A 72,089-nucleotide genomic window follows, 5' to 3' on the forward strand; every position below is an offset into this window, starting at 1 on the left:
TCCCCTGGTTCCTCATTGGCTGAGTACTACAGAGGTTACAGCCTTACCAGGAAGTTGCCTATGCCAATCTAAGGCAAGAAGTAGTCTGATTGGAATAAATGTACATTCTCTAAGGTGACACAGAGATTTTCAGTCCCTCCTCCCTCTGTTCTTTGGCGCATGCTCATTGCAATGAATATAAGCCCTGAAAATGGAGAAGGTAAGAAGAACCAGAAAGTGAAGTGTCCAAGGGTTTGGGACTCCATTTGAGGTCGGGGCAGTTTGTACATATTTACAATAGGTTGCAAACCTATTGCTAATTAGACCAGACAGCTTTTATTTGGTATTTCTGAAAATGAATCATCTCCCTTACTTCTCATAGCTGCTACTTCTTGATCATGAGAAGAATCTTATCCAATAGCTTGCTGGTCCAAGGAGGACAGAGACATGGAACAGAGACAGCACAGACTTGGAATGAAAAGCAGAGTTGCCCCAGAGCCACCTTACTACTTCAACTGAGCCCCAGACCACCCAACCCGTAGAATTACATAAATATATGGTTGTTCTTGCGCTACTCAGTTTTATAGTTTATTTATGTCCAATTATTGTAGCAATAGTTGATTGAAACACCCTAAAATTCAGTTTTAAAATATGCATTGGATATATGATGACAAAGTGTTGGTTGAGGGGCACATGGGTGGCTGTCAGTTAAGTGTCCGACCACAGTTTGTCAGTTATGATCTCACAGTTCTTGAGTTCAAGCCCTGTAATCCTCTGTCTCCCTCTCTCTCTGCCTCTCCGTCCCCCCAAAATAAATCAAATTAAAAAATAAACAAAATCTTAAAAATTTTCTTAATTTTTAAAAAAGTTTTAAAAAGTATTCGTTCTCATCATCTTTCACTATTAATCAGCTATTGTGATATCACTCAGACATAGCCATAAAGCTTCACCTGCACTGATTTAGTGTGTACAATACAACTATACCTTTACCAATTTTAGTTAGGACACAAAAAAGAATTGTATTTTTCTACACAGGATTTGCTACCCAAAAGTTTTCCCAAGAATTAATCTTCTTTCAATCATATTACATAACCAGCCAGATTGATTTGGTCTTGAATAACAAAATACTTGATACAAAAATTATAAAGTAAACAGACATGATAGCTAAAGGCCAGATATATAATTCCACCGTCAATATTTTTAGTTAGTTAGAAGGATAAAAGCCTTAATGCAACGCTATCAGTAAAATATAAATATTGGCAGAAGTTCTACTATATTTAAATTTTGAGTTTTAGGGCTTGTTATAATTCAGAAATACCAGATAGAACTTAAGAGTAATGTTACTGGAGGGGCGCCTGGGTGGCGCAGTCGGTTAATCGTCCGACTTCAGCCAGGTCACGATCTCGCGGTCCGGGAGTTCGAGCCCCGCGTCAGACTCTGGGCTGATGGCTCAGAGCCTGGAGCCTGTTTCCGATTCTGTGTCTCCCTCTCTCTCTGCCCCTCCCCCGTTCATGCTCTGTCTCTCTCTGTCCCAAAAATAAATAAACGTTGAAAAAAAAAATTAAAAAAAAAAAAAAGAGTAATGTTACTGGCAAAATCTTGGCAGGATTTGGTTGAAGGGAAAAAAGAAAACTGAATGATGACACTTTTGAAATTTTAACTTAGGTTCTTTTCTGGATGCCCCTGGAGCCCTCCCCTGTCCCCACTCACCCCATGCCTAGGGAAGAACAGCAGAAAAGCAGAGATAAAGCTTTCCATGATTCCAAAAGCCTTGGTGAATGCCCTGGGGGAATTCAGGGCATGTGTAAAAAAAAAAAAAAAAAAAAAAAAAAGTTGGGTGTTGATGTAAGAAACAAAGACAGAAAGAAATGGCAGATAAAATTAAATTTCCTTATAACCTGCAGCCTACTGACAAATACTTGGGGCAGGTGGAGTATAATATTTCTCCAGGAACTCCCTACTGTCTTAATGTTAATGCTTTGCTAGAGGGTGAAACAACCTTAGCTTGACAATAGGTAGGCCTCCAGGATCCTTCGAGTCTTCTTTAGCATATGAAAATCCTTTTGGAAGCTTCCTCTTGACTTTACCTCCCCCAACTCCCAAGTATATAACCAGTTTCTCCTCAAGGTCCCAGAGTAGGTCTTCCTGCCCCTGGGTCCTGTCCCTTTCCTTTAATAAAATCACCTTTTTTGCATCAAAGACATCTCAAGAATTCTTTCTTGGCCATCAGCTCTGAACCCCTGTCACTCCAAAATCCCATCAGGTGATATGTGAGTATGCCTTCCTGTGCAAGGGAGAGGAAAAATAAGCAAAATGATTTTTGACACATGTGTGTGTTTAGCCCAGGCCCAGATAAATGAAGAGGATCTAATAGCTGAGTTATTTGTGCTCAGAGTCTGTGAGACAGCAACCCACTAGAGTTTCTCTGCACCAAGGCAGGGCATTTCTTCTCTACACCACACTCACCAGGGGAGGCTCCATGCTGCTACATCAGCCTGCCCACCCAAATTCATTAGATATAAGTAGAGCCCAAGAAAAAAACAAAAGTAGCAAAAAGTGTCTTTAGTCCTAACAGGTGTATTGAATGACCATGAAGGACAGGGTAGCAGTACCCTGAGTGGACCAATGATTGGGGACAGATAGGATGATGTACCTATCAGCAGATCTAAGATGCACAGCTAAGGAAGAGACTCCTCCATAGATTCACTCTGAGATGCGTTGGCAATTCATATACCCCTGGAATTTAGGCGCAATCCTAACAAAATGACAGAAACCAGAAATGGACTGAGCTGAAGTTTCTGCCGTCTGAAGGAATGGGGGTTTGTGAAAGAAATTAAATTCAGTTATGTTGTAGGGTTTTTTTTTTCTTTACCACAATACCCACGATTCGTTATCTCACCACTTCGAAGAATGAGAGGTGGACACAAAATGAGCAGTAGGCAAAAGTTTATTAGAGTATAAGATTAGAAAGGAAGAATAGTAGGAAAGCTCTCTTTACCTTCGAAAGTGAAAGCCTCCCGACAATAGGCAAGGGTCCTTGTTTTATAAGGTTCTGGTCGCCCCTCCCCTGTCCTTCCCCTTTGTTTCTTCTCAGGTTTTATCCTTATTGGCTGCATAACTCTAGGTGCTGGGTTGTCCATTCCTGATTGGCTCATTTCCATTGTATGAGGGGTGGTCTATGGCCATACCAGTTCTTTGTGGGTCATAGGTTTTACTTACTTTTAGTCAGGTCTTTTGTCAAATTCCTGAAGGAAACCTGAGGGGGAGTCACCTGAAGGGTTTTGCTGTGGGCAGACACTCCCAGCATTGTTCCAAAATATGTCTTTCTCCACCCAGGGACCTCAGGTCCTAATCATTTCCCTCTCTGCCTATTTTATCCTATTTTTTTTACTATCATAGTTACAAAAAACAGAAAGTTACATCCCACAAGGGAATTCAGTAATATCCATATTTTCCATTTTAAAACAATCTGAAGCAAATAAAGCAAAATGATATTATTTGATCAAACTTGATAGTGGGTGTTCATTACACTATTTGCTGTATCTTGGGTGGATAAACTATTTTACAATAAAAATACTTTAAAGTAAAATACATTTATTTTAATTCTGAATCTGTAGGCTGATATGTGTCCTTAACCCTAGCATCTGGAATGATTTAGGCATTATCCTCAGCACTTTAAATGCATCTACCTCATTAAATGTTCATAGCACTGCTATTGGGTAGATATCAATATGTTTTCCATTTTACAAACAAGCAGAATGAAGTTAATTTAAAGAAATAGTATGAAAAGAATATTTTCTCATCCATTGTGATCAGAAAGGTCTTTAAATGTAAAAATAGTTGTTTATTTTTTAAGAAAATAAGTTTTAAAAAATCATTTAAAATACTCAAAACGGAATGACCCAAGACAACCTGCCAATGTCAAGAGGTGCCCGAAATATCTCTGAGAGAAGATAGGCAAGAAACAGACAAAGTGAGTGTGTGTCTTCTCCAAATTAGTCCTTCCCTTCCCCCTTTTTTCCTCTCTTGTGCATGAAAGTTGTCCCTTAGTGGGAAGAAATGGGTAGAAAGCAGAGTAAACTGATTCCCCTAGAGTGTATGTTGAGGAATTTCAAAAGGGATATTCAGGAGGTTGTGGTATGAAATTAACTCCTGAAAAGCTCCAGACATTTTGTGAAATTGATTGGCCATCATTCAGCGTGGGCTGGCCCTCCAAAGATTCACTTGATAAGGGCCGACACTAGTTGGCTCTAGTGTTCAGGGTCATTGTGGGGGGTCCAGGCCACCCCAACCAATTTCCTTACATTGACTGTTGGCAAGACCTGGTCCTATCCAGGCTGCCTTGGCTAAAAGTCTGTTTTGAAGAGAACTGTAAAGTTATGACGGCTCGTGTCATGGCTTCTTTCAAATGCTAGCCCAAAACTGAAAAACCCATACCATTGGGAGAGCCTGCGGAAACCTCACTGCCATATGCCCCACTGTACCCCTCACTGCCACCTGCGCCTCCAGCCACCTCAGCTGCTGAAAACCCACCAGAGCCTGCCCCTAGTCCGAAGGCCTTGCCACCTCTAGCACCACTGGCCTCTCCCGATGTGACTGGCTCTCCCGGACCACCAGTCCTAACCTCATCTACCACTCCCAGAAGGCAATTAGAAGATCAGTCCAATGGAGACAGTCCCTCCTTGCAGCAACACCAGGGAGCCCTACAGATGCCACTGAGGGAAACTAGGGGACCCATCTATTATGATTAGGAAGGCCATATCCGAGGAGGCCAGAGTGTTTTTTGTGGACCCTTTACCACTTTGCCCTTTACCTTTATGGACCTTTACCACTTTACTACTTTGGACCTCCTAAATTGGAAGCACCATACTCCCTCCTATATGGAGAAGCTGCAGGCCATAATTGAACCAATGCAGTCCATATTTCAAACCCATAAACGTACCTGGATGGACTGCCACCAATTCTTCCTGACCCCCTTTGACATGGAGGAGCATTGCTGAATTACCCAAGTGGCCCTAAAATGGTTAGAGGAGAGTGCCCTGGCTGGTATGCTAGACACCCAGGCTTATGCTAGGGCTCACTTCCCTGGGGAGGACCCCAAGTGGGACCCAAATGACTCAAGTGTAGATGGAGGGCTTGCAAAGGCTGAATGGTATCAAGGAACCCTTCTAAATGGCATGAAGGAAGTGGGGGGAAAGGCCATAAATATGAGTAAAACATCAGAAGTGCTCCAGAGACCCAAGGAGAGCCAGAGTCAGTTCTGAGAGACTATGTGAGGCATTTCATCTCTACACCCCTTTTGATCCAGAGGCACCATTAACCAGCTGATGGTCAATGTGGCTTTCATAGGTCAGCCCCAAGGGACATCTGGTACAAGCTGCAAAAGCTAGAAGGTTTCGCCAGCATGAATGCTGTTCAGTTGCTGGAAGTAGCAACTAAAGTGTTTGTCAACTGTGACCAGGGGGCGTGGACGGAAGAACACCCAAAGACAAGGGCCAGTTGATTTGGACAAGACTGCCTCAGGGGTTCAAAAATTCCCCAACTATTTTTGGCACTGCATTAGCCTCAGACCTAAGAGCCTTCCCAGCAGATCAACATGGCTGTGTCTTGCTTCAATACGTAGATGACTTACTGCTGGCTGGAAGGGCTCGGAGGGTTGCACGGAAGGAACTCCTTACTCTCCTATGGGAAATTGGCTATAAGGTCTCAAGGAAAAAGGCCCAAATCTGTCAAAAGAAAATCAAGTACTTTGGCTTTTACCTCTCCCAGGGCAGTGCCAACTCAGCCAACCCGGAGAGAAAACAAGCTGTTTGTTCCATCCCCATCCCGTTGACTTGTCAGGTTTGGACATTTCTCAGGTCCACAGGTATCTGTAGAATTTGGATACCTAACTTCCCATTCTTGTCAAAACCCCTTTATGAGGCCACAAAAGGGGGAGAGTGGGAACCTCTGTTATGGGAGCAAGTACAGTAAAGGGCCTTTGAAGAGATCAGATGGGCCCTTGCCAACACTCCTGGTCTGGGACTCCCAGACATGTCCAAGCCCTTCTTCTTGTACATTCATGAATGTATTGGAATTGCCATGGGAGTCCTAACCCAGATGTTGGGGTCATGGCATTACCCGGTGGCATATCTCTCCAAGCAGCTTGAGTCTGTTGCCCAAGGCTGGTCACCCTACCTATGGGCACTTGCAGTCATGGCCCTCTTAGTGTCTGAGGATGACAAGTTAACTATAGGACAAGAATTCATTGTCTGAGTGCCACATTCAGTATTGACATTAATGGAACACAAGGGACAATACTGGCTAACCAACACCAGGATGGTCAGATATCAGGGAATGCTATGTGAGAACCCATAGTGTGGACTCTAAATCCTGCAACTCTACTGCCTGTTGGGCCAGGTCAACCAGATCATGACTGCATTGAAGTCATGGATGAGGTGTTCTCCAACCGACCAGAATTGAGGGACCAGCTCCTCAAGAAGCCCGATACTGAGTATTTCACTGATGGTAGTTTTGTGAAAGAGGGAGCAAGCCTTGCAGGGTACTTCATGGTGACCCTGAATTCTATCATTGAGGTCAAACCCCTGCCAAATGGGACTTTGGCACAGAAGGCAGAGCTGGTTGCGCTAACCCAAGCCTTCCAACTGTTGTCAGGGATACATATTAACATACACACAGACTCTAAGTATGCCTTCATCACCCTCCACATACATGGGACTTTATATAAAGAGAAGGTTCTAATAAACTCAGGAGGAAAAGACATAAAAGTATGGTAAGGAATTCCTTGAACTCTTAGACATTGTGTGAGCCCCTAAAAGAGTGGCAGTCATGCATTTCCAGGGACATCAAAGGGGTCTCCACGGCTGAATGGGGAAACCATAAGGCAGAACAAGAGGCAAAGCTTGTGGCCTCCAAAGGAACAGCAAATCAGTGGCTTTAAACACTGCACTGTCCCCTAGTCCATTGGGCAGAATGGGACCCTAATTACTCACATGAGAATACCTGGTTTAAGACTGAAAATGGAAGCTACCTCCCAGGTGGATGGTAGAAATTTGAAGACAGCCGAGTAGCAATTCCTGAGGCTCTAGCTCCAGCTTTTGTCAAGAAGTTCGATCAGGAAACCCATATTGGCCAGACAGCTCTCAAGACTATGTTGAACCGATATTTCTATATCCCTCGACTCTCCAGCATACCCCAAGAAATATGTCAGTGATGTGAAACGTGTGCCTGGAATAACCCACATCAGGGACCCAAGGCTGCCCCAGGGGTGCAGAGTGTTGGTGGAGCCCCATTTGAAAATATGATGGTGGACTTCACTGAGGTTCCCTGGGTCCAAGATTATAAATATCTGTTGGTCTTGTGTTCACTTTCTCAGGCTGGGTGGAAGCCTTCCCTACTCACACAGAGAAGGCATGTGAAGAGGCCTGACTTCTTCTAAAAGAAATCATTCCTCAATTTGGGATCCCTATCACTATGGGATCAGATAATGGGCCAGAATTTGTAGCTGAGGTGGTGCGGCTGGTGGCAAAGGGGTTAAAGATCACGTGGAAGTTACACACGGCATAGGGACCCCAGAGTTCCTGGAAGGTGGAATGAATGAACCGAACCCTGAAGAAGCAATTAAGCAAACTATGTCAGGAAACCCACCTACACTGCTGGTTGGCAACAATGTGTTGCCAATCACCTTGTTAAGGATCAGGCGTAGCCCCATGAAGCAGATGGGGTTCTCCCCTTATAAAATCCTTTATGGGCACCCTGCCCCCATTATCAAAGGCATAAGGGGGGATCTAAATGAGATAGGCAATCTACCCCTAAGGCAACAGATGCTGGCTCTTGGCTCTACCCTAACCACCTTACATCACTGGATTAGGGAGTGGTTACCTTTGAGTCTGACCACAGACACTCACCCCTTTAAACCAGGAGATGCTGTATGGTTGAAGGAGTGGAATGTCCAGCCCCTAAAACTCCTCTGGAGGGGCCCATTCACTGTCATTTTGTCCACCCCTAGTGCAGTAAAGGTAGCCGAGGTGGGTCCCTGAATTCACCACAACAGAGTGAAGCCGGCATCTCGAAACTGGGAGTGCATTCCTGATCCAATAACGCGTTGTAAGCTGACCATATGGAAGAAGCAATTCGCAACTCCAGAGGCTCTGGGAGACTGCAGCCCTGCTTTCGTCACTCCGGAAGCTGACTAATCTACACAGAAGCTTGAGGAATCGACGGCCCAGTGGAACAAATAAACTGTCCTTATTTTCTATATCTGTTTCCTTACTGTGATGACTGTTGCCCCTTGTTTCTCACTGTTATTGTAATTCTTGCTCTACTTTTCACTACAGGATTGGCAGAGGCTGCCCTGACTGGCTGGAAGTGTGGTGACAGGTTTCTGTTAGCATTTACCTTCCCTTTGTGGATAGGATGCTTCATTGGTATTGGTTTCTTCTAATCTGGATCCCTTCTGTAGACCTAGATTCCTCATCCTGTGACCCATGCATTCGCATAACCAGATCAGGCCAGGGAGTCACTATACCATACCCACTTCTCAGGCCAAGGAAAAGTCATAGAGGAGATTACAGATAGAATGAGAAATGTTGCTCATGTCCCAGTCCAGAACTGGAAAGTTTGGGACCCCAGGGAGTTATTTGGAGGACGGTTTTCAACTCTCAGGGGATTCAAAACCCTCAAAGGTATTATCCTCTTGATTTTGGGAGCTTACTTAATCCTACCGTGCCTAGTTCCCCTGGTTATACGGTCTGTCTCCAGCCTCATTGAGGTAATGGTTGAAAGGAAAACTGCCATGCATGTGATGATGTTATGGAAATATAAACCTCTAAACCAAGATGATGCTCTTTGACCCAAAATAGGGGGTCCAAGCATCAAAGAGGGGAAAGTGGCAGAGCCCCTCCCTAAGGAATGTGGTGAATACCTTAAGACAAGGGAAGGCAGCCTGGCTATGTATGTGTGCACGCAACATCACAACTCTAACATAGACCGACCATTCAGACTGTGTGTTACCATATATGGGAGACAAAGGAGCAAAAATTGTACAAAAGGCAGCCCCTAGCTGTGCTCAGGGCTCAGCCTTTTGGGTCTTAGCCCACTGAGCCCATGATGGTACGAAAAAAGCTGCCTCCTAGAAAGAAAAGCCTCAGTGTCCTGGCTGTGTGTGAGTCACTGCTACATGATAACCACTGTTATGATGCAAACAGTAATCCCTTTTCTGAACTCACTGACAAAGTCATATTTGGGCAGTCTTGGGCTTCTGAGTGTTGATAAATGTTGGAAAGATGCTTCTTCTTAAAACCATGGATTGTACTGTAATCCATGTCAAACCTTAGACTCCTAATCCTAGAGTGGAAATTGATGAAGCCAGTTTAGCATAACAGGACCTCAAGGTGACTGGAAAGGGAAGCTGGAGAGGTAGGGTGGGGGGGTGGGGGCAGGAAGGTGGTAGGAGGAGGAGGCTAGAGAAGATAAGAGAACACAAAAGGCAATTAACTTCACAATTATTTTTTAATGTGTATTTATTTTTGAAAGAGAGAGAGAGAGCACGTGTGCCTCTGTGTGCCTGCACTCAGGAGTGGGGGGGTGCACAGAGAGAGGAGAGAAAGAATCCCAAGCAGGCTCCATGCTGTCAGCTGGAAGCACAGAGCCCAATGTGGAGCTGGATTTCAGGGACCTTGAGATCCTGACCTGAATCAAAACCAAGAGTCTGACGCTTAACTGACTGAGCCACCCAGGTGCCCCAATTAACTTCACAGTTTTACCATGAGTAGGTCCTCACCAGGCTGCTTAAAAATCCTATGTCCCAGAAACTGTTAATGATAAGGGACCATAAGGCAAGCTGAGAGCCAAGCACAAGCTAGCACACCACCACCCCACACCCACCCCAAGGTGGGATACATGTGATATTCCTCAGGCACTCCTGGTTGTCCAGGAACAAAGGAAAGGACAAAAACCAATTGGTTAAACTGATAAGAGTCTTCATCGGTTTACAAATAACCTAGTACAATTACAAAAAAAAAAAAAAAAAGGCAATCTTTTTAATAACCTAAAGTCCAGGAATGCCCTACTGTCTTAGTGTTAATGCTTTGCTAGAAGGGAAAACAACCTTAGCTTGACAATAGCTAGGCCTCCAGTTATCTATGAGTCTTCTTTAGCATATGGAAATCCCTTTAAGAAACCTCCCCTTGACTTTTTCTCCCCCAAATCCACAGTATATATGGATCGCTCTTCACAACCCCAGTGCATCTCTTTCTGCCCATGGGTCCTGTCCCCATGCTTTAATAAAGATCACCTTTTTGCACCAAAGACATCTTCAAGAATTCTCTCTTGGCCATCAGCATCAAACCCCCATCACAAAACCCCATCAGTTAACAGGTGCTCTTGTTATTTATCAACTTTAAAATGTTTCATTACCCCACAAAACTCCTTAAGAACAAATCATTTTCATGTATTTAGACTTGAATTTCCTCATCTCTAAAACAGATGGATTTGGATGAATGGTGTCCCTTTTAGCTCTATATTTTCAGTAACATATAATGCATAAGCTGACCTTAAGGCTGTTTCTTTTGGGGCGCCTGGGTGGCTCAGTGGGTTAAGCGGCTGACTTCGGCTCAGGTCATGGTCTCGCGGTCGGTGAGTTGGAGCCCCGCGTCGGGCTCTGTGCTGACAGCTCAGAGCCTGGAGCCTGTTTCAGATTCTGTGTCTCCCTCTCTCTCTCTGACCCTCCCCCGTTCATGCTCTGTCTCTCTCTCTGTCTCAAAAGTAAATAAACGTGAAAAAAATTTTTTTAAATAAAAAAATATATATAGGCCAAATGAGTTGCCATACACTCATTTTTTAGTAAATGATTTGGAGAAAGTTATTGACTTACCTCCAAACCTAAGTTATCTGCAGGGGTATCAAAAAAAATATATTATGTTTTCTGTATCATCTATTCATTTCAAATATTATACCTATGCTAACAATGTTCTCCTATCTTTATTTCTCTTGAAGTTGGAGCCAATTCCCCAATTTAGCTATTACAAACCATATAATCTGTTTCTTTTTGGTTCTAGCTTCTTGTTGAGGCAGGTTAATGAAGAGTTTGTGGTTTTTCCTCTCATTAGGAATTCATTCCGGCATTGACAACGCTTCAGTGATCATTATGATTCCGTGTGCTGCTGTTGATTTGACTTCGCCTTGGATTTCCCTCCGGTGAGTGCTAGTTAAGCATTCACTCACAGGCCTCCCCGGAAAGTCCATTCCTTGCTGGAATGCAGGACACACTCTCTCCCAGTTCCTGTTGGCTTTTTTCACAGTCAAGATTACTCATCACAGCTGAGGACTGAATAACAATAGATGGGAAAGGGTTTCCACATTTTTCCATAGAACATAACCACAACTGCTTTGCAACCAACACTTATGAAGGAAGAGTTAGATGAACAGCAGTTTTTCAGCAATCATTAGAGGTAGACTGGGCACCACACAACACATTGACGCTGACACCACTCTTTCCTAGCATATCATGTTTGTTAACACACAATTTGTTCAAAGAATTTAGAAATGGAATTTGGCAGAAATATAACGTTTAAAATCCCAATTTTTTAGGAGATCATCAGTATTCTAATAATTACTAGCCAGCAAAATCAAAGTCATGCCAACATTTGTGATATTTGTCCTGACATGTAATTAAAAAATTTTTTTTAATTATATTCTTTTTTTGCTATCAACAATAGCCTGTCCTTTATACTTTCTTTTATATTTTTGTATCTTCTCTCCATCTAGATAATTAAGTCTAAGGGTTCCATCTTCTATTCCTCTTCCCCACCCCCTTTTGTGCCCCCATCTGTATGTACAGACTGCCTTTATTTTTAATGTAACCTGTGCCCTTTCAGGTTATTCTCAGCTTTTTTATTTCAAGCCATAATTTTACTTTTGATTGTATATGGAACCTTAGTTAAAATGTCCTTTCTGAATAGCGAATATCTTGACTCATGATAGCTCAAATGTAAAATGACTGCTTATTGTTTAATTCTTATGTTGCTTTATAATAAAGAAAGCAGCCCCAGATTCAGGAAGAGATAGAGCATTTTAACTGCTAACAATTTTTTAAACTTCCAATCAAACAGTAGAAAAACCAAGTCTCCTGTAACTCACAGCCAAGTACATTAGAAAAAACTCCTCTATGATAAACTTGCAGCCCAGTTAAATATTTCTACAATTGTAAATATTTTATGTTATTTTGTAAATACGGCATAATGTGTTGGCATAAATTTCCTTTGTTCCAAAAAGAACAGTAAACTTTAACATTTTCATTTATTTCAAGGCATTTGGGAGAATTTCAGAAGTGGTTTGGGAAATATCAAATTCTACATGCCTGCTTCTCCAAGTTTCCATCCACACCGACTAGATGTAAAGGATTGTCACCAAAAGCACACCACACACACGCGCCCACACAAATTCCTTCCTTGTGTTTAGACGAAATGCACCTAAAGGTCCCGGGCCATTTTTCATCCCTTCCTCTGTGGAACAGGGAGATAGCTGTGTCTTGATGAGAGATGGAACGTGGGCGATGGGAAGAAACGGCTCAGAACAGAGCAGAATTCTTTCTGAAGCTCTGGTGCCCATACTGGGCATCTCTGCTTGTGCGCCGTGTCCCTGCACTCCCCACCCCTTCAGGGATGATGCACTGCAAAAACATTCGCTCTCCGCAGGACGCCTCTCAGTGGTTCATAACTGGGAAAATCTTGCCCCAGGTTTAAAATATCTGCCCAAGCAACTCAGAGCGGGTGAAACACTTTTTCATTGCTCTTTCCTCCCTGCGGGCGCTCCCCACCCTCCGCTGCCAGAACCTTGGGGATGTGCCTAGACCCGGCGCAGCGCAAGTCCCGGCCAACCGCGAGCAGAACAAACCCTTGGCCGGCGGCCAGGAGGCTCCCTCCCAGCCACCGCCCCCCGCCAGCGCCTTTTTTTCCCCCATACAATACAAGATCTTCCTTCCTCAGTTCCCTTAAATAACAGCCCAGGGAAATCTCAGAGCCTTCATCCAGCCACGGGCCAGCATGTCTGGGGGCAAATACGTAGACTCCGAGGTAGGCTTGGGTGGGTGCGCGCCGGGCCCTGGAGAGCACGAGAAGTGTCTCCTTCTGCTATCTCCCACTCCAAATATTCCGACTGCTTTCCTTGCCCCAGCCCTCTCTTGACTTTAGAACACTCCTCTCGCGCTGGCACCTCTGAGGAATGGGCCTGGGCGGGGAGCTGAAGAGAAGGCAGGAATGTTTTAGATTTTCCTATCGAGAAGGGGGCCCTGGGCCCCCCAAACTAGAGAGAGGAGGAAAAGAGGGCGGGAGTCCTGAAATTAGGTCTGCTTGCCGGACCGAGGACGTATTTCTATGTGGGTCCGGGGTGCTGCTTTATTTCGGGACTCCCACCGTCCAATCCCTGACTGCTGGGAGGCGGCGAGCTGGAACGCAGGGTGGGAAGTCATTCACCCGCAATCCTGGGGACGGTCCCCGCGACTCCCCGCCAGGCACCTGGACCGGTTGGCCGGAACGGCAGAGTCATGTTTGCACTTTCCAAAGCTCTTGGGCCACCTCAAGAACTCTTCCTGCATCTTGGCGCCTGGAGGGGGTGTTTGGAGAAGGATGGAGCTCTACTCTCCCCAACTACCACCACCAGGTCCAACTACCCTCCTGCGCTCGGGCTCCGCCCGAGTGTGGAGACCTCGTTTTCCCAAACAGGGCCGCCGCTCAGCCACCGGCCGGCAGCCTAGGAGTGACCTGAGGGTGGGTCGAGGGCGCAGTGCAGGTGAGATACCATTGGTCTAGGGAGTTTAGGGGGGTTGACACATGGCTTGGCCCAGAGATGGGGGCTTTCGGGCTGTGACCACTACGAGGGCGGGGAGAGCAGTGTAGGGACAAAGAGCGCAGAGGGAGATTGGGGGGTGGGGCGCGAACAGGTGCGAGGGATATGCGACCTGGAAGCAACAAAAATGGGGACAGCCCAGTTTTGGGTCGGGGGTGTTCAACCTGGATCTGAAAGATAAGCTGGAAGAGCTTACTGAGAGGAGGAATGGGGGAGGGGAAAATGGAGCAGGTGAAGCACTCGGGGCGAGCGTGGCGTGGCGGAAAGAGTGGCTGGACAGACGTCAGAGATCGGATCCCCTCGCCTGCGAGGGTCTCCGCGGGGTACCGCGGGGTACCTCCGGCAGGGCGCGCGCTGGGCGGGGGCCTGGGCTGACTGCGCCGCGGGGTTTGCCCTGACCCCTGGCGGCGGGCGGGGGAGACAGGAGCTCCCTGCCTGGTACGGAGGGGTGTGGTGTCCTCTGCTCGATCCTCTTAAAAAGCTAGCGGCGCCAAGGAGTTTACTGTGCGCTGAGCCACCGCTGCCGAAGCGGTTAGTTCGATTTTGAGCCTCAAGGTTTGCTCCGCCGCCAGCCTGACTTCTGATCACTTGTTTTCCTTTTTGAAATTTTCTTCCTATTGCCCGGACCACCCTCCCCCCTCCTGGCCGTCTGCCCTCCGCAGGGACATCTCTACACTGTTCCCATCCGGGAACAGGGCAATATCTACAAGCCCAACAACAAGGCCATGGCAGAAGAGATTAACGAGAAGCAAGTGTACGACGCGCACACGAAGGAGATCGACTTGGTCAACCGCGATCCCAAGCATCTCAATGACGACGTTGTCAAGGTAAGGTGAGGCGGCCAGCGTATAAAGGACGCCCCCCACCCCACCCCCGCCCCTGAGACGCTGTCAGGGTTGGGACAGCTCTCTTCTGGCAAGCAGGCTGTGCATCCTTCTGTACCTTTGCCACACATATCGTTTTCTGGGCTTGATGTGTGGGAGCTCCAGCAGTTTTCAGAAATGTCACATATCCCCTCCCCCCTCCTGCTGGTTAGTTCAGCCGGAATGTAGCTAATGGAGTTTCATATAACTGCACTTTTCCTACAACTGCACTTTTCTCCTGGCAAATGAACCTCTGGATCTCTGCAACAGATTGACCCACACTCCTTGGGAGGGTGGGACAGTTGCCCTGCAGGTCACCCTCTGTCTATTCCCAGGCTTAACGTCTAGTGAAGGGTGGTGCCCTATTGCACATAGAATTAAAGCAGTAAGGTCATTGCATAAGGTCTTGTGCCAAGATGAGAACCGGAATGCAGAGTGGGCAGATTATCGTAGCTCCAATCAAGATATTTTCTTGAAAATAATACAGTGGGTAAAAATGCTTCAGACTAAGTACAAGTAATACATATAGTACATATTATATATAATAGGATATAATATTATATATATGAAAGGTATTTTAACTGGAAAGGTATTGTACTCATGCACAATCAAGCTAATTTACACAACCGAAAATAATGTGTACTTCTTGATTTCTCCCATAGACACCTCTAGTTAGGTATATAAAATTGTTTCTTCAGTGACTACCTGAGTCAGCCTTCCCTCAGCTAATGGGACACTCAGGTTGGAGTTCCTTTTTATACTTTCAGAATGTTTTTAGTGATTAAAAAAAAAGTTAATTGAAGGAGTTATTGGCCAAATTTAGATTTGAATCAGTGGTCAGTTTTTGATTATCATTATATTATTCAACTTCGACACTTTTAGCAAATCAAGTCAGAGAAATTTATTGTCTGAACCCATCTGGATTGGGAAATCATGGGCCTAAGCCATTCTTGGCAGAGAGTTTTCTTTGAGGGGTGGGGAAGGCCAAGGAAAATCCTGGCCTGAAAGATTACAGTGTGAAGACCCAATTCTGCATAACCCAGAACAGCCAATGGGGCAGATGAGTGACTTCCACGTACCCAGCCTTCTATCTGTGGATGGGAGGAGCTAGAGTTCAGAAACTGTTCACATTTATGAATAATATATTTCAAAAAGGGAAACAATTTAACCTGTAACTGGAAGGAAAATGTAACTGTCAGAACTGACTCTCTTGGCTTGCTGATGGAGGAAAAAGGAAAACTGGAGCATTAGTGGGTTTTTCTACTAGCCAGATTATGGAATATTTAAAAGCAGCAGCAATAACAAGAGTAGTTTATAAACTGGAAATTAAAGTTGATAAAAACTATTTACTAGAAGCATTACTTCAAAGGGGCAAGGGGGGCGGGGCAGGGCATTTTTATTTTTTGCCAGTCTCATGTAGCTTTGGATGAGAAGAGATGCCAGGAAAAGAGGCAGATTTCAGAAAGGGCCAGCTTCATTGGAGCCTCCCTGTTGTTCCACCATAGTGTGAGTGGGGTTCCTGGAGCAAGCAAGCCTCCCAGGATGAGTCAGAGAGGCCAGCAGTGTGGATGTGGGTCTCTACACATAGCATGACTAAGCTGAGAAAGAAAGGCCCCACTGGGAAAAGAGACTTCAACACAGATGGAAAAAAGGCATAACAGGCTTAGAGGAAATAGCAGTTTACAGAATAGCATTTCAAAGAGCAAGTGTGGGGATCCTCATATTAAAAAAAAAAAAAAATTAAAAGGAAGAGTTACAGCAAGCTCCTGCTGGCCTAGAGAAAGCAAACCCCTCCCATTTGCTCCTATGAGCAAAACAAGACAGTTGGACAGAAAAATCCACCTTGGGAAGATTTTGGAGACCAGCTGCTTGGTCAAGAGAGGACTTCAGAGAATGCTCTACAAAGAGAGACCCAAGCTACAAGTACAAATTTTGCCCAAAGAGTGCTGTCTGCCAGTAGAGACAGGAAGGGTGGCCTATATTCTATGGAGACTCCTATTTTATAAGTGTTTTTCTTTGAGTCCAAGCACAGACATGATGACAGAAAGAGGGATGATTCTCTCCAATGTACATGGCAGTAAATAATAAATTTCCCTAAATTTTCCTTTTGATGACACAGACTTCTTAAAATAACAAAATCATCCCAAGTTCTGTGAATGCACAGTAGCTTAAAACTTCATGTGATAATAGAAGAAACAGTGGTCAGGATACCAAATCAGGTAAGGAAAGGCCTGTTTGAAAGGCAAGCAGCTCCATAAAAGCTGCCTCTGCTGAGTCTGTCGTCTCTAGCCTCTTGTGGCTCTTTCAATTTCAATTTCAAATAATTAACATTAAATAAAATTTAAAATTCAGTTCCTCAGTCACACTAGCCACAATCTGAGTTCTCAGTATATGAGGTTACTGGCTCCTGTATTAGCACAGGTACAGAACATTTCCATCATCATGGAAATTGCTTTTGGACAGCGCCAGACTAGTTCCCTGCACTTTTAAAAGTCTCTTATACCAAGTTTAGAAAAATAACTCTAGAAGGAGAAGAAATGAAACACTGATGTACAGTGTGAGGAACAGCATGGTTCATCTGCACAGTGTCCTTTCAGTCTCATAAAACAGCTACTTAGGGAGGAAAAGAAAACTCAGAAGCTGGGTATGCCATGAATTTATATTTCAAGAGGGTAGACTATTATCACCTATTCCACTAGTGATAATGACATAAATTGGTCTATACAATTCATTCCAATAAAATTAGTTTATCTCACTAAAGGTTTGCTATACTATGAGATATCTGTATAGACATTTGTCCACAAATAGTAGGCTATGAATGCTTTTTAAAATTTCTTCTGATTAAAGTGATCACAACTTCGGACCCTCATTCTCTCTCTGAGATTACTGTCTTCTTTTTATGTTCACATTTTCATTTGTATGTTTACTATGCACTTATTTGTAACTTCTATATAAATAAAATGGGTTCAGATATCATATTAGCCATCAATCAATTGCTTTGTTAAATTCATCATATGCTAGACTACACACTGTGTTACATACTACAAAGGATAATTCCCAAAATAAGTCCTAACAATCACAAGGATTACAGTTAGTGAGACAAGATGTAAATAGATAAAATGTTGAAAAAAATACACACACACCATATCACAATAGTAAGTCACTGCCAAATGGTAACTAATGGGTCCTTTTTGCTTTGACTGCCAAGAAACATATAGCTAGATTTTAAGTTTCATTAACCCATGTTACTTACTCTTTCCCACATATGGTTTTGTATTTTCACTTTCTTTTTTAAGACAGGATATTTTGGGGCGCCTGGGTGGCGCAGTCGGTTAAGCGTCCGACTTCAGCCAGGTCACGATCTCGCGGTCCGTGAGTTCGAGCCCCGCGTCGGGCTCTGGGCTGATGGCTCAGAGCCTGGAGCCTGTTTCCGATTCTGTGTCTCCCTCTCTCTCTGCCCCTCCCCCGTTCATGCTCTGTCTCTCTCTGTCCCAAAAATAAATAAACGTTGAAAAAAAAAATTAAAAAAAAAAAAAAAGACAGGATATTTTATGTGGTGTCTACTATAAAACTTCTCATCATCATTTTGGAAATAGATCAAATATATAATGTAATAAGTCAAAAGTAAGTATTATTGAATATTGAATAATAAAAAGGTTTTTAAAAAGTGAATGGTATTATCTTGATCTTGCTAAACAATGTAGATGTATATCAGATTATCACATTGTACACTTTGAATACATTCAATTATACTTGTCAATTATTCTTCAATAAAATTAAAAAAAAAGTGAACGATATTGATGTTAAGTGTTAGGGAGACCTTCCTGTGGGTAGCACAACAGGGTGAGGGAAGGGAGACGGATTATAGTTTAATAGAGAAGAGCACAGAGGCGCCTGGGTGGCGCAGTCGGTTGAGCGTCCGACTTCAGCCAGGTCACGATCTCGCGGTCCGTGAGTTCGAGCCCCGCGTCGGGCTCTGGGCTGATGGCTCGGAGCCTGGAGCCTGCTTCCGATTCTGTGTCTCCCTCTCTCTCTGCCCCTCCCCCGTTCATGCTCTGTCTCTCTCTGTCCCAAAAATAAATAAACGTTGAAAAAAAAATTAAAAAAAAAATAGAGAAGAGCACAAAAGAGTGCAATCTGAGTTGGATCACAAAGGGCAAATAGAATGCAAATAGCTGAGAAAAGCACAGGAGGGCGTTCTAAATAAACCAGGCAGAGATGGGAATGTCTCATACAGGGCATGATGGAAGGTTTAGTAGCCCGTTTTGATCGGAATTAGAGAGTTCATGTGGCAGAATGGTACATCATAAAGATGAGCCAGATGATCATGGCCAGACGGCAGAATCCTTTATTCAGCACTCATGATAACTTTGTACTTTATCATCTCAGCAGTGAGAAGGCAAGAAGACTTCAAGTTTGAGTACGACATGGTGAGGGTGGACTTTCTGGAAGATGACTAGTTAAACTATACTATGTAAGGAAAGGTAGACAGTCTGGATGAGCAGAGAACTGTTAAGAGGTAATTGTATTATGGTCTAGACATGAAATGAGAAAGACGGTATGCAGTGGCACTGGGGATAAAAAGCACAAAATGACAGAATTTTATAATTGGAAGAGAACATAATGGTTACCAGCCTAACTTCCAATTATTTAAGGGAAATTTAAATAAGGAAGTTTAAAATTTTATCCATGTTTTCAAATGATTACTGTCCAAAACAGATATTTTGAAATATAAGGAAGGATAGACAAGATTATGTGATTCTTATAGACTATTGCTTTGAGGGAAGGAATGAATTGAGACGATTATGAGATTAGTTCTGAGAAAAATCAGAACATATGAGAGAAGAACTTGGTTGGAAAATAAAAATATGCATTTGTAACTTTCTATCCTAAAACTTGAATGTAATAATTCTTAAATATTTTCAGACACAAAATTTTCTTTGGAAGTCAAAAAAGAGTCATACTCATGGTAATCAGACTGGTTTTGATTTCAAAATGACGTCCTAATGCCTCCCTGATCCCTTTCAGCTAGAAAGCAATCTAGAGCCATTGACAATTAATCTCAATATAAAGGTCATTTTTAATTCTCTGTTTATTTGATATACATATAATCAAAGCATAAAACTTAAAAGATCAGATGGTCTCAAAGCACTCAGTACCCTATTAATATTTTCTTCTGTTGGAGTCGATTTTGTTGGTTTATTTGTGTAGGAGATAGCTTCACAAGATGGTGATACACATGCCACATAGGACGAGATCATGCATGGAATTCAGAATCTCCAGCTTGTAAAGGAGCATTATGGTCATTTTTGGTGGGAAATTATTCTCACATCACTGAATAAAGAATGATACTAAGTTGGGGGTTATTATTCATTCATAAGCATCTGAAAACACAAGTTTAGCCAACAATGATATACGTTTTAAATGTTTATTAAAAGAAAGTCTTTTTTTCTTCTCCATCTCCTGTCATCAAAAGACACTGAAAGATTAACTCAAATTTGGTTTGGTTATGAAATTTCATAAAACTTATTAAAATTTAGACAAGATACACCAAATGTCTTTGAATTATGAAAAAGTTCATGGTGTGGCTTATTCTTCCAATTAACAACAGCATTGGCTACATTTTAAAAGGGCTTAAAGTAAGAACAGCTGCAATAGTAAACAGCATCTGGAAAGTCCAGTAATTTGAAAAACCACCTGCTTATGCATCCTGCCCACTCAAGTCCATAAAATAACAGACATTTTCATATTCTGAATGAAACTACTTTAATTTGCCCTACTTTTCAACATAAGTTCTCTATGATGAAACACCCACAGAGAACTGGCCCCTGCAAGAACAGGGCTGCGCGCACTGATCTGTGGGGTTCTGGACCCTTTCATGATACTCCTGGCTTGGTTTGTGTGAGGAAAGGGCAAGGGTGCTGTTTTCATACAAAGGTGATTTATGCCAAGAAACACTCTTTTTTCTTCCACACTCTGGATCTTGTATATATTATCTGCTTTACAGTACCCTAAAGCCATAGAGAAAGAGATTTGCTTACTATACTTCTTTTAAAAGAAGTTTCTTAAAAAAAGAAGCCCCCAGCCCCAAGATAAATGCCTGGTGTATAGGTACTCAGAGGCACCTTGATAGAGTGGAAAGAGTATTGTGCCAAGATAAGAAAAAATATTTTTGCAACTTTTGTAACTTTCTTCTCTAAAACTTGAATGTAATCATTCTTAAATATGCACAGACACAAAATTCTTTTCCTTTAACAGTCAAGGGAAAGCATACACACAGCAATCAGATCAGTTTTGGTTTCACCATAATGGCCTAAAACTTTCATGATCTCTTTCAGTTAGAAAGTATCTAGTCCCATTAGTGGAAGGCTGGACACCAAGGAAGAAGTAAAGAATGGTGGGGCCAACAGCAGTCTCTGAGAATTGGGCTTATAAATAAGAATCAAACTTGTTTGGCTAATAAAAGCTAATAAACACCAGCCCTAAAAATATTTTGGGCAAGCTATTTTGTTTCTATGCTTCAATTTCTCTAACTATAAAGAAAAGAATGAGAATCATTCTCATATAATAGCATTCCCTCAAAAAGTCATCTACCTTTAAGTAAACAATTATTACGTACTATGCCAGTGGCTACCATATGGAGCAAGATAGATAGGAGCACTCCTCACAGAGTATAAAGCTATTTCCTTGCCTCTATATAGTTTACTTTGCAAACTTTTGCTGGAATTTCTTTAACAAATTCTACTGTCTGTTAAAACTTTATAACCTTCAGGGCTTAGTTCAAAAAATGACTCATTTATAATGCCTCAAATTGTTCCTGAGCCAGTAAACAAGGCATGGGCAAAATAAGGAACATATATATTTTTAAACAATTTGCCTCTGTTTCTGTCCTATTTAAAATGTAATTAAATTATGGAAAATATTTCTGTTCTTTCATATTCTCTCTTCCAGCATTGGCTCTCAACTTCTAATATTCCTATTGAATCCTTAAAATTTGCAGCTCTTTAAGAACCTTATAGCCTCTTTACAAACCCAAGAGGGTTATAAAAATGTGGCTAGGCATCAGAATCACCAAAGGAATTTTTTTAAAATACAGGTGCCCGGGGAGGCTGGGTGGCTGTCGGCTGAGCATCCGACTTCAGCTCAGGTCATGATCTCATGGTTTGTGAGTTTGAACCCTGCATGGGGCTCTGTGCTGACAGCTCAGAGCCTGGAGCCTGTTTCGGATTCTGTGTTTCCCTTTCTCTCTGCCCCTCCGCCACTTGTGCTCACGCTCTCTGTCTCTCTCTCTCTCTCTCTCTCTCTCAAAAAATAAATATTTAAAAAAAATTTTAAAAAATACAGGTGTCTGAGCTTACTATAGATCGATTAACTTAGAATATCTAGAGTTGGAGCCTAAGGATCTATATTTTTCAAAATTCCCTATATGATTTTCACAATGTAACTACATTTTGTATAGGTTTAGAAAGTTTGGCTTAAAGACATACACCATGGATGGCTCTATCCTAAGAAAATAGAGGACTATATAGTAACACTGTATAATTCTAGATATTCTCCCTTCCAGAAGAATATTTGAGGATTAGGCTAGCTTAAACCTACCAGAGAGTTTTGAAACACCATGAAAGGCTCCCAAATCCACTTTGCTCAATGATTCTCCATCCCTTGAGGCCACTTGGGTTTATAGCCAACCATAAACTTAGCACTGCAGGGTGACCTAGGAGTGGGTAGCCACAGGCTCTAGTTTGTCCCATTCAGACCAGTTGGTAGTGATCAGCCCCAAGTAACTATTGGCCTCTTAATATGGCCCTTAATAGTGCCATAATAGGCCTTAATAGATATGGCCTCTTAATAGTGCCCCTTCCACATTCAGAAGTGTCATAGCTTAAGAGATAAATTATATGGTCACAGATGGATTGGCAATGGCCTATAGCTGATTCCTATAACTTGGATTACACTGGGAATCCCTATACACACTAATTTTTAGCAGAATGGGCAAAATTTCCACACGCCAGGCATGACATGCCTTTCTTTCCAGCTGACCCCTTCTTGCCCTTCATCGCAACCATCAAGCTGCACTGTAACTTGAAGGAGGAGCTCTTAAGTGCCAATCTACTCTACTGTCAGCCTTTAGTTTCTCTCCCTGCAACAGGGAGAGAAAACAAGGTTAATGAAACTGACATCCTTCCATCACATATTTTGTCAATTCCTCTGTCAAGGATTAAAATGTTTAAAATAGTTTTAACTATTTTTCAGTTAGTCCAGGAAACATAAAATGGCATGCTTTTCACATGAACCATTGTTTAGGGTTGGGGGAAGTGTTTTTAATTTTGTCTTAAAGGAAATCTGCATGATCCATGTACTATGCAACTACCAGGGGAATTCTTTGATAGAACGGATTTACACCTGCACAGAATACATACTTCCTGCCTCTCATGGGAACTATGTTGATGTTTCAGATATAAAATACATCTTGTTTTCTTTTATTGAACCTTGAAAAGATGTCTTCTTGTTGGTCATTATTTCATGGCAGGGGAAATACATATTCCTAAAGGCACAACCAAGCTTCCTCTTCAGCTACTGTCAGCTGTTTAGGTAATTAAGAGCCAGGCATTTTTAATTTGGAGGAGGCTTAAATAAATTTGATGTTGTGTATATGTGCTTAATATTCTATCTTACAGCAATTTAAAAGTAAAACTTTTAAAGCTGTATTCAATATATAAACCTTTCCTGAGCCCAGCAAGGACATTACAGTAAAAATGGACATTGATAGAGTCTATGTAAAAAGATAAATTGTGTCTAGAGCTTGCATTGGATCATCTCCTATTTGTTGCAGGTATCAAACACAATTACATCTTCTCACTTACAATGAGTAACTGGAAAAGATGCTGATATAGGGACCCAAGTAGTTGAGAAAGTGTAAGACTGGGAAAAAAAGAAGCAAAGATAGAGAAAAAAAGAAGGCCCCTTCTCCCCATCTTGCCATCCAGTCTGTGCTAGAATGAGCTTTGCACATGCCAACTCCAGTAGCCCCACGTCCATTTCTTTCTTTGCACAATGCTGCCATGTCTGATGACACGGTCAGTGGGGCGGAAGCAAGGGACACAACCAATACCCAGATCAGCAGGGTCTTCTGTGCCCAGCCAAGGCATTTGTCCCTTTATAAGCCACAGCAATCCACCAAGGCATTATTAGGCCAGGAAGCGAACTGATGAGATACGGCCTTTACTAATAAAAAGGGCTAAATTCAAGCAGTGGGGCCATCCAAAGGGTGCCAGATGTGCAGGCAAGAGTCAAACAGGAGATGGGATGCTTCTGCCAACATTCCTACACGCTAGCTCAGTGATACAGATTACTTACTCCTCCAATGACCCTTTGAGGTAGGGACTATTATTATTATCACCATTATATTCCCTTTGCAGATAAGGAAGCTCAGGCTTATTCATTTACTCAGAATTACATAGGTAAGAAGTGGTTGAGTCAGAGTTTGAACCTAGACAGTGAGATTCTAGAGCTCAGGTTCTTAACCATTGTACTCCAGCCAGTGCCTCTCTCTCTCTCTCTCTCCAGCAATAGATCATAGTCCAAGAAGACAGTCATGTCACCACAGTGCAGAAAGAGATGACTGTGTTCTCAGAGTAGGTGGACAGCATTTGGCAAGGGGGATTCCAGAAGTCCTCTGAGTTGGGAGTGACAGGCCTGTAGTCCTAAGGTCAGACTCTAGATGCTGGCAGGTGGGTTGGGGAAGGAGGGAAAAGGACCAATGTGAAGACTAATTAATGTAAGACCCCAGACCTCAAGAAATCTAGATGCTGGGTGAGTTCCCAATAAGACAGGGAGAGTCAAGTCCCAAAGACCAGAATTGGGGTACAAAGTGGGGATGTGGTCTCAGTGACTAAAGAGTAATACATGCCCAGAACCAGACAAGATGCAGTGCTGGCTTGTGCTCAATCACCTGGGTCTTTAAAGCATCCTGATTGCCCAGGTTGGCCAAAGTGCCTGGGGTGTGGCTGGTCCTACCTGGATGTGTGGGGAGGAGGAGCAGATGTGAGAGAATGAGGCACGTCCTGACAGGCACTTTCAATTTAACAGCTTTATTTAAGGCTCTCAATTTGCCTATTCGATTTTCTAGACATTTGTGCTGTTACAGTAAAACGTTGTGAAAACAGAAAACAGTTGAGAAAAACCTTAGTTTTATGCTAGTAGGAGAAATGCCTCTTTAATCCTGAAAGTAGTTTCTCTGAGACTTCCTCCCTAGTAATTATGTATTTGTTCTCAAAAACAAATGCCAGAAGTAAGGAACAGACTTAATAAGGCATTTTACAAGGCACCATTAATCTCTCAGAAGAACAATGGGAGTGTTTTATCAATCATGGCTCACTGTTGGCCTTTTCTATATGATTAGCAGTAATAAAATATAGCTGGAAATGGGTATACCAAAATATGTCAAGGAAATGGAATTGCATTCATTGTAGATCACCAATTATTTTGGTTAGGTCAACAGATCTCTTCCTTACTTGATCCTGAGCACCATGCTTTTTAATAGGGAGAGAAATTGCCCAAAATAGTTAATAATCACCATTTCACCAAACTATTTTAAGTAAACACCTCCATTACTGTAGTTATAGAGGTGAGAATGAGAGTCATTCTCAGATAATGTACTCCCTTAGAAAGGCCATTTAACAAATATTTAAGAAGCATGCACTCCAAACCAGGCACAAAGCATGTCCCGAGTCCTTCCACACCAGAGTCTTCCTGACAGAACCACAGCCTTCTGCCAGGGCTCATCTGAGACATGGGCGCCTCTGTTAGCTTTTGCTGACCAATCTCATAGGAATTGGTTATCTCTTTTCTTCACTTCCACCACATTTTGTTTTTATCTCTATTTTGGTATACATCAAAACCTTCTAAGTATTCTGCTTCTCTATCCCCATGTCTTCCCCACCTTCCCTTTCCACTGCATGCCTGAGTCCTTCAGAGCTAGACAGTGACCCCCTGGTGGCCCCAGAACTGTGGCTGCCCAGTACCCACCCCAGGGCCCCACACTGAGTCTGCCATCAGAAAATGGATGTCAAGTTGTCTGCTGAAATTCTTCTTTAAGTAACTGAATGTCTCCTGCAAGTGAAAGGACAACAGGATTACATTATTGAGTGTCTTCCTTTGCCCCTTTCTCTATGGCAGCCACATTTTAAACCTTCTAAAAAAAAAAAAACATATCCAGATAATAAATCCAAAAATATCAACTCTATTTACTAAAGTAAAGAGAAAACATGTTCTGTGTATATGTTTATTATTAAAAATTTTATTTTTGTTTCTAGTTTGAGGAGGACACAAATTCATCTCTCCTGAGCCTTCAGTGAGCAGGCTATGGCACCTAGATGGTCTCCCAGGGCCTGGGAGTTTCTCCTAAGTTTCTGGCACGTAGGGCAGGCAAATTCCCAGAATGCCAAGAGATGCCATTATTGATGTTTGACGTTGCCCACTGGGGCCAGAAGACTGACAGTTGGATATTGGGACACATGAGAAATCCCTTACAAAGAAGGGGGTAAGAATTCCCTGTCAGACCACCCATATGCCTCTGGACAATGGCAAACATCAGAGGAATGACTAAGTCAGGAGACAGCTCTGAAGAAAAATTCAAACCTTCCACACCTGAAGGAGCCAAAAGCCTTGAGAAACCCAAGCTTCTTTTTCCTTCTCTTTGGCTTTATTACTTCTAGATCTTAAGTACATAGAGCTCTGAGATTTTACTAACTGGTAGGTGGTAACCATTAATCCACTATTCCAACAGCATAGAAGTTTCTTTGTACCTCAGAGGTCCTCTCTCATAGGTCTCAGGTTTAAGAAGGAGAAGGAGGAGAAAGAGAAGAGAAGGAGGAGAAGAAAAATGGACCAATACATATAGATGTCTCTAGAAAAGATCAGACATCATTCATTTCATTGTTGATGTCTGTCCCAAATGAAAAGAAGTTAGCTCCTTTTCCATCCTTTCTCTCATCTCCTGTGAGAGGAAGTGGATTTACTGCAATATGTATAAAAGTAAGACTTTTTGGTTTGACTCCAGTTTCCCTAACAACAAGCTAAGTATAGGAGATCAGGATCTTATTTAGTTAAGAATAGATAGGACTAGAAAGTAGCCATCAAAAAAAGGGTGATGATGTGTAATGAGAATTTTAGGTGTGACTGGTATCTAACATACAGTCAAGACCACAGCCCTACCTAGCACATTTAATATTTTATCAATGACTGGAATGAACAAGAGGACTCACAACTTACAAATGACACCAATTACAATGACCTTGTTAATATCTGTGATAAAAATAATATCAAAGTGGTTGTGACAAATTATAAGTAGCCCATAAATATAGGGCCTATATTTATGGCCCTATTAAAGATAAAGGCCTATACAAAGTGAGATAATGATAAATGACTAGAAATAAAACGTATAGATATTAAGTAGGAAACAATTTATAAAAATTTTATAAAAATTTATAAAAAATAAGGTAAATTTATAAAAAATAAGAAAATACCAGGAAAAGGTTGTCATGTCTGTGGAAATTTGATGTGGAAAACCAAGATGCTTGGTGAGCATAATAGATATGGAAACCCTTTGTTATAATTCCACAGTCTATAAGGGACCAAGATCTCCAGGGTGATAATCACTATTGTAAATGTGCCTTTAAATGAATCCATAATGCTCCATTCCCCTTGGGCAATAGGGGATGCAAGCTAGTCTACCAGTTGTTCATAAACACTAAACATCTCAGTAATATAATGATACTTTAAAGGAAGTATAATAGATGGAATCAAATGGACAATGCAATCAGAAGAAATGTCACCTACAAGATTCTCTACTTCATTTGCTATTTGTCAGACTTATTAAAAATGCGTTCTGTTTTGATCTTATGAGGGAGGTAGAGATGCTAGAAAGATCCCACAGAAGAGCAAAAGGAAGGAGATAGGGGATGAAGAGAAACCTCCAGGTATGGCTGACAAGGGACTGCTTTGGACAATTTTTTAGAAGAGTTGGAAGGGAACATGGAATGACAGCTGCCTTTAGGTATTGCCAGGTTATTATGAGACTTAGAAGAAAAATACTGCTCAGACACAATCACCATTCAGGACAAGGAAAAGGGAGGAAGGGATGTACACTTAAAAAAAAAGTGTTAGGTTTCCTGGGAGAAGAAATTTCAAGTAATAAGAGGGGTTAATCCCAGGAATGTGTCACAGAGGTTGTTTTATAATAGTTGTGTGTTAAATTCCTTACTTGTCTATGTAACTTGTCTATGTAACTGCTCAAATTCCTCTACCTCTGCAATTACAAATAGATGTATAACAGCATTGACACACAGTCTCATAATTAAGCACTGGCATAAATATGAGCACTTTTCCTCTATTCCAGCAGGATACCTGGTTTGTTTGAGGGCAAAGAGGAGTTGGTACGGCATTGTTTTAAACAGTGGTTGGGAATGCATGTGGTAAACATCTGAAAGTAGAACACTGAAAAATGCATGCATTGTATGTACCAAAAGGTCAGTATGAAATATTATCTCTATGGCAAGCCTGCCCATCCACTCCCACCTACACATTGCATATTCAAACAATTTCACAGTTTGTATAAACCCCTATTGTGATTTAAACTCACTAGACAGTATGGCTTCTGCAAAGGGGTGGCTGTTTTGTGACTTTAGACCACATGATTTAGGCATAAATCATCGGGGGAACATCTCAAAATACTGTTGTATCCCATCCCCAGAAATTCTAACTGAACTAATATATGATGGGGCCCAGGCCTATGTATTGTTATTTGTTTTTTTTTTCTTATTGTTGTTTTTTGTTTTTTGTTTTTCTGAAAGCTTGCCAGGTTAGGCTAATGTACAGCCAGATTTGAGTCTGGTTTAGAGTCTGAATTTCTTAATAATAAAATTATGTGCCATTATAAAACTTTCAGGACCATAAGGGCCACCATGGGGAAATTATTCCTTCTCAGGGTCTTCATTTTGGGGAATCCTTAGCATTTTTATTGGAGTATGATACTGTCTCTCAAATTCCTATTACAAAAAATACTTTCTGGAACTGTAGTATAGCAACTGTATAAGACAGACTTTGTATGTGGGATAAATCTCGTGTCACTCATGTAATCCAGTCCTGTTGTTTCCCTTTTCTTTTGCTCATTCTTTCTATTCTCCCCAAGAGGAATACCATCTGGTTACAGTGTCATCCCCATTCCCCTTTTTCTACATGGTTCACGGCTCAGGCATACTAAGAATGGAGCTAACAACATGCACTGAATTTTCTTCTACTGGTACAGAGGCCACAGGAAGCTTCACTGGACCTAGCAACAGGCAGGTCTCTGTCGTTTCTCTAGTGCCTGGCACAGAGAAGAGAGAAGTGCTTTACTGATGCCAATTCCTCCTCAGAGCAGATGGGGAAACTGAGCCTCAGAAAAAGTCTGAATTCTACCCTTTCTTGGACACTGACCTCAAGTGTTGCCTTGAGGCTTAGAAAGGTCACTTGGACCCTCTGGACAGCAGTTTCTTCACCTATAGCAATCAATAAGAGACTAGATGGTCCCTAAGTTGCTTTCATTTCTAAAATTCTATGATCCGGTTGACCAGTATTCGTAAGAGTGGAACCCTGTAAAGGTGTATGAAGTCCATTCAGAGAGAATGGTGGAAGACTCCTCATCAATACTACTTTTATTACTTTCTTCCTAGATTTTACCAATCGTCATTCTCATTCTTAATATTCAGGCTGTGGGATTCAGTTAAATCATCTTTGAAGTACTGAGCTAACGACAGATGACATGCTGAATAAACTACCAATAAATATTTGGTACTAAAGAGATGAGGAGCTGGAGTTCATTTTCCCTTCTCATCTGTGCTCAGAACTGTGGTCTTCCCTTTTATTGTCCTTGCCTCAAAACTGTCTGCTTGTGTCCCAAGATAGACCAGAAAATCAGTTCCAAAGTAGATTACAAACTTTCAAAAATCTTTTTTGTAACCAGTTTATTCCTCTTCATTCACTTAACAGATTACACCCTTACTTACAACTTTAGAGCAATGGTCTTAAAAAAGTCTGACTAAATAAAAAATGCTCAGACTTTCTGAGTGCTGACAGTTGTCAAATTCACCTAGCCCATGTGGCCACATTTCTGAAGTTCTTTTAACAGCCCATCTGAGAGCAATAGAATCAGATGACTAAGAGCTATGCAGCAGAAGCACTATTACTTTGAGTCAGATTTTCCCATTAGCCAGCTATAATTTATTTCTCTCTGATCCATATATAGTTTCAAATTTAGGGCCCTGTATGATTTTAATCCTATCACTTAGCACCCAACCTGTATGATGCCAAAGCTAAACATGAATTCAGACCACCTGAGCCTTCTTCAGGAACTAATCAGCTCCCTAAGCAAAGCTATGTCTAAATCCATAGGTTTGAACCCAAATTTCATGAGAAGCAAAAATTGAATTAATCTGAGTTGCTGTTATTAATCACCTTTGATCACTCTTTCACCAAAATTACTAAGACTGTGTTAGAATAGCTTAATGAGATCAATATATGCAATTACTAACCCTTGGATGGGATAATAACATATTCAGAACTTCTTTCCTAAAGGACATTTTATCAGGTTGGTGCTCTTGTAAATAGAAGAGAGAGAAATATAGCTAAGCAAATGGCAGCATTAACTAATTCATTCATTTATTCAGCAAATATTAATTTAGTACTTAATATATTCCAGGGAGGTGAGAGCCTGAGTGGCTTAGTCAAGTGTCTGACTCTTGATTTCAGATCAGGTCATGATCTCACAGTCCTGAGACAGAGCCCTGAGTCAGGCTCTACTCTGGGCATGAAATCTGCTTAAGATTCTCTCTCTCTCTCTCTCTCTCTCTCTCTCTCTCTCCCCCTCTCCCTCTGCCCTGCTTGTGCTCTCTCTCTCTCTCTCTCCTTCCCTCCCACACATGCGCGTGCGTGCGTGCACGCGCGCACACCCACACACACCAAACTATATTTCAGGGAGGTTATAGTCTAGTAGCAGAAATAATCTCTCTCTAGCTCTTACCCTCTCTCCCTCTCTCTTTCTCAAACACACACTCACTCAATCAAACCATTAAATAAGTGTCAGAAAGGCTGGATGATAAAACATCCAGGTGAGAAAAGGGGTGGGGACCAGAAAGAAGTCTTTGAAGAAAGAACATTTAGATTAATACATGAAAACTCCAAGCTAGCCAGGTGAAGAGTGATGGAAGGAGAGTTCCAAGCAAAACTAACAGGAGGTAGGAAGGCCCTAAAACAGGGAAGGACTCGGGTCATTGTCCTGAAAGAAATTACTCAAAATTCCAGTCTAAATTCAAATTATTACTGATTTGGGGAGGAGCAAGAAAGAAAATTCCTGTTACCTTAATAATAAGGTGGTGCACCACAGAAGGACATCACCCCTCCCTGGTAATGATTCCTGAATAAGCTTGAGCAGCCAGAGGTCATCTCTATTTTATTTGCACTGCCCCCTTTTCAATGACTCATAACCAGCTATGTTTCTTTGTTTCACTTATTCCATCCTCAAAAGTAGGTGTTTCATAAATACTGAACAAATGAATGAATGAATCAATCAATCAATCAATCAACTCATAAGGCCATAGTACTATAAACCAAAAGTGCCTGCAATAAATATACAAGCATTCTAGGCTATAAATATTTCTAAAGTTCGGGTCCTAGCTCATCGTATCAAATTATGATTTTCTTTTTTTTTTTTTAATTTTTTTTTTCAACATTTATTTATTTTTGGGACAGAGAGAGACAGAGCATGAACGGGGGAGGGGCAGAGAGAGAGGGAGACACAGAATCGGAAACAGGCTCCAGGCTCTGAGCCATCACCCCAGAGCCTGACGTGGGGCTCGAACTCACGGGCCGCGAGATAGTGACCTGGCTGAAGTCGGACGCTTAACCGACTGCGCCACCCAGGCGCCCCAAATTATGATTTTCTAGAGCAGTAGTTTTCAACCAGGGATAATTTTGCTCTCCCTCCTAAGGGATATTTGGCAGTGTCTGGAGTTATTTTCAATTGTCACAGTTTAGGGGGTACTACTGGCATCTATCGGGTGGAGGATAGGGATACTGATAATCATTCTACAGTGCACAGGACAGTACCCCTACTTTCACCCCACAACAAAGAATTATCCAGCCCAAAATGCCAACAGTGCTCAGATGGAGAAACCTTGTGGTAGAAGTTAGGGTCTGTGTCTTGAGAACCACATAATGGCTGTGATTATCCTTGCTTAGACCTGACAAGAACTCTAGTTTAGATCCTTTTCCTTACTTGCCTAGCAATGTTCAAACCTGCAGAGATTTATTTCATTAATTTTCTATTTGTTTAATAAACAGACTCTAAGCACTGGAGGGGAAAATATTCCAGCAGTGAGGTAAGATGAATGCTATTAGTAACCCTAGTTGACTTAACTGAATGGTAGGAAATAACTCCCACCATCAGGAAGTGAATTGTAGAAACTGAAAAGAAGTTAAGAGGGTTGGAAATGCTCTGGTTCAAACAATGTCTATGCAGACCAATCGGTAGTTTGAAAATGGTGAAGACATTTCCGTTTCTTGTGTCTTTGTTAGAATGGAAAGAGCTTTTATTTTCTTTAGTGTGGTAATCATTCATATTTGTCCCATGACACACCCAGAAGTTTAAAGAATAACAAACTCCCAAGTGTAAACATAGAATTTCGTGAGCAAGTGAGGCCTCTAGATGAATCCTTATAAATGCTGTTTGGAGGTAGAATAAGATTTCCATGCATTAAGCAATGCAGGACTTTTCTATTAAGAGAACTTCCAATACTTCCAAGGGCTGAAGTTATTTCTCCTCAAGGATGACAAACAAGAATCCCTGAAGGCACCACTCCTTCCTGTTCAAGTTCACTGCTTCAGTCAATTCTCCTATCACTAGCCCTTACATGGCCTATTTTTACTCTGTTCACTTGTTCCATATCACTTGTTTGGTGACACTCAACATCAGCAAGTGCCACCAAATCGGTATCAGAAGACTGAAGATTTAAATAAGGAATCAAAAGATATGCAGTCTGCTTTGTACCAAATCATCTGCAACTAAGCACTTTTTGTGATCATAAATATGTGAGGCCATGTTGACAGAAGAGATGGTTCAGGTTCCTAAAGAAGGTTCAGAGCCAGCTCGTCACAGGTACACTAAATATAGTTTTACATTTCTATCTGGGATCCCCAGAAAAAGAGGGTGGGCAACCTACTCCAGGAAGCATGAAAATGCTTTGGAACCTGGAAATCATCATGGAGGATAGTTTCCAGGAATTTGAAAGGAATGTATATTCATTTCTTAGGGTTATCTTAACAACAATCCCACACAGGGTGGCTTAAAGCAATAGAAGTTTATAGTCTCATGGTTCTGGAGGCTAGATGTCCAAAATCAAGATGTCACCAGGGCCATGTTCCTCCTGACACCTGTATGGGAATCCTTTGTCTCTTCCTAGTTTCTGGTGATTTGCTGGCAATGTTTGGCATTCCTTGGCTTGCAGCTGCATAACTCCAATCACATGGCCTTTTCCCTGTTTGTCTTCTCATTACCATCTTCTTATAAGGATGCCAGCCATATTGGATGAAGGGCCCACCTTACTCCAGTATGACCTCATCCTAATTACATCTGCAAGACCTTGTCTCCAAATATGGTCACATTCTGAGGTACTAAGGATTAGGATTTCAACATGTCTTTTTGAGGAGGACACAATTCAATGCATAACAAGATGCAAGCTAGGAATGTATATTTTTGTTATCAGAACAGAGAAATTTAACTTAAAATTTTAAAGTGTAATACAAACCCTAGGGTAATTCTTACTTCCTCCTAAGAAGAGCAAAAGATGGAGAAACCTGTTGGTTACCTTCAAATGACTGAAAAAGAAGAAGGCAAAAAGGAATTAATCCAAAGCAAAGAGAGTCCCATTACTTGGTGTTGGTGCCACCTTCTGACAAATCCAGGAGCTCAGTCAGCTGGGGCATCATCTTCCCCAGGATATATTTGGTTGCTGTGTGCCTCATGTTTATAATAAACTCCAGAAGGCTGATGCACTTGATAGAGATGAGTGATGCACTTTGATAGAGATGACTTAATCCTTCTTGTTTGCATAATGGCAGGATGCAAAATAAGCACTCACCTGCCTGAAACGATTTCAGGAATGCCAAGAGTTCTCCTTTTCCAAAATATCTCCTCCATTCTCCCAACACTGTTACTGAAATCCCTGACATTTCCCCACTTCTCCTGGTTGGGATTCTTGGACCAGAAGCTCCTGATGTAGCACTGACCATTGCCCCCAGGCACTGTCCCAAACATTTTGCATAAGTTAAGTCATTTAGTACACAGAACAATCCTATGAAGTAAGTACTATTTGACCTCCAATTTACAGATCAGAAACTAAGAGAGAGAGGCTTAGAGCTTATGTAAGATAACATAGCAGAGTTGAGATTCAAACCTAGCTTTCATGCTATGAACCAGGGGAGGGGACAATATTGCCTCTCAAAAGTAGGGAGCAACACAGTAACTAATCTATTATCATGCCCACTCAGAACTGTCAGATTTCTCAGGCACTCAGGTAGGGAATGAAGTAGGGAATGAAGCCTAAGGCAGCTTTTGTTTCTCAAAGTATCTTCCCCAGACCCTTTGCATTAAAATAGGGGAGGGAGTACAGATACCTGGATCCTACCCTCAAACCCACCAATCTAGGATCTCAGGGCCCAGGCATCTGCATTTTAACAAACATCACCCAGAAACTTGTTGAGTGTACTAATGTTGGACAACAACTGGCCCTACAGGAATGGAATAAGATACCATCTTATGGTAAACATGGAAAAGCCAGAGAGAGATGACAAGACAATGGGGACCCTGGTGACCAGTGGTTAGTCAAATGACCCAAGGGTCCTGGGTATAAAGGAGCTTGGTTGCTGGGGAGTGAGGGTAACCTCACTTAGCATGGAGGTTTGACAGCAGAAGGACAGCCACATCCTCTGGCTTGGATCAGATGCCCTGTCCTGGTGAAAATGGCGATTTGCTCTGTCAGAGAAGCATTCTGTATCAGTTTGGATGGGAAGCATGGGTATAGGGAAGGGAGAGTAACCAGACATGTGGACTCAGAAATTCCTATGTGACTCCACTTGAATGAGCAGTATTGCATAAACAAAATGAGAATTTTGATGTGGGGCTGAGGAGAATGGTATGATGAATTGAATGAGGATCCTGAGAGACAAGTCTTGTATTTGATCCAGTCAATGATTACAACCTCCCTGAGGCTCAGTCTCATAGTCTGTAAAATAGGGAAAATAACTCCTGCCTTGCAGCTAGCTCCTCACATACAGGATGTGATATGAACCCAGAGGCATATAGTGCTATATAATGTAAGTTATTGCTATTCCAAGGCCTCTGTAAAAGTCTGCTGCCTCAGAATATACAGTTGATCCTTGAACAACATGGGGGCTAACAGTGCCCACACCCTGTGCAGTCAAAAATCCATATATAACTTTTTTTAAAGTTTACTTATTTTGAAAGACAGAGAGAGAGAGAGAGAGAGAGCCTGTGCTAGAGCAGGTGAGGAGCAGAGAGTGAGGGAGAAAGAATCCCAAGCAGGCTCCATGCTGTCAATGCAGAGCTTGATGCAGGCATTGAGATCGTGACCTGAGTCAAAACCAAGAGTCAGATGCTTAACTGACTGAGCCACCCAGATGCCCCTGAAAATCCATATATAACTTTTGACTCCCCCAGAACTTAACTACTAATAGCCTACTGTTGACCGGAAGCTTTACTGATAACAGGAATAATTAACACATGTTGATTGTAATATGTATTATGTACCATATTCTTAAAATAAAGTAAGCTAGAGAAATAGAAAATGTTATCAAGAAAATCATACAGAAAACACATTTATAGTGTGGTACTGTGTTTACCCAAAAAAATCTGTGTAAGTGGACCCAATAGTTCAAACCTAGGTTATTCAAGGGTCAACTGATTCTGCCACCCTAATACTCTGCCTTTCTCTGTATATTTTCCTATATTCCTGCTAAGAAAGTAAACAGAGTCCCTTAAATGCATTCTGAAGTACAAATTAGTTGTAGGCCTCCTTTCCTGAACTGGGGACACACAAACATACATATATGCAACAGGAATTCATTGGGAAAAGAACAAATTCACTCCCTCACTATCCATTCCCCACTGGGGTGCTCTGCTGGTCCCCTGCAGGGCTGGGCCTAGCTGCTATTCCTGTTTCCACCTTTGCTTTCTCTTGGTGACTCCTCCTCACCATACTTCAGTGCACACCCCCTGCGTTTGGGCCATGTTTACATAATTGTAGTTATTCACATCATTGGGACAAAACCCAACCAAGCAAAAATATGTTTTAATCAACATTTTCTAAATCATTTTTCCTTAAAGATGAAGACTTCAGAGTTTGGATTGCCCCTTTCCATGGTGCCCAAGTCACCTAAATGATAACCACTTCATTTTGATCAAAATGGTCATGGCAATATAGGGTTGTGGTAAATAAGAACATCATTTTGAACAAAATGAGTTACCAAAACAATAGATAAATAATAGCGCACTTGTGATATCAGGTAGAGAATTCATAGGAGATAATATGATGGTTAGTGAAACGTTATATATGCCTACATCCTTTCGATGGACATTTATAACTCCTTTAAAATAGTATACTTACTGAAGAAATGTTTATTTGATAATTGTGGGTGCATAGTACTACTAGGTATCATGGAAGATATCAAGCTGAATGCAACAGACACAGACCTCCCTTAAGTCCTGGTTTGGTCCAGTCACTTATTAGTTAAATGACCTCTTCTTAGTGGGAATATAAAAGATTTTTTTCCATTCTTATTATAAAGATAACCTAGAATTTTACAACTTTTTGAAAGTTGGAAGCAGATGAGTGAAATAGGGCACTCATGTGAAATGTCATTATTCTGAGGCCTCTGCAGTGTCTGGAAAGCGATAAGGGGGAGGTCAGTCCAAAGGGAGAGACCCAAAGGTCCCAACTGGAGGCCCAGGTCAGGGACTGCAGATCTCCAAATTCCTCCCCCTGCACCCACACCATCTCCTCTTGTTCACAGAAGTAGGTAAATACCCCCCTTACCATCTTCCAGCTTGAAACCGTGATTAATAATGCAACCCTTTCCTTCCCTCTCCAGGAGGCAATCCTTTGCTTTCTGTAAGGTCAAGTTACCTAGTACCTACCACCCCAAGGCAGCTCAAAATACATCAGTGTTCCACCCCAGATTTACATTTTTCTTAGGGCTGTGTGTGGACTCTCTGGGAATCCAAGTAATCGCAGGCATTAACAGAACCCAGGCTGCCTATTTTCAGTTGAGGCTGCAAGAACACTGTAGCCTTTTCCCTCAGTGGTGCCAGTTTGGCCCAGTGAACACATGGGTATTTGCCCTTACCCCTGAGAAAACACATGGGCATTAGGGCAAAGTTCCTACATTCTGGTAACATTTAATTGTGCTAGTCCTCAACCCTCTCTACACCCACACATTCATGCACATGTATTCCATCAACTTCAAAGGCTGCTCAACATGTTGGAAATATACATGAGAACAGTGAAGTGAGCTTGCAATCAGTCTAAACCTACTTTCTGTGTGACTGGGTTTGGTACATACGTTCGGATTTTAGAAGTACGTATTTGATTTTTTAAATATACTTTTGTTTATACTGGGTTTAGCATCATGAAAATAAATCAGGATTTCTATTGCCAGCTAGAGTGTTTTTCATAATAAATAAGTCATTCATCCTTGTCCAATAATACATATTTATAGGATTAAATTAGGAAAAGCTTTCAAAGAGCATTTCCATTCATTATCCACTGACTTCCATGTGCCATCCAGCAGGAGCTCCCAAAGAAAAGCAGAAAGCAAACTAGGACTTCACGGCATGGAGGGGAAAGAGTAGCATGAACAAAAAGGAGCTATCACTAAATCCAAAGGGTCAGGGCATAACTCTGGTTTAGTCTTTTGCATGAGAAAAGAAGAGAAAGCTTGTTAAAAATCAGACTCCACAGGCCCCACAGGAGAGAATCTGATTTGAGAATGAAATGGGACCTGAGCGCCTTTTAAAGAAGCACTCTCCTCCAGTTGATTGATTCCTTTGCTACATGGCCCCTGCTAAGAACTCCTTGGAATTGGGGATCCCTGAGTAGTTCACTCACAAGTATTAAATATAAGAGTCCATGGGCACCTAGGTGGCTGAGTCAGTTAAGCATCTGACTCTTGATCTCAGCTCAGGTCTTTATCTCATGGTTGTCAGTTCAGTCTCAATGTTGGGCTCCATACAGGGCATGAAGCCTACTTAAAATATAGATAGATAGATAGATAGATAGATAGATAGATAGATATAGAGATATCTCCAGATTTGGTGATGGACTTTCTAGATGGAGTAGATGAAGCTGGCTCTTAGTCTTTGGTGCCTATTTGGTTATAAATCCAACCCACTTTAGGTAAATGAATGATGGAACCATAAATAGCCTAAAACTTTTCTAACATGCTGTTTGACATACATTGAAGAAAGTTGAAAATGCTCTTTCCTTTTCATATATTCCTGAATTTTTCCCCAAGACTGAATTCTAGTATGTTTATATACATACATTGTATGTAATTTTATTTTTTATTTTATTTTATTTTATTTTTTTTTCAACGTTTATTTATTTTTGGGACAGAGAGAGACAGAGCATGAACGGGGGAGGGGCAGAGAGAGAGGGAGACACAGAATCGGAAACAGGCTCCAGGCTCTGAGCCATCAGCCCAGAGCCCGACGCGGGGCTCGAACTCACGGACCGTGAGATGGTGACCTGGCTGAAGTCGGACGCTTAACCGACTGCGCCACCCAGGCGCCCCCGTAATTTTATTTTTTTAATGCTTATTTATTTTTGAGAGAGAGAAAGGGACAGAGCATGAATGGGGGAGGGGCAGAGAAAAGGAGACACAATCTGAAGCAGGGTCCAGGCTCTGCGCTGTCAGCACAGACTCCGATGTGGGGCTCAAACCCACAAACTGCAAGATTATGACCTGAGCCAAAGTTGTACGCTTAACTAACTGAACCACTCAGGCACCCGTATAATTTTCTGTAAGTATGGAGAATTGAATTAATAGAAAAGAAAAATAAAATATAAAATAAGAAATGATAATCAAAATAAAGGTGGTTTGTTTTGGAATTGTTTTAGTTATCCAGGGTGGCATAACATTACCCCAAAATTCAGTGGCCTAAAACAACAAACATTTATTATCTTGCAATGCATCAGGAGTCCCAAGTGTGACTTAGTTTAGTGGTTCTGGCTCAGGGTCTCTAACAAGCTGCAATCCAGGTTATCAGGGCTGAAGTTACCTCAAGGTTCAGCTGGGAGAGGACCCACTTCCAAGCTCACTCACATGGCTGATAGCAGGATTCAATTTCTCCCAGGCTGTTGGACTACAGGCCTCAGTCGCTCAATGATTGTTGGCTATCATCCTCCTTCATTTCCTTCCACATAGGCCTCTCCATAGGGCAACTCACACCTGGCATCTGGCTTCTAGCAGAGTAGGCAAGCAAGAGAGTAAGAAAGGAAGCAAGACAGATGCCACACTCTTTTTTAACCTAATCTTGGAAGTGCACCCCATTACTCTTGCCATGTTTTTATTATTTAGAATGAAATCACTAATTCCAGCCCATACTCAAGTGGAGGGTATTATATGAGGCATGAACACAGGAAGTAGGGGAGGAGAAATCATTGGGATCCACCTTGCTATTTATCACACAATATGTTCATTTGTCTCTTTCATAATTTATCATCCTATTTGTGCTTTACTGAAACTAAATGTTAATGTAAAGCCAGTATTTTCTGATATAGGTTAGTAACATGTTCTGGGAGTAGTCTAGTAGTGTTAGAAAGATACATTGAGGATAGAAATTGAACTCAGGTCTCTAAATGTGGAGATACACAACTACTATGCCAACCAACAGAAGAGACTATTAGTTACTGTATCACTTAGGGGTGTTTTCTGCTATAGGAAACTGAAAACCTGAATAGCTGTGGCTTAAAATAAGTGTATATATGTGTCACATAAGAAGTCTAGAGACGGACAGCTATTGGCATTGTTTTTATAGGCTGATAATGACAAAAGCAACATCTTCTATACTCTTGGCCTCTAAAATATACACGTCACTTCATCACAAGATGCCTTCCTTACATTAAGGCAACACGTCATATTCTAAGCAGGATAAAAGGGGAAAGGGCCACATCATGCACCTCTCTCTTTTCAAAAAGAAGATAAAGCTTTCCTGGAAGTCCCACACAGCAGACTTCCACTTATCCAGAACCGGGCCACATGTTTTCCTTAAACCAATCTCTCAGCAAGGAGACTAACACTACCATGGCAAGTCTAAACCAACCATGTCTTATCTCTGAGATCAAAGAATTATTGTTAGTACCTGAATAAATCAGGATTCTGTGGATGTTGGGCAGACAACACACAAGTCTTTTGTAAACATCTTGTATATTGTTATTTATGTGTTCTTTATAATCATAATTTCCACTAATAGTCTAAAAAGATATTTTCCCATAGAAACAATATGTAAGCTTCATTGCTTATGAAATCCTAAATGTACTTAAAGTTTCTTTCTTAAAAAAATCCTTATTCAGAAATAAAATGTCAGATTTTTGAGACAAAAAATGACTCTGTATTTTATTAATACTGTGTACATATAAATTTTTTTAAAAAAATATTGCCATGACATACTTTTAACAAGATGAAATCTTTTTAGATTTATTATATTAGTCAAGTATGATCAAAACACAAGACAGATTGTTTTCCTTAACACCTGCTGCTAGATTTTTGTTGACTTATGTTTCTGAAATTATAGCATCATAAGTCAATGTTGCACAAAGGAATTTAATGTCATTTATAAAAATCTAGTAGTATAAACTGTTGATTCCTTATAAAACATCTATTAAGACACAGAAATATCACTGAAACACATTTATGCCTTTGATCCTGAAGTCTGCATAATGATTCTTTCCAGAAGGACAACTTGTTCCATAGATTATATAACAGAAAATCAGTTCTTGGAGGTGCAGGTCAAGCTCATCTGAGGCATCTCATTTTAAGAAAATAAATGGCACCTGCACGTCTTGGTTTTTGTTTTAAAGCAAATCTCTAATTCCTCTTCTGCTCCAAAGCTAAGTGAGCAAATAAAGTCCCACTCTAGGCAAGCCCTACTCTCATGTAAGAGGAGTAAGTCCCTGAGGAAATGAGACTTCAGAGTGATAGTTTTAATGAGGGATAAATTAACCAATGATGGATGTAAACAGTGAACACATTGGAGCTTGTCAGAGAGAGGTGCTATCATTCATTCAACAATAGATCTGCAGGACCTATTGAAAGCAAGATGATGTTTTAAGTTTAGATGCAAGTCTAGCTGTCTTGCTGTCTTGCTGGCTACAGAATGTAGCAGCTAGATTGACTAGTGATGTGTAGTGATAGCAGACAGTAGCAGAGGAGCCTGGAGAATTCCTAAGCCTGAATTCTAATCCTGTGTCTGCCATTAAGTGGGAAGGTATCCTTGATCCAGTCATCTGACAGTTTTGGCTGTCAATTTCTCAAGTGGGACTCCATTTCTTTTAGGATTCCTTCAGCTCTAAACATCTATGAAAATGCTGAAGCAATTATGCTTTGAGTGATGGGGATTGTGAACGGACTTTATATGGAATTACTGATTATCTAGCAGAACTTTATTGGGGCTCAATGCATTATGAATACATGTCAAAATGAAGATATTTTAAAAAATACTCCCTCCTGCTTATGTCACCCTAGATAAATGTACAAAAGCATTCATCTTCACATTGCTAAAGGACATTTCTCGTAACCTTACATGGAGATAGCTTTCAAGTCAATGCCTTGGAATGTAATGAGAGACTTACAGGAGACCTAGAGATATGGACGGGGTAGATGGAGAAGGGATATGGTGAGACAGATGTAATTCCTAGGGATATAGTGTGGAGCACAGGACTAGACGCAGGCCTGGGAATCGGGAAGTTAAAGTTCTAATTGCAGCTTTTCCACTAATTCACTTGGGACTTTAAGAATGTCTGGCCCATTTTAATCATTCTGTGCCTCAGTTTCCTTATGTGCCAATTAGAGTGAGAGTTCTTGGCTGGATGCCCAGGATTGTGAGAACATACTGTGCGAGGCCAAGAAAATGCAATCAGTACCAAAAATGCAAAACATCCTAGTTACTAGATGTCCTAACTTAAAATGGAAACACTATCAACAATAATTCCTTTAATAATCAAAATGTGAATATTTTGAGAAGCATATCTATCTGGGTCAAAATTAAGCAAATGAGACTAGTATAGGGACTTGTAATCCCAGGTACACATAAGCAGAAAGAGCTTACACTGGAAGTTGAACAAGTTCCAGCTTTGCCACTTAACATTTGTGTGACCTTGAGTAATTTCTTAACCTCCCACACTACCCTCATCTGTAAAATGGGAAAAATGGCAAGCATCTCAGAGGGTTGTGGTGAAGATCATTATAAATGGAAATTACTTCTTTTGAATCACTTGTGCTTTGTGGTTGATAGCTTCAATAATAATAACTGTCAATTAAAAAGCTTAGCCAACCACAGCAAGGAATTCTTTTAATGCTACTATTTATTGGGCATTTGCTATATTATAATGCTCTATCCCTGTACTAAGACTTTATGTACATTGTCTCATGTACTCCTCACAAAAACCTATTATTACTGTTGTAGAAATGGAAGTAGAGAGAAACTAAGCTTTATTTCTGGCTCCAGTGTGTTTCCTTTACCTGCCTTGCTTTCTTTTTCTCAGCTGAATCTAAATGGCTATACTTTTAGTAATCTTTAGCCATTTAAAAATTTCAGGACTAAAGCAGCAACTAATTGAATATACTTATATAACATGTTATTTTTGTCATGTTGCTGTCTACCCCTGGAGACCAGCTCTAAATTCACATGCAGATAAATCATGCTCACTGGCAGTTAAGAATTTTCAATATGTTTGTTGAAAAAAATTAATTTATAGTTAGGTTTAGAAAATAAATTTATTATCAAGAAATCTTATCCACATTCATATGTCCATAGATCTTCACTAAGGACCAACTGTATATATGATGTATATAACATCATTGTTAATATCATCCTCAGAGACCATACTGTGGGAATTCTTACAGTTACCAGAACTGTAAAATTCAGCAATTATATATTTTTTGTTAATGTGCTTTTTAATTATGAAATACTACAATTGCCTTGGAGAAGATTCAAAAAATATTTTTTCCAAAGTGATATGTTGAAGAAAGTGTATCTTTCAGACCAGATTCAAACCTCAAATTTACCTCTTATCTATCTGGACAAATTATTAACATTTCTGAAGCTTGCATTTTTCCTGTAAAATGGGAATAATACATTAGGAGTTGATGTGAGTTAAATTGAGAACAGTGTCTGACATAATAGCCAGTCAACAAATGTTAGTAACTCTCCCTTCCCTAGGAAAAGAATCTCAAGGCAGCCATGCTTCAAGTCTGCTCTGTAAAGAGGTAGGAATACCCTACTCTAGTAAAGTGCTTCCTGCCCTCCTTTGATAGTAGACTGTTTTTATTTTTTAATAAAAGTGAGGTACCCTCTCCCGTTGTACACTCAAAATGTATGTTCCCATTTCTGGGCACTCATGGATCACCACTGCCCATCTTTTAACCCCATATTAAGAATGTCTGCTCTTGTGTATTAATTTTGACTTCACAAAATCCTTTTACAAAAGAAAGTCACCTTCTAAAAACAAAACTATTGGGTATCTTGCAGTTAGATGAAGAAAAACCACAGACTTTTATTTCTTTTTAATTTTTTAATGTTTATTTATTTTTGAGAGAGAGACAGAGTGCGAGTGAGGGAGGGGCAGAGAGAGAGGAAGATACAGATTCCAAAGCAGGCTCCAGGCTCTGAGCTGTCAATACAAAGCCCGACGCAGGGCTTGAACCCATGAACCATGAGATCATGAGATCATGACCTGAGCCGAAGTCAGACGCTTAACCAATTGAGCCACCCAGGAGCCCCCACAGGCTTTTATTCTTAACAGCTTTAGGAAAATACAGTGTCAAAACTTGACAGTAGACAATTAAGTAAATTGCACAGATTGATCTGACTTGCTACCTATTTCATACGACCTTTTAAAATTTTAACACAAGTAAATGTTTACTACTGAGTCTAGATCTAAATCAAAGAAAAAATTAGAACAATAAATCTGTTTAACTTCATTTACATAATTGCGGACATACCATTTTTACATATTACATTATTAGGACATTGGACAATAGATCAAGAAACAGAATGTTCTAGAAAATAAACTTTATTGGTAAGCATCATGTACTTTTTCCAAAAGAAGTTTTATTGTGTTGAATCAATTGTGGCTTCTTGGCACTGAGAAGCTCCAGAGAGTCACCAAGTCCTCATTCCCTAATCCTGAGCTTGCCTGGGTTGTTGCTGGCAATCATCAACTTGTCTGGATTTCAAACTACATTAGATCCCTTCATATACCTGCCTTTGCCAAGCAGTTTAGTTGGCTCTGTCCTACTGTTCTATTGTTAATTTTTTTTAATCCTATACTTCAGTTAAGTTTATATAAATCCTTGCAGAAAGAGAAAAGCTCCTGGGAATTCATTGGTAACATGTACTGTAGGAGAGAATGCTGTTAGGAAAGGTGTTGAGTTTGCATTCTGGTCCCACCATTGCTGTGTGCATCACATTAGCAAGTCCCCCTCCATGTCTCTGAACTTCTTTTTTTTTCTTTTTTATGTTTATTTATATTTGAGAAAGAGTGAGAGAGAAAGAGAGAGAGAGAGAGAGCACAAGCAGGGGAGAGGCAGAGAGAGGCAAAGACAGAATCTGATGCAGGCTCCAGGCTCTGAGCTGTCAGCACAGAGACCAACGTGGGGCTCAAACTCAGGAGCCGTGAGATCATGACCTGAGCTGAAGTCAGATGCTTAACCAACTGAGCCACCCAGGCGCCCCTCCGTGTCTCTGAACTTCCGGATCTTCTTTTGTAAAGCGATACCAACCTACCTTCTCAGATTGGTTTGAAACCCCAGGTCACATGGAGACGATGCATGTAGAAGCACTTGGTTACTATTAAGTGCTATATGACTGCAAACTCATTTGATTACTTCCTAGTGGCCACCAACAAGGACTACCACAGCATTCACTGCTGTGGACCACTGATTTTTGCATCTGTCTTTACTAAAATCTTTACATATTTTTGAATAAATATGTATTTCCCTTACCATGTTTTTAACTGTCTTCCTTTCTAACTTTCTTCTTGCTGTTAATGTCACGTTGGTTTCCCCTAGTAGGCAAATCAGAATCTCAAAGCTCAGGGCTCATTTTAGGCTTTTCTCTCTCCCTAACCTTGAAGTAACCAAATCTTGTGGGGTCTTCCTTTAACATCCTTGAAATTCATTCTTTTCTTTCTTCTTTTTCCTGGCTATTCATTTTGGGCCCTACCATCTCAAACTTGGGATATAGCAGTCTCTCTGCCTTGAGTCCCTTTTCTCCAGCCTGCACACTGCTGTTGAATTCATCTTGATAAATGGCTGCTTTCCCTGCTCCAGTATCTTCAATGGACCCTCCACTATAGGTAAAATAAAATCAAGATTGGCCTCGACCTGTCTTTCTAGCTGTGTGTACAGGTCTGTCTGCCTATATACTCACTGTATCACCCTTCCTTATTCCTGGGGTCTTGCTCACACCATTTCCAAGGTCCCTTCTTCCTCTCCAAATCATACCCTATTCTCCAAGCCCTGCCCAAGTCCCACCATCCCTTGAGTACTCATAGCTCATAGTGAACTAATTTGAAGAAATTCTATCAACTGAGTTTTCAAAGAGCCAGTATTTGACTATACAATAGCTCCTTAACACTGTGTGTGTGGTTGTGTTAGTCATGTCATTTACAGTTTACTGTGTACCTTGTATACTTATCCATGTTGCCAGGTTTTACTTGAAGGCAGGGATTTTAAAGAAATATCTACAGAACATGTTAAAAGTTCTCCTGGATTCCACCCCCAGAGATGCAATAAGGTCTAGGTGGGGCCCAAATATCTGTGTTTTCTCCAACAGGTTCCAAGAGATGCTAATGCTTCTGGGTGCCTTTGAGCATCTCATACAGAACTTGTTAATAAAAACTAATATCTATTTATGGATACTCAATAGTGGTTGCTTTTCTTTTCCTGTATTATAGCTCACATTCTGTCACTTCTTCCTTTTAGATTGATTTTGAAGACGTGATTGCAGAACCAGAAGGAACACACAGTTTTGATGGCATCTGGAAGGCCAGCTTCACCACCTTCACTGTGACAAAATACTGGTTTTACCGCTTGCTGTCTGCCCTCTTTGGCATCCCAATGGCGCTTATCTGGGGCATTTACTTTGCCATTCTTTCTTTCCTGCACATCTGGGCAGTTGTACCATGCATTAAGAGTTTCCTGATTGAGATTCAGTGCATCAGCCGTGTCTATTCCATCTACGTCCACACCTTCTGTGACCCGTTCTTTGAGGCTGTTGGCAAAATATTCAGCAATATTCGCATCAATATGCAGAAAGAAATATAAATGACACTTCAGGGATAAAAGTATACCTGATTCTTTTTTTTTCCTTTTAATTTTCTTGGTGCCAATTTCAAGTTTCAAGTTGCTAGTATAGCAACAGTATATGAATGAGTTTTCTCAGTTCAGAACAAAGAAATCACTCAGTTTTTGTAACTATTATTTGTCTCTTCTGAGCTATTTCATCTATTTTTTGGTGGTCTCAATTTTTTAAACCCATTTAAAGTTTTTGCCTTACATTCTTATTTGCATGTGGATCATTGTTTTATTGGCTGAGACATGGACCTATTGTTGAAAGGTAATTTGAGAGAAATATGAAGAACTGAGGAGAAAAAAAAAAAAGAACAACCTCAAGTGCCTATTCTAAAATGTTGATCATTTTATGGTAAGGGAAGATTTACAGGCTATAGCCATTGAGTGTACAGGTATGTGGGCAGGTTTTAAGCAAACTCTTCCCCCACAATCTGAAGTGTTAATAGATTGCTGCCATTCACTTTAAGGATCCAATCGGATCAAGTGATCTTTATCAAGTTAGAAAACATAATCTACATCCACATGTTGCGACTAATGCCTTACACTTCTTGAAATTTTAACCTGTGATACTTTCTGTGTCTGAATATTTGTCATATAGATAATGAGACCTAAGTGCCTTCCTGTTCTTCACAATTTCCTTTTCAAACAGGGTCCAACTAATCAACTTTCATTAGGTCAGCAGCCTCCCTGAAGACCAAAATTAGAAAATCCATTGCCTAGTTCTCCATGCTTGTTTCTGACTTTCAGAAACAGAGCTGGATGAAGTTCATGTCTGCATCTGATTACGCAGCATCTTTATCCATATCGAGTATGGTCTATATCAACCCCATGAAACGAATTAAGGTGGACAAGTGGGACTGAGCCCTCTCTGGGCTGGCAGGAGTGGAAGCCAACTTTCCCTGCCTCTCATCAGCTGAATGAGGTCAGCATGTCTATTCAGCTTCGTTTATTTTCAAGAATAATCACGCTTTCCTGACTCCAAACTAATCCATCACTGGGGTGGTTTAGTGGCTGAACATTGTGTTCCCTTTTCAGCTGATCAGCGGGCCTCCAGGGAAGGGCTCATAAAATGGAGGCCATTGTGTGAGACTGTCAGATTTGTTGCAAATGTGACCCCTTCAAAGTAAAGCACTTGTAACCGTCTGTTATGCTGTGACACACAGCCCCTCCCCCTGCCAGGAGCTTTGGACCTAATCCAAGCATCACTTTGCTCAGAAAGAAGATGGGGAGGAGGCAGTAATAAACGATTGAAGTAATTTTGCTGGAATAAATTCAAATTCTTCTGAACTCAAACTGAGGAATTTCACCTGTAAACCTGAGTCATAAAGAAAGCTTCCTGGTACATCTAAAAGCTTTTTATTCCTCCTGCTCATATTAAGATTCTGTTCTTGGGGACATTATTTTCAACCTTCAGTTATATGCTTATATTTTTATTCTCATGCACCCATTGGAACTCTGCTTGATTTTATTTTTCATCTTTTCTGTTTTCCTGACACTTTAATTATCAACCTGTTACCTATGTTTAAGTTTTGCATTTAAAACAGACACTGGCATGGACATAGTTTTACTTTTAAACTGTGTACATAACTGAAAATGTAGTATACTGCATACTTTTTAAGTGTAAAGATATTTTTATCTTTATATGAGGAAAATCACTTGGGGAATTGCTTTGTGATTCAATCTGTAAACTGTGTATCCCAAGACATGTCTGTTCTAGTCCCTTTTGCAAATCAATTGCTGGTCCAAAAGATTGCTGAAATTTTATATGCTTACTGATATATTTTACACTTTTTTATCTTGCATGTCCTATAAAGGTTACAAGCCTCCACAATAAAAATGTTTAACAGTTGAACAGTCAGCATTATTATTTTTCCCCAAAACAGGCATGTATGTGTCAGTGTCGATGTCTGTGTCTGTGTGTGGTGATCATGTACATAGTGTGTGTATATATTTATAGTATGTTTGTGGGAGGTAATGGGCTTCTGCTTATCAATTATTGCAAAGTAATTTAGGTGGAATATTTGTTCTAAGGCCATCACCATGCATGAGTTACTTCAGATAAAAGTTATAATTAATAAGAATTATTTACTTAGCAGTTTACCCAATGCTTTATTTTTTTAAAGTTTTTATTTAAATTCCAGTTAGTTAATACTCAATGTAATATTAGTTTCAGGTGTATGATACAGTGATTCAACATTTTCACATAATACCCAGTGCTCATCTCAACAAGTACACTCCTTGATCTCCATCATCTGTTTAACCCATCTCCCCACCCACCTTATATGCCAATTAATTTGAGACCCCAACAACTTTGTGATGAGTATTAATATTCTCATTTGGTAAATGACACATCCAGGGGCTAATGCTTTGAAATTTGCTGTGTCTTAACTGGGATTTTGTTAAAAGGGCTATTTCAGTCACAGTTTGTTTTTGGCCTTGGTTAAGTTTACTTTCAGAGCTGCTGTATTAGGATTCTCCAGAGAAGCAGAACCAATAAGAAATACAGTGGTTGTTTATATTCACAAATATATCGGTATATATACAGAATAATATAAATAGATACATAAAGACATAGAGATAGACAGATAAAGAGATTTATTTTAAGGAATGGGTTTACATGATTTATGGAGTCTAAAAAGTCTCAATATAATGCAGGGTGAGTTAACAAGCTGGTGACCTAAGAGAACCAATGGTATAATTTCTGTCTGAAAACTGGAAAGTTCAAGACCCAGGAAAAGCTTATATTTTAGTTAAAGTCCAAAGGCAGTAAAAAAACGAATGTCAGTTTGAAGGCAGTCATACAGGAGGAATTCTCTTATGCAGAGAAGCATCAGCCTTTTATTTTATTCAGTCCCTTCAACTGACTGGATAAGACCCACCTACATTGGGGAGTGCAGTCTGTTTTACTTGGTTCTACCAATTTAAGTGCTATTCATCAAAAACACCCTCACAAAAAACACCCAGAATAACATTTGACCAAATATCTGGGTGCTTTGTGGCCCAGTCAAACTGACACATAAAATTAACTATCACAGCTTCCAAAAAATTTTTGCAAAGGGGATCTTCTAATCTCTCTCAATCTGAAATTCCTTTCATGAAGTTTATAGAGTCTCTCTCTTTGTTGGACACTCAAGCAGGCACTGAGGCCACTTATTTAAAAACCCAATCTAACATTTATATTTATTCAATAAATCCATTTCTAGTACATGAAGTAGAAACATGCCTTTAACCACTGCAGCATGTGAAATCCTGGCCAAAGTTATGTACCCAATTCAAGAAAAATTCATGAAGTGACTTTAAAGACTGATTATCTTTCTTTTGGTTTTATTATTTGAGTTTCTGAATGAATGCATATTAACAAAATCAACGCTTTACTTAAGTATTTTTTGGTTCAGCCACACACATGAAACAGTTCCATTTCTGGACATATAAATAACTACATGGCTTCAGACAACTTGTATTCCATATTGGGAATAAGCAGCTCCACACATTCAGTAAGTGTTAATTAAATAATAATACACATCAACCACACCAACCTAGTGGAGTAGAGGTCTATCTGAATAGCTGACTCATACCTTCTCTGATGTAGGCACTGCTATTTAAATGTTCTAGTTATAAATTAAAATTCATATTTATAAAACTGGGAGGAAAGGGGAGAGGTAAAGAAAGATATTTGTAACATAACACAAAGGGTACAATCATAGAAGAAAAGATCATGATTGTGATACATAAAAATGTTAAATTTCTAGGGGCGCCTGGGTGGCTCAGTCAGTTAAGCATCTGACTCTTGGTTTGGCTCAGTTCATGATCTTGTGGTTTCGTGGGTTTGAGCTCCACATCAGACTCTGGGATGGCAGCACGGAGCCTGCTTGGGATTCTCTCCTCCCTCTCTCTCTGCCCCTCCCCCATTTGTGCTCTCTCTGTCTCTCTCAAAAAATAAACTTAAAAAATGTTAAACTTCTGTATATTCTGTATATCAAATATAAAATAATGATAGTATATGTGCTGCCAAAGCGAGCACATATAAAATATTGATAAAGAGTGCTAAAAAATATGTGTTGTGTATCTATATATATGTGTGTAAATGTATATATTGCAAAGCATTATAGTACACTTAAAATATAGAGAACTCTCATAAATCAAGAAAAAGATGAGCACAGCAGTAGAAAAATAGGCAAAGATATGAAAAGATAATTCACAAAAAAAAGTGCACAACAATCACATGAAAACACATTTATACTCATTAGTAATGATGTAATAAAAAAAGCAATGAGATACTTTTTGCCTGAGTTTGCAGTGATCAAAAATAAAAAATAATATTCAAGTTGGTGAGAATGGAGGGAGGCAAGCACATTCAACCACTGCTTCTGTGAATGTAATTGGTATAAGCCTTTTGGAGGACAATTAGGTGTACTTATGATTGATCCAACAATTTCACTTATTAATAAAAATAACAGATATACCAAGGTTCATCACCGTAAATGTTCATTATATTATTGTCAATAGTAGAGAATATTGGAAACAACATAAATATTCAAAAATAGGGAACTGGTTAAATGAATTATGGTATATACATTTAATAAGCTACTATTAGCTTTTAAATATTCTTATTTAATCAAGAATTTAATAACATGAAAATATGCTCATGATGTTAATTTAAAAAGTAAAGTTAAAAATTGTATGTAAGATATGCTACTTCTTTTTTTGCTTTAAAAAATGGAGAGGAGGATTCAAGATACTACATCATTTCTGAGTGTTTTACAAGCATTATGTCATTTACAAAATCCTCATTTTGCAAAAGATTTCATCCTAGTGAGTCACCCATTCACATAACTAATAAGCATCTTGTTTAATCCAAGTGTATCTGACAATCAAAGCCCTGCTCTTTCTGTTCCTCTATCTGCACTGTATGGTTTCTGAGCCCTAACCTTTCCCCCTTTTCATGAAGTTTTCTGTTCCTACTGGCTTGCAGAATCATTTCATGCACTCTTAAATACGTAATAAGTAACGTGAGCAGAGTTGAAGTAAACTTTGTCAATAGTTGAGTATTAATAGTTAAATATTATAATAATTTCTGCATGCCAAACATTGCTCTACTTTAAATATATAGTTCACTTAATCCCCCCAATAACCCTATGTGGTATGTACTATCATTATTATCTCAATTTTATAGATAGGAAATTTAAGCACAGAGAAGACAAGTAACTTGCCCAAGTTCACAAAATACCAGTAAGTGACATGGAGTCTGACTCCAGAGTCTGGAACCTGAACCATGGCACCAAACTACAGAATTAACAACAATGCCAAACCAAGAAAAGCAAGTTGTACCTCTACCGAGAAAGTAATGGTCAACGGTATGGATGGCACTTAAAATGTAAACTAAAACATTTTACATCTAAAATATAAAATTAAAATTACTCTCACAGATTTACCAAAATCTTTGATTATAATATTTAAATATAAGTTTTACCACATAAAAATGTTTTGCAATCGTATATATTTGATCACATCATAGTTTAGTGACTCTCAAGACCATAAAATGACTAAGTGACAAGTTAATGTACAGATTCTAGGACAGAAAGTTAAAGATGGAAAGAAACATATAAACTTTTTGAAATGCACCATAATATTTATATTTATTCAGAAAATTCAATAACGTATTAGGATCCAACTGGATTTAGATAACTGACAGAACCATTTTACCATTAAGATTTAAAACACTTCTATTTTTTTTCTAGGAATCCCTTCATTTACTTGACTTTCATATGCATTCTCAGATCTGCCAGTTGCTTGAGTAATAATGAGTTTCTCTAGGTATTATTCATCACCCAACTTACTGAAGCCATCAACGCAAACTCTCTCCTCTTCCCACAAGGAACAATGAATCTACTTATATTTGCTCCCATTTTCTTCTCCCATTTCCTTCTGCTAAAATGGAGGAAGATTCCCTGCTCTGACAAAAAGCCATTTCCTTGACATGTGTCCTGAGTTTCATTCCTTCTTATTTTCCCAAGACCTTTGCTCTTTGATTGTCAGCTCCATGTCTTTTCCATCAGTCTCTCTCTGTATTCTGGATTGTTTGCATCAGCCTACAAATATCATGTATATTTTCTCATGAAAACAAAACAAAACAAAACAAAACAAAACAAAACAAAACCCCCTCCCTTGAAATCAGATCCTCCTCCAATCATCAACAATTTTCTCTTTCTTTTACAGCCAAATTTCTCAAAAGAATTATCTACAGATAGCAAACACTATGAAATTATCCTCGCTATAACTGTATTTTTAAGCCAAATAGGTTTTTACAATAATTTTTTACTTCAGGTGCTCAGATGTAAGCATAGGCATAGTCACAGGTCAGCATCGTCACTGGTCTTATGTGGCTCTCATTATTTTATTTTATTTATTTTGTTATTTAGTTATCATTAATTAGTACTCATGAAATCATCACTTAATCAAAGGACAAGGACAGTAAAAAGCAAACAAAAACCAAAAAAACTTACAACCACTCATTTGATTCTTCTCTTGCCCATTCACCTGACCCCTTCCACCCATATGAAGTAATCATTCTCCTAAATTTTATATTTATAATTTCCTTGACTTAAAAAAAACTTTTATATATAAACAATCTCCCAAGCAGAAATTACTTAGTTTTAGCTACTTTTATGGTTTTTTTTCTTTTTTTAAAGTATCATTGTGGAATGGAATATTCTGACACTTAATTTTTTTCATTTAACTTTATTTTAAGAATCACCCATATTATTGAATATAATTCTAGTTCACTCATTTTCACTGCTATGTATTAGTTCAGTGTGTGAACATTCCACTCTTTTTTTCAGTTGCCTTTTTATGGGCCCTTGGGATGCCAATGGTGCTATTATAAACATTCTTGTACATTTCCCCTGAGGGGGCTTATGGATATAAGTTCCTCTAGGGGTTATCATCACTAAGACTAAATTGCTTGATCCTGACCTATGACACATCCCCAATTTTTCTAGATAATTACAAATGGCTTTTCAATCATCATTATTAGATAGCAATTCACATGTGAACCAGCATTTGGAACTGGGACACTTCTTAAATTTTGCTAATCAAATGGGTATAAAATAGTATCTTATTTTAGTCTTGATTTATAACTCTCTGATAACCAGTGAAGTTGAGCATCTCTTCATATGTTTATTGGTCATGTGGCTTTCCACTTCTGTGAAATGACCTCCCACATCATTTAGCAATTTTTTCTTAGGATAGTTTCACTTACATCATTGAGTTGTAGAATTTTGTCAGTTCTTTCTTGACTATGTATCTTGCTTTGGAACTCTTGCCTCATCTCCACTGTCACTACCTCAGTGTGAGCAACCATCATTTAAATCCTGGCCTACCTTAGCTAGTCTTTCTGTTTCCACTCTTGTTCCCAATCTAACTCATTTGGCCATTTTGCTATACAGCAACACAGTCACACACATATATACATATGTATACACAGGTTAAAGCCCTCCAGTGACATTTTACTGCATTTAGTATAAAATTTAATCCCTTTATCAAGGCCTTTACCAAAGTCTTACATGACCCACCCCCTACCTATTTCCCTCACGTTACCTCATACCACCACCTCTTCACTATCTGTGCTCCAGACACACTGATCATTCAGTTCCAAGAACATGTTAAGCCCTATCAGCTCACAGGACCTTGCACAGCTGTTCCCTCTGACCAAATGCTCTCACACCTTCCTCTACTTTACTGTCTTTTTCTTATCCTTTGGGTCTCAGCCTTAATGGCCCTTAAGAAAGAAGTCTTCCATGTCTTTCCTACCTGAAGCAAGTTCTCCCTTCTTAATCTCTATCTTGACCTCTTGCCTATTTCCCTCAAAGCACATATCACATTGAGTAATTATTTTATTTATCTGTTCACAATTTTTTAGTTTTTATCCTCTTTAGGTAAACTCCATGAAGCACAGATTTCACCATAATTGAAATTCCCCAATTGATATTTGTCAGATGCATAAAGGACGGATGGATAGTCAGACCATCCTGAAGACTATGAAAGCATGAGGTGCCAAGTTTCTGCTTTACCACAAATAGTGTCATGAGGAAAGTTATCTAACACATTCTGATATAAATTACAGCATTACCAACAACATACTGGCCATTTGCTCTTCTTCCACTTTATTTTTCCATGATTTTGTTCCCTCATCAAAACTTTCTCTACTGTATCCGTTTATATATTTTGATATGTCAAGATATGAGTTTCACCAATGAAAATTTTAGCAAAAACTACTCATAGATATTTGATACACGTATTTTTCTTAATTGAATAATAGCAAACACATGTTGATACAGTTACTAAGGAAAAAGATGACTTTCCAGCAGCTGTTGACTTCATCAATTCCACTATGTGATGAGTCACATTAAATTCCACAGAGCTAGAAAGTTATAAGGAAGGATTTTTTTTTTAATTGTGATGAGAGAGGAGTGGGAAGAGTGAGACATGGGGAAAACAAATAAAATCAAGTGGAAGGAGGGATTTGATGCTATAGAAAGTTGAATCATTTACTGTATATCAACCTAGTACTTTAAATGAACAACTGAAAAACATACTCAAACTAGCATAAAGTATAGAGTGTTTGCAATAGGAATAAGGAAGCCAAAAAAAAAAAAAAAAAAAAAAGGTAAGAGCCACCAGCCTGAGTCACTCAATGAATGGGCAAACCCTTTTTGGAGTGAAACCAACTCTTCTTCATTTTTATTAATATTATGCCAACTATTAATGAGATAATAACTATTCCAGGCATTAGTCAAAGTCCTTTTTGAGAGGATATTTCTTAAATCCTTCATCACATTGCATAACCTCTTGGAAAAGGTGAGATTTAGTTACCTTCCAACTCTGAACAGAAAGCTCTGTCAACTGCATAACACAAGTAAGCAATCTGAAATGCATAGCACAATGTTCACATTGATGGATGTAATTTGGCTTGACATTGACTTTACATTTTCACAATGATTTTCTTATTTGCTTCATTGTTTCTAATATTGCCCTCAAAATAAAATAACTTCCATATATTGAATACATAACATATGCCAAGCAGTGCGCTAAGCATTTCATAACTAGTAGTCCTACAATAACCATATGGCTTATGTGTTATTATTATGTGTTAAGAGGATACCATTGCTCTATCTTTGAGATCAGAATATAGAAGCTCAGAGGAGTTAAATAACTCACTCAAGGTTACCCAGTGAATTTAACACTCATGACTATTAGTTCCAAAGCTCTTCTTTATGGAGAAATTCACTCTGTTCTTGGGAGACATCGCAAAAGCAGACCACCATTTGACAGTATTACAATAGCAGTATGTGTTATTAAGGAGAAAAAAAGAACACTAAATGGTTAAAAGCCATGCATCCCAAGGTTCTGTTTACATATGGTTCACTTTGTTCCTGTAAGAGGCATTTATAGAATAACTATTTGGTATAGCACGGAATAGAAAGATAAGACAAGGATGGGTGGGGTGAAGGTCTTTGTCAAGGAAGCTCAGTAAAAGCATCATTGAAGGCAACTCCAAGATGGAATTAATACTTTGCCATTTTTCTGCTGAGAAAATAGCTTTATGTAGAATAAAAATTATTGATAATAAATTTCATGGTTTAATATGATGCTTTTAAAACTGTGCTCTATAGAATCTAGAAGTGTTGACTAGGTTCCCTAAGATGGCAGAGGTTAGGGGTAAAGATGAGAGGAATTACATCCACCACTTCCTTAAGACAGACCAAGCTCCATTATAATTTCTTTTCATATTACATTTCAGCATAATATTTTGTTTGATTAAATGAGTTGCATCACCAAGAAAATTTGAAAACCATTGATTGATTTGTTGATGAAATAATACATATTTTATACCAACTTAGATCTTAAATGTTGATACTTGCTTTTGTGATTATCACTAAATATGTTCTATAATATTTTTTGAAGATGCAGGCTCAAACCAAGGAGATGACCAAAGTCAGAAAGTATCTATCAAAACCATGAGTACATACCAATTAAAATATATGATTGCCTTGCAAACTCTCACACTCTGGTTCTAATAGAAATGAGTAATGATTTGAGTGGGATGAGTAGGAAAAAAGTAGCTGTGCCATTTATACTCCTGAGGAGAAAATAAATTTAGCAGTGAGGTTTTTGGCATTAGGACACATATCATCCAGGATGATGTCAAATATTGCCCAGGCAATTTAGAAATAAAATATCAGTCTTCAGTATCTACATTGGACTAGAAAAATTTCTTTAGATCCTCTTATTTAAACCTTAAACAATAATGAATGCAAATAATAAGCCATTCTGTAACGCAAAAAAAAACCTTGAACTTAGAAGCAGAAACCTGTAACCAAATCCTCAATCAATCTCAGAACCAGCTGTGAGCATGGAGAAGTCATATAACCGACTAAGCTCTCTTAGTCAAGCTGGCAGCCATATTGCCTCCTACCTCATTAGACTGAAAAATGTGAAAATGCCTAAAACAGGGCCAGACCTCATGGAAAGTAGAAAGTTTCAGACAACCCCTCACTCCATCACCCTATCTCATTCTTTCTAGTGCCTGAGGGTCACTTGTGTGCTTTTCTTAACACAACCAAGTCATTCTTTTGCCTATCTTCATTGAACGTATCTCTTCTGTGCTCATCAATATGAACTGAGTCAAAATGCCCAAATCTACCTGCCCTTTTACTTCAAAGATCCATCATCGTCTGACTTCCATTTCTGTGTCTCTACATTAACCGACTCAAGAGGGGCATCTGATTGGCTCAGACTGGATTATGTATTGGCTCCTCTTACATTTATTGTCTTATCTGGTCTAGTCAGTCATAGCTTGGTTTTAAAGGCTGCCCATTCAATAAGTTGTGGAAGGAAGGAGAAGCTAATTAGCAAGACAAATGTGACAGGCAAACTAGCAAACATGTCTATTAAAATCAAAATCTCCATAAAACTTTAGTCTTCTGGACATCTCTGTCCTCCTGTATTCCCATTAAATAGGAAGAGAAGTGTACTCATAACCCCATTTTACATATGTAAAGAATAAAACACCAGAGACAAATGACTTACCTAGGGTCACTTAATGAGCGACTGGTGGAGCAAGAAATAAATCCAGATTTTCTGAGAGTTTAGGCTGCCAGTTCTCTCTTTAGCAACTAAGATTGCAAAGATTTCAAAACAAACAGCAAGTGTAACAAATGTTGTATCAGTATCAATTGTAGAGGCAGAAACTCGGGCACAGATAAAAAGAAGTAACTACCCAAGGCCACTAAAGTAAGGGAATAAACTAGCTTGAAATAGACTTCTGTCTTCACAGCAATGTGCTTTAACTCCAGGGCAACTTCCTCTCTATAAAGTAACATTAATGCCAGTGAGAAAAGAACCTGAGGGTTAAATCCTTGGCGCCAGTCCTAGATGGTGGTGAAGAACTCCCCTTCATCCCCTCCAGAATTCAGCCAACGAATAGATGCCTCTTTCATACGAGTCTTGGAAAATACAGTTAATATTCAGCCACTGCCCACAAATTAAACGAGGAGTTATCTTACTGTAAATGACATAACTATTTCATTATTTATGCAATTTAAATGAGACATAATAAAGAGAAAAGAGAGACAAAACAGCTGCTGCTAGAAGTTTCAATAAAAGATCACTGCTGACCACTTAGAACTGTGAGACTATTATTAAATACAAATATCTACTGCACCTGACCCATGGTGTTGGGGAAAGGACAGGAAGAAGGCTCTCTCTGCTTTAAGCAGCAGAGGGCAAAGAGAAGTGTCATTGGCAGGAGGTCTGACGGCCTGCATTATGAATAATGTTGCCGAGCAAATTTGGGAGTTGTCATGGTTCCCACCCTATGGTCCAGGCTCATTTGTAAAATAGAGCAAAGGGAGCTCAGTGCTTTGAGACTGTTAATGCAAAATTATGACAACTTTATTATATAAGGCAGTTATTATTTTCTGTGTTATTCATGTACATGGATGGAGAACACAGAAGATATGGGCACAATTGTGTTTTCCTCTCATAACTTTCCCAGGCAGAGAGAGCTGTTCTGGTCCTCAAGGATTTGAGGTATTTTTATTCATATCTTCATTGAACTGTAAGATACTGTGGGGCAGAGACCAATTTTTGGCCATCATTTTGTCCACACAGTTTATCTGCTAAACTGAACTGATAATTTTGCTATAGAATTTACTGTGTTATATCCCAAGTTCTACTATAATAATTGTAAGTTCTTTAAATAGAGGGACCAAGTCTGATCCCTTTACATCTTTGTAAATATGGAGCAGTGCTATTCAGTAGAACTTTCTGTGATTATAGAAAAATCTCTTGTTTCCATTATAATAAATGGAAAGCTCTTAAAGGAACTTTATTTCTTTAGGAATCTGTATTTACATTGTCCAACAGTAGCCACCAGTCAGTCATATGTGGCTATTCTGAAATGTGGCTAGTGTGACTAGGATCAAAGAAATTTAATTGTATTTAATTTCAATTGAAATCACTACTGGTTCATGGCTACTGTATTGGACAGAGAGGCACTGGAGTCTAGGATGGTGCTTGGCACAGAGTAGCTGCTATTCAAATGTTTTTGAATTAATGAATTACTGCACATACCTAATGAAAGCTTCATAAGCCTACATCCCTCCAAAAGCTCTCATCTTCACAATTCTGGGAGCATTCAAAACCTACCCATGTTCTTGGTTCAGATAAGGTTAAATATGTGGTCTAAAGGAAGAAAAAATTTAGTCATTGGCTGGATATTATGAGGAAAGCTTTTTGTAGCTAATTCAAAAGATGTATTTCAAAGTGGCTGATTTGCCCATACTACCCAAAGCAATCTGCAGATTTAATGTAATCCCTATCAAAATACGAACAGCATTTTTCATAGATGTAGAACAAATAATTGTGACATCTGTATGGAACCACAAAAGATCTCAAATATCCAAAATCAATCTTGAAAAAAGAATAACAAAGCTGGAGGTACCAGAATCCCTGATTCCAAGATATACTACAAAGCTATGGAAATCAAAACAGTATGGTATGGGCACAAAAACAGACACATAGATGAACAGAACAGAATGGACAGCACAGAAATAAACCCATAATTATATAGTCAATTAATCTTTGACAAAGGAGGCAAGACTATACAATGGGAAAAAGACAGTCTCTTCAGCAAATGATGTTGAGAAAACTGGACAGCTACATGAAAAAAGAATGAAACTGGACAACTTTCTCACACCATACACAAAAATAAACTCAAAATGGATTAAAGACCTAAATGTGAAACTAAAATCATAAAAATCCTAAAAGAGAGCACAGCCAGTGATTTCTGATTTCTCTGACATTGGCCATAGCAACATTTTTCTAGATATGTCTCCTGAGGCAAGGGAAGCAAAAGTAAAAATGAACTATTGTGATTACATCAAAATAAAAAGCTTTTGGGGGTGCCTGGATGGCTCAGTCAGTTAAGTGTCTGACTCTTGTTTTCAGCTCAGGTCATGATCTCACGGTTTGTGGGTTAAAACCCTGCGTTGGGCTCTACTCCGACAGTTTGGAGCCTGCTTGGTATTCTCTCCCTCTCGCTCTGCCCCTCCCACACTCTTGTGTGTGTACACATACTCACATGCTCTCTCTTTCAAAATAAATAAAGTTTAAAATAAATAAATAAATAAAAATTTTAAAACCCCTTTGAACAGCAAAGGAAGCAACAAAACAAAAAGACAGCCTACTGAATGGGAAAAGATATTTGCAACTGATATATCTAATAAAGGGTTAATATCCAAAATATATAAAGAACTTATACAAGTTAATGCCAAAAAAACAAATAACCCAATTAAAAAATGGGCAGAAGACTTGAAGAGACATTTCACCAAAGAAGACATGAAGACATGCAGATAGCCAACAGACACAAAAAGAGACATTAAATATTGTTCATCATCAGGAAAATGCAAATCAAAACCACACTGAGATATCACTTCATAGCTGTCAGAATGGCTAAAATCAAAAACACAAGAAACAACAAGTGTTAGCAAGGATGTAGAGAAAAAGGAACTCTTGTGCATTGTTGTGTTGATTCAGCCACTGTGGGAAACAGTATGGAAGTTCCTTAAAAAATAAAAATACAATTATCCTATGATCTAGTAATTCCACTACTGGGTATTTACCCAAAGAATATGAAAACACTAATTCAAAAAGATATATGCACCTCTATATTTATTGTAGCATTATTTACAATAGCCAAAATATGGAAGCAACCCAAGTATCCATCTATAGATGAATGGATAAAGAATATGTGGCATATACATAAAATGGACTATTATTGAGCGATGAATAGGTCATCTATAAACCATATTTTTACTTCTAGTCTTACAGCTTAGGACAGAGTGCTTAAGTAGAAAAGCAATCTACCTGTCTGCCAGCTGATTGACTTTGGAGCTCAAGTACCATGAAAAGCACTTGAGTTTTCTTAGTTGCAAAACGGGGAAATCCTATCTGCTGTGTCTCCTTCCTGGGATGTGGTCAACAGCATATGAGATCACACGGATGAAAATATATAATGCTAAACAAATGCAGAATATTATTAAAATATGTTACTTATTTTGAATTAAATAATACTTTTAAATAATGATTGTTATAGCTATGATGCTTGTGTTATTATCAAATAATTGAATATACATTGTCTTGCAAAGTAAAGACATTGCCCCCCCCCTAAAAAAAAGTCAAAAATCGCTTTCTTCCACTTTAATTTCCACTTTGATTACACTTAGGAATGGCTACCTAGGGTTCCTAAGGAGGCTGGACTCTGCTGGTCTCCTAGACTTGGCAATGACCCCAGTGCCCCAAGAGAGTCCCCATCCTTCAGGAATAGTATTTCTCTGAATACTGACAACTGTGATCTTTGGGGACCAAATACAAGACATCCTTTGGGCATTCGCATGCTACCAAGAAGCACCCCATTTTGACAGAGCTTGGCCTTTCCACCAGTCAGGCTAAATGGGGGGATTGGAGCATATTAAATTTATTTAGAGAAAGGAAACAAATGTAATATTACTCACGTCCTGTGTTTTGAAGAAAAATCATACTGCTACCCACTTTATGGCTATGCCTGAAAGCAGGGCTGACTTCCAGTCCACATTTTTTATAGGGGCCATAATGAGGTGGCTTTTGGATTCATCCTTTGTCACAGCCCATCTCCATATAACTGTGAGGACTGAGTTGAAGACAAATCTAATTAACACTTACTAGGCTGTATTCAAAAACCAGTGTTTTTCTCCAACCCTCAAACAATTTTCTTAAATCAAATGAGTGTACCTAGGGAACTGACTTAAGCTAATTTGGTTGCTCATGAGTTTTAGATTATTCTGGCAGACATCAGTCATTTCAAGTAACTATAAATGAATGAAAATTATAATTAAAAAAAATTTTTTTTAACATTTATTTATTTTTGAGACAGAGAGAGAGACAGAGCATGAACGGGGGAGGGTCAGAGAGAGGGAGACACAGAATCTGAAACAGGCTCCAGGCTCCAAGCTGTCAGCACAGAGCCCGACGCGGGGCTTGAACTCACGGACCGCGAGATCATGACCTGAGCCGAAGTTGGCCGCTTAACCGACTGAGCCATCCAGGCGCCCCATGAATGAAAATTGTAATTATTCTTCCCCACAATCTCATTACCGAGGGATATTTTTCATTGAAAGCATATTTCAAACCAAATAAACCATGTGTTCAAATATCTATTATAAGCAGGCCCCAAAACAACTAGATAACCTGAGACAATAAGTACAACAAATTCCCAAGCAACATCAGATCTAAAAGAGTTACTCAAGCATATATCAGTGCTCTTGTGAAGAATTCATCTGAACTTGCAGTCAGAAGTCAGGCTACTGGATCCTCGATGTTAAGAAAAGCCTGGAGACCTAGGGGGTCCAAGAAAACCCCTGTGAAGGGGGTAGACAGCTGGGCTCTCTCTAGACTCTTATTCCTTATTGTTCATACAAGGGCAATAGGTGGTGCCTGTACAATATTTCCAGCTAATCCACATAACTTGATCATCACTCACTTCACTAAAGAAAAATTATTGTAGCACCCCTTGCGCTAACTAGCAAACTTTCTTGCACTCACTGGAGATAAAGTTATAATTGTATTGCTGGTTATATTCTTTCAAGTACTAGCTTTATATTCACAGAGTGTGAATTTCTTAGCCCAGTATTTTGAAAATTAACTATCCACTGCTAACATAAAACACACACACACACACACACACACACACACACCACATACACACATATCCTTCTGTTTGTGCTAGAGAATTATAATTTACAGAGAATATAACAGTATTGTTTTCCCTTCAGAGTTCTCCCCCTGAATCATTGAGAGGTTTGAACTCTTTCTTCTAGTCATGGGCTTAACCTTGGAGTTCGGTGTTTCCCTTCATTGTCTTTCTTCTAGGACCCCCATAAATATAAGCCTCTGGTAAGCTGGCTCTTCCAGCTAGTTAACACACTAGAGCCATTCTTAAAAATAAGTGCAAACCCAGTAGTGTTGTTCCAAACCTTCAGGAGCCTCCCAATTTCCTCCCAATGTCCAAAAGATATTTCCTCCCAAGTATCTATTTGTCTCATTTGAAACACAGTGTATCTTTTCACTGAACTGGGGATAGGATATCTGAAAAAAATTTCCACCTGGTGCCAAACAGCCTGGTACCTAAAATTTATTACTTTTTTCTTTCTTCTAGGAACAGAGGATGTTAATTAATTGTGGGTTCTTATAACAAAGGTGGTTACATAGCTATCTTGAGAGACAATGAATAATAGTGTGTAAATCCCCTTCTTGAACTTTTCTTCCTTTAAGAATCCTATCTTCTCAGTCTCTGTTTTGAATAGTATGTCTCCTTCAACTAATGTTTCTCAAACTGTAAATGCTGACCTATTATAGAATTGCAAAATTGATTTAGTGGGTAATAGCTTTCATTTTTTAATGAGAATAGAATAAAATAGGATGGTATGGGATGGGATAGGTGATGATAGGGTAGGATAGAAATATTAAAGTAGATCACAGATAGCAAAGGTAATAGGATGAATTTAATGAGACTTGTTTCACTTTTATGAGTGTGTGTGTAGTGAATTGCAATATAGAGCCCATTTCTTACTGAGGATAATACCACAAAAAGTTTTAGGCCACTACCATAATTTATGTGGAGATAAATTTTCTTTGGATCTCAAAAAAGTAAAAGAAAATTCTAATGGGAATCACCATGTGTCAATCAAGATTAGCTAAGGGAGGAGGTTGGGAGTAAACTCTATCATGATCCCAAAATATCTGCATGGGGAAACTTTACTTTGAAAGTATCAGAATAACCTCGGCATGAGGCCCAGGCTATTTTCTGGAAAAGTAGAGTCTTTGCATTTTCCCAAAAGCAGACCCTAAGACAAGGATTCACATACAAACCATTTATTTGAAAAGAGCAGGAGACATCAACTGGAAGCTAGGAAAGTGATACAGGGAAGGAAAGACAGCTATAAAAGTCAGCTACTATGCTTAGCTTGTGTGTACAGAAAACTTGGATCAACACTGCACAACACATGCCTTGGAATTATCCCGCGCCAGGGGGGAGAGAAAAGGCATTTATATCCAGTTTCCAGGTTGATTACAGCCTGATGCCACGGCTTAGGGTAGAGGTGCTAGTGTTAATTTCCTGGTACTTCTAGCCTGCCCTGCTGCTGGGCAGAGTAAGGCAAAGAAGTTTCCCTGCTCTACCTTCCAAAAAAGCACTTGGACCCTGAGATGCAGATAGTGAAAGGTCCAAGGGATCCTCTCCATCCTTGTCTACTACACTCAATTGGGGACAGTGAGCAGACCAACCTGTTGTAACTGAGGGTGGAAAGAATATAAGTAATGTCAAGTATTGTTTTGGCTCTCATAGTTGGTAGCAAATAAAGGCTAAGTAAAACCTTTATGGTAATCCTAAAATTTCTACCACTTTTTTGATGAGAACAATGCCTGCAGAGGAAAGTCCTAATTTTAGAAGATTTTAAGCCACTTATGCTAGTTTCCCTGGCTCTGAACCATTAGGCACATACTTCAACTTTGCCTGCTGCAAATCTGTCCCACCAAAAATGAGAATGCAGTCTGAAATTCTGGGCATGAACCCCTGCATGGTTTCTGAAGTAGCCCACTCTTCTGGCCTCAGTGTCCCCAGCCACCCGAAGGGTTTGTGGTAGGCAACTGCAGTCCTCAGACTCAGCCCTTCCCTTTCACTTTCACCCTAGGCCTGGTGCCCTGGTTGTAAAAGTTCTCTCTGGGCCCCCAGCACCATGAGTGGGAGGGCGATTTGCTAAAATTCCATGGCCACTTGGATTCAATGAGCTGAAATGGACAGATCCCAGGCATCTCCATATCCTGTGCTGGGAAATGCTCCACCTGAGAAAGGTATTACTCATAGGTATGAGTGAGTCCAGAGGGCACTACTGAAAGGTATTAATTCCATACTTTCTCATCAATTTTACAACTGCAGATTCACAAGGGGGTTCTTGGCCTTGCCAAGAAACCTGGCCATTGTCTGCTCAGGAAAATGAATGAAATAACCAAAATGAATTTAAAGCTGTAGTGAAATAGACCTTGAAGACTCAACCAAAACATCTACTAGATCCAAGGAAAAAGAGAAAGGGTTTATGTAACTGTATTTCTCAACCACAACCACCTGAAGAAACACCAGACCTTTACCCTACTCACTTCCATGGTTCCATTTCACTGAATCTGGCAGCGTTCTAGAGACCCTTCTCAATCAGGTGGTATGATCTGGAATTTGACTTTCCATATCGTGTCCAATAGATTTATCTCAGACCCTGAACACCCACCCAGAGCTCAGACTATAACTTCTCCTACTTTGTTGTATTAACCAAGGAATTATCTCTAAGTTTCCACCTTGGATTTCCTGGAGATAATTCTGACTTCTCCCAGGACTGAAGCCTGTTTTGGCCCAGATCATGTGGCTGTGATATTCTACTCTGCAACCCTGCTTGGTTCTTCCAATCCTTCTCTTCTCCCCTCAAGGGGACTAAACCCAATTCTCCATGCTTCTGCCACTGGCCTCTTCAAACTAAACAGGCTCTCTTAGAAGCAGGTACAACTTATTATCTGACTTCAAACCCACCCAGTTCCTGGCATCAATACCAGCCATGTTGGGAAACAGACTTTGGCCACTATGACTGAGACTGGTTAATTATGCACAAACCTTGTTTTTACCTTTTTTTCTGGGCATACAGCTAAACTACTTCCCAGCCCTTCTTGAATGGCCATGTGACTCAGATCTGGCACTGGATTTGGGGCAGAAATTATGTGCTCTGCCTGAGCCATAAAACCCTCCCACATGTCCCTCCATCTGTTGGCTGGATGTCTAGATCGAAGGCATCTATGAAAAACATGTTTTGAAATGGCAGAACATCTCTTCTCTTAGGTCCTCCAAAGACTATGTAGAGGAAAATGCCATCCTCCACCCCACCTTACTCTCCAGCACTAATGGGTTCTTACATGAGTACAAACTGAACTACTGAGATTTCAGGGTTTATCTGTTACAGCAGTTGCACTCATATTAAACCAATGCAGACACCTATGTCAAAGGCTTGGCCCATAGCCAAGTTGGTTACCCCAGCTGTCTGCAGCTGGCGCCCCTTTCCCTCACAGTTGTGGAGGTCTCGGCTTTCTTTACTTCCCAAAGAGGCCGTGTTAGACATACAATATGTGTGGATGGGTGGTATATACTGTCAAGGAGATGTTTTCTCAAGGGAAAAACTGCTTTTCCATGTTTTGTAATCAGAATTTTCCATGGTCATTCAGTGAGTCAGAGGCAAAGTGAGGATTCATGTTCTCCCTCTGCTGGGGTAACTCTCCTCCTGCAGAATGGGGTTTAGGTTCTGTGCTTAGGAATGTGGAGAATCAATCATGAGAAGAGTCATGAAATCAGAATCCTACCGTGTGACATAGACCAATGTGATTTAAGTCAGCCAGTCTCAGACAAGTAAGGAAGTTTAAAGTCAGCTGGATAATTCCTTTTTGGTTTAAATATAGTACTTTTCACTCCCTCTCCCAAATGATTCTATCTCATTACTATTTTCATGTCATTAAAAATGCACATTCCCATTGTTTAATCTGTAAACTACACTGTCCAATTCATTTGTACAAAGAAGCAAATTGAAAACCACACTTAGCTAAGCACTGCCACTCGAATGCATAGCAAATTAGTTTAAGAACTGAGAAGAAAACACACTCTAACAGGGGATCTTGAGGCTCCTGACCCTGTGCCTGGTCACCACGACCAGCTTGCTCCCTCCAGGAAAGAGTTCATGTAACTCCAAAAGAAGTTTCGTGTATCCTCAGGGAATTTAGGAACACTTCATCAGCCCTACCCCGAGGAGAAAGATTCCTCAGAGCAGTGCAAAAGGCAGAGGGCAAAGAAAGGGGGAGGAGGCACATGACATGTAGCAGGCCTCGTCTACAAAGAAACGGCTGGGCCTTGCTGAGCCTATATTTAGTTCGTTCAGTGACATCTTTGCACCTCATCGCCATCTCTCACGCTAGCAAAGGCCTGTGAGACCAAACGTTTTTCTCATTGTAGCAAGGTTCTGACTCATGAGTTTAAAAAAATATGAGAACAATAAGACCCAAGGGGACAAGAGAGTTCCAAAAAATAATAATAATAAAGGAAACAGTTGAGCATTCTTGTAGGCTGAATAAAAAATGATGGTCCTGGAAAACTTTTCAAGCAGCCTCCAAAAAGTTTTTTTTTTTTTTTTTTTTTTTTTTGGTTAGAGCACAAATCCAAATTGCACCAAATACTAGTTTATAATTTCCAATGAGTTCTGAAAAACACTAGCCTCTTTTTATAATGAGTGTTTGCAAAATGAAAAACTGTTAGCACTGACTATAGACCAGCATTGCAGGGCTGACTCCAAATGCAGAAGTACCATATTTAGGCCAAGTAGTGGCCTGTTTTGGTTTGGCCTTGACCCCTAAAAGAGGTTAGAGACAAACTGAATATTTTCAATCAATCCTCCTTTAAATCTGTGAATAACTTACTGCAAAATTTTTCTGGACCAGATAGTAAATATTTTTTAGCTTTGCAGGACATGTGGTCTTTGTCACAACTAGTCAACTTTGCCATTCCATAATTTGACTGTGTTCCAATAAAACTTTATTTCATTAGACCAAAATAGGAGCCGGGCTGAATTTGTCCTGTGGCCATAGTTTGCTGATCCCTGACTTAGTGGTCAGACACACTGTTAATGAGGCCAGGCACTCAAACACTGCCCAGGGCTTCACTCTGTTCTATGGCCAGAGATGTGCCTCCACCCCCACTCCAGCAGGCTGTTTCAACAACCCTCTTCTGGTCAAGGAAGACCAAGCAAGAGAGGGTGAATTTATCCCTATATTTCTATCAGCACCACAGGATTATCAACTCAAACTCCAACTTTATAGGAAACAGAAAGTTATGCAAAAATTGAAAATGAGTATATATTTTCTTAGGTCTGAACCTGACAGGAGAATGAAGTTTCTGAAAACTCCTGCATCCACCAGGAATCAAACTCTTAGCCAACTTATCTGAGGTTGGGCTTTTGTAAGACCTGGTTTTTGGAGTATAGACTAACAGTGTTCAGGGATCACCATACAAGATTTGACTTCTAGGAAGTGCTCACACCCAGAGCTGTGTAAGTGGTGTTTGTGGAACTAGAGGCCTGGCAGACTCCACTGGTTCTTGCCCAAGCACCAATATTAATGGATGTCCACCCAAAGTGTGAACACTCCTGCTCTCATAGTATCTGTTGAGGTTCTCTAGAAAAATAACAAAAGGAATTATCTACCTGATAATCATATGCAGCCTTATAAATAACTCATTTAGGCATGTATAATTAATACATTTGTCCCAAGGAAATCATAAAGTCTTACCATCCCAAGTTAAATCTCAAATTCTACATCCTGGTTCTATCTCTTTTCATAGGGCAGAAAGCATGGACTTGGATGAGAAATGAGGAGAGTCTTTTTTTTTTTTTTAAGTCAAGGATAAGTTTTATAAGACAGAAATTTTAGAAGAGACTAGGGCCTCATTTTGGTCCAGCCCAATTGTGAAGGGCATGTCCAGAGCTGGGCACACTCAGCCTCGAGTACAAGCAGGGCATGACATCAGGGGAAGATGTCAAGAGGCAATAAACAGGCCAGTGACACTTGTCTTGACCACACATGTGTAAGCCTGTCTGGTTCACCTACCAACAGGAGCCAACAGAAGAAAGCAACAGCATGTGGCTATGTCCATGGCAACCACCTGAGAAACTTTCTCATTACTCCATCTTAGCTCTCAGTTCAGCTTCCCCAGCTTTGCCCATCTTCTGAAACCACCTTCATGAAAGGTAGAATTGAGTAGTTATTAGAAAACTGGACTTTAGAGCAGTGGTTCTAAACCCTGGATGCACACATTAAAGCCGCCTGGGGAGTTTATTAAAATCCCAGTGTGGAGACCACACCCCAAACCAATTTAAATGAGAATTTAATGGTGTAAAGCCAGGTATCCATCTGTTTTGAAGCTCCCTGGCAACTGGTTTAAAATCTAATGGCCTGAGTTCAAAGTCCAGGAAAACCAACTACCCATTCTAAGTCTCAGTTTTCTCATCTGTAAAATGGTAATAATCAGAGTGTCTGATTTATAAGGTTATAAGGATTAAATGAGTTGATTCATGTCAAAATCTCAGCACAGCTCTGAAACCTTAGCTCTTAGCACCAAGTTTCCTCTTCTTGGCTTCCCAGTTTTGAACTTTAATGCCTTCCAAATATTTAGTTTTTCCTCATCATCTGTAGTTTTAGTATGGCTCTAACCCCAGGCTATGTAGTTGGCACCTAGGCCAGGCTCACCTGTACCAACACCAAGGGCCATTGGACAGGCATTGGAGGTTCAACACTGAAGAAATACATTGACAGAGGGCAGTTACAAGCAAAGTAGCTAACTGTTCTAGTTTGCTCAGGACAGAGGAGTTTTCCAGGATCAGGAATTTCAGTGCTAAAACCAGGACTGTCCTGGGCAATTTGGGACAGGTTGGACACCCAGGAAATCAATGCAGACAGGAGTCATCTTGAAGGAAGCCAATTAGTAGGAAGTCAGAGTCTCAAGGTTAGGCTCTACTCCTAACAAGGACGAAGTTTGAGAAGAGAAGGAACTATATAAGAAAGCAAGACAGGACTCCAGTCCTAGTGACATCATCAGGCCAGTACAGGGATGCAAGGACCCCATTCACAAAACTGGAATGCACAAAGGCAACAATACTATGAGGCCAAGGCCCAACTAGACCTCATAAGTACCATGAGTGTTGAGCTAAAAGTGCTTAAATCCCTAAGACTTAAACAAGGTTACACTACACATGGAGATTTCATGCCCAAGGAAAAGAAAGAACGTAGATGCTGGCTGAAGCACCCTACCCTAAACCATCTAGGCTTGATCTCTTCTTTTTTTTTTTTCTCTTTAACATATTTTTAATTCTGGTAAAATACACATCATATAAAATTTACCTTCTTCACCAGTTTTAAGTGTACAGCTAAGTAAAGTATATTCACATTGTTGTGCAACCAATCTCCAGAACGTTTTGATCTTGTAAAACTAAAACTCTAGAAGGACCGATATGTTTTCACTCACATGTGGATCTTGAGAAACTGAACAGAAGACCAGGGGGGAAGGGAAGGGGAAAAAATAGATACAAACAGAGAGGGAGGGAGGCAAACCACAAGAGACTCTTAAATACAGAGAACAAATTAAGGGTAGGTGGGAGTATGGGGGAGAAGGAAACTGGCTGATGGGCATTGAGGAGGGCACTTGTTGGGATGAGCACTGGGTGTTGTATGTAAGCCAATTTGACAATAAATTATATACATTAAAAAAAAACCTGAAACTCTATATACCCACCAAACAACAACTACTCTTTTCCCCTTCCCTCACCCCTGGCAACCACCATTCTACTTTCTGCTTCTATGAGTCTGATTACTCTAGATATCTCGTATAAGTGGAATAATACAGTGTCTTTTTGTGACTGGCTTATTTCACTTATATAATGTCCTCAAGGTTCATCCATGTTGCAGCATGTGTCAGAATTTCCTTCCTTTTCAAGGCTGAATAATAGTCTATTGTTTGTATATAGCACATGTTGTTTATCCATTTACGCATCAATGGGCATTTGGCTTACTTCTACATTTTCGCTATTGTGAATAATGCTGCTGTGAACATGAGTGTATAAATATCTCTTCAAAATCTGCTTTTAACTCTACTGGATAAACATTCAGAAGTGGAATTGTCTTGACTTCTTTTTAAGCTATCGTCCTGACCTCCTTACAGTGGGCACAGAGATTTTGTGGCTTTTCTCAGGGTGGTGAGAGCTTGCTATCTTTCCCACAGAAGAGCTCACCCCGTTACCACTACCATGGCTGTTGTCTGTATCTTTTGTATTTTCAAACTCTTAGGCCTAGAATATTTATTTTCTGTGTGTGATCATCTAGCCATTCAATTACTGAAAAAATATTTACCTGAGGCTAAGAGATGAAGACTGAGAAGATGATGGCCTAGTAAAAAGTAGAAGAGCCTTCAGAATCAAGCAAATGGCATATGTAAAGACTTTACACTTCATTCATCTTCTCTTGCCTTAACTGATTTTTTACTACACACTCTTCTATGTTAGGCCACATGTCCCTTGGCTTCAAATAGTCAGTGTCCTCACCTGGTACCTTCCTGATCCTCTGACCAAAAAAGGTCTCTCCTTGACCATCCTCTGACCCGGACAGCCTCACTACCACCGGCAGCAGCCACCTCCCACCTCCAGCAGCCTCACACTTGCTTATTTCTGACAAACTCACAATGACTGCTTTGAATGCACTGACTCCTAGAAACAATGATTCTTCCCCTCTGCTCTCAAGTGGACTGGGATAAATTCTTTTTTTTTTTTTTACTTTTTTTTTTTAACGTTTATTTATTTTTGAGACAGAGAGAGACAGAGCATGAACGGGGGAGGGGCAGAGAGAGAGGGAGACACAGAATCGGAAGCAGGCTCCAGGCTCTGGGCCATCAGCCCAGAGCCTGACGCGGGGCTCGAACTCACGGACTGCGAGATCGTGACCTGAGCCGAAGTCGGACGCTCAACCGACTGAGCCACCCAGGCGCCCCATGGGATAAATTCTTTATCCTGCCCAAGTCTTTTGAGGTAGATAAGAACAACCACCTGGGCAAAGGTCTCCTTGGAAACTTCTGTCTCATAGGGAGAAATGTTCCATTATCATTTTCTCTCTTTTTTATCCCCCCAAAATTTTCCCTTTGAAAAATCAGATTGGCAGCCTGTACAACAGTCACTTTGCAATATTAAACATTAGTAAAAATTTCTACGATTACCATAAGTTGTGTTTTTCCACATGTAGAGGAAACTTTGTAGAAGAACAAGGCATTATCTGATATGTTGCCATTCACATTTATAGGGCAGCATCTTGGCCAAGAATCATATCCCCCAGTCTGCTCCTCTTAAAAATTAAGAAAACTTACAGAAAATTTGTTTATTGAATTTATTATTCCAATGTTTGCAGATATTAATAAATGAATAATTTCTTTTGTTCTATTGTGCCAAAATCTTTTTCAAACAAAATGAAACAAAAAAAGATATATGCTTGTTTATAGTCCTTTAA

The 72,089-nt window shown here is 40.0% G+C and overlaps 1 protein-coding gene across 1 annotated transcript; it reads left to right on the forward strand.

The window, feature by feature from the left end:
- The first annotated feature begins 12,720 nt into the window (after positions 1 to 12,720).
- Positions 12,721 to 48,225, forward strand: CAV1 (caveolin 1). The gene is made up of 3 exons (XM_043589317.1): positions 12,721 to 13,052; positions 14,487 to 14,651; positions 46,005 to 48,225. The coding sequence occupies exons 1-3, from the start codon at positions 13,023 to 13,025 to the stop codon at positions 46,344 to 46,346; spliced, it is 537 nt and encodes a 178-aa protein (XP_043445252.1). The 5' UTR covers positions 12,721 to 13,022; the 3' UTR covers positions 46,347 to 48,225.
- Positions 48,226 to 72,089: the final 23,864 nt, after the last annotated feature.

Source organism: Prionailurus bengalensis, chromosome A2 (genome assembly GCF_016509475.1).
Source record: "Prionailurus bengalensis isolate Pbe53 chromosome A2, Fcat_Pben_1.1_paternal_pri, whole genome shotgun sequence".
Taxonomy (NCBI): domain Eukaryota; kingdom Metazoa; phylum Chordata; class Mammalia; order Carnivora; family Felidae; genus Prionailurus; species Prionailurus bengalensis.

Excerpts from the sequence above, each read along its gene's own strand:
- CAV1 (XM_043589317.1), top strand. The coding sequence starts at position 13,023 with ATGTCTGGGGGCAAATACGTAGACTCCGAG. Across the intron at positions 13,053-14,486 it reads GCAAATACGTAGACTCCGAG|GGACATCTCTACACTGTTCC; the intron begins GTAGGCTTGGGT and ends TGCCCTCCGCAG. Across the intron at positions 14,652-46,004 it reads TCAATGACGACGTTGTCAAG|ATTGATTTTGAAGACGTGAT; the intron begins GTAAGGTGAGGC and ends TCTTCCTTTTAG.